This window comes from Centruroides sculpturatus, unplaced genomic scaffold (genome assembly GCF_000671375.1).
Source record: "Centruroides sculpturatus isolate CEXI.00-Female unplaced genomic scaffold, Cexi_2.0 scaffold1209, whole genome shotgun sequence".
In the NCBI taxonomy this organism is placed as follows: Eukaryota; Metazoa; Arthropoda; class Arachnida; order Scorpiones; family Buthidae; genus Centruroides; species Centruroides sculpturatus.
In genome coordinates, this window is record NW_019385568.1 from 53488 (window position 1) to 104997 (window position 51510).

Here is a 51510-nt window from a genome sequence, read left to right on the forward strand (position 1 = left end):
CATACAAATGGAGTTTGGCCTAGACAAATCACATAGAAAACACATAGAAAAAGGAATCCTGAAGAAAGAAGATTTTGCACTTGGTTATTGAGACATTATTGAATCCATGGAAGAGGGCGAGTTTAGGATTCCAACAGGCCAAACTAACAGAACATACACAAATAAAGCAAAGATTAATTAAAGAATACCAAAGTAGGTTAAATGCCATTCTCAAAACATAGCTAAATGCAAAACACACAGTTAAAGCAATAAACACATATGTCGTCCCAGTTCTCACATACTCTTTTGGAGTTATACATTGGACTCACACAGATCTCAAGCAACTCCAAAGGAAAACAAGAACAACACTTACAAAGCATAAACAACATCATCCTAAATCCGCCACAGAAAGATTAACCCTTCCACGTAAAGATGGCAGATGTGGCCTGATTGACATAGTTAACCTTCACTACAAACAAATACAGTCACTGTGAGAGTTTTTCTACAGGAAACAAGAAACATCACAATTACATAAAGCAGTAACTCTAGCAGACTCAAATAGCACACCATTAAACTTACACTCACATCATACAGACATGACATAACACGTAAAAAGCATAGACACCATCAAGCAATCGTGGGCTCGAAAGGCACTCCACGGCAGGCATCCTTATGACCTGGTGCAGGATTTTGTTGACAAAACTGCGTCAAACAGCTGGTTAGATCGGGGATGCCTCTTTGGGGAGATGGAAGGATTCATGATTGCCATACAGGATCAGGTCATAAATACTAAAAACTACAGAAAACACATACTCAAAGATACAACACTCACAAATGACACATGCAGAAAATGTCACATCATGCCAGAAACTATACAACACATCACTTCTGGGTGCAAGCTCTTAGCACAGACAGATTACTTACATAGACACAATCAAGTAGCAAATATAATACACCAAGAGCTTGCAAAGAAACACAAACTGGTAAACATTCATGAACCATACTACAAGTATATTCCACAGACAGTATTGGAAAACAACATGCACAAAATGTACTACGACAGAGTTATAGTCACAGATAAAACAATTTACCACAACAGACCAGTAATCACACTCATTGACAAACAGAATAAAATCACATACATTATAGACATAGCAATTCCAAACACTCACAATGTACAAAACAAATGCTCTGAAAAAATTAGGAAGTACACAGAACTTGCCCAGGAAATAAGGCATCTGTGGAGGATGGATAGGAATGAATTGGCTTTTTCATTGTGACAATTAGTACATGTGGGGCTGCTGTTCCGATTTGGGCATTCTTTGTAACTGTGGTCACCTGCACAGTGGCTGCAGGTGGAGGTATCTTGCGTGCAACTTTTAGTTGTGTGCCCGAATTTGCAACACCGGTAGCATTGAAGTATGGGAACAAAGTCTGCCACTCTGCACCGAGATCACTCTATTTTTAATTTTCCGATGGCCAGAAGCTGTCGTCTTAGTAGAGGAGTAATCTCTATGACTTAGTTGCAATACAGTAGAGCCCTCTATAACACTAGATAATTCCATGTTGTACGAGTCACTTAGATTTTACAAATACGTGTGCCGGGCTGTGAATGGCTCACGTATTTGTAAAATCTAAGTGACTCGTACAACATGGAATTCATGTAACACGGAATGTTCTACAGTGTTATAGGAGGGTGTACTATATTGGCCTTCGCGTTTCCCTACATTGAATTTAATTTTCAAATGTTCGTTGAGTTCCTCTTTACTGTAATTTTTATTTAATATGCTATTTTGCTCATATAACATTTTGGTCAGGTTTTCACAAGTTATTTGTTTAGACACTGAATAAACAATCATATGCGGATTCCTCTTTTTTGGACGCCTTGTTTGTAGTTCTGGGATATTATCCTGAATGGTTTTTTCTAACTTTTCAATGGTTTGCTTATTGTTTAGGTCAATAGCTACCCCACCAGAGCCAATGCGCCATATGAGCTCGACCCCTATTCCCAGCTTAGATGGTTGGATTTTTCCTTGAATATTTATTCATTTAAATTCATCTCTCCATATATGCTTACCAAAAAATTGTCTATTAAAAACTCTAGATCAGGGGTTGCCAAACTTTTTTGATCATTGACTTCCCCTTACAACTTTTCGAAACTTCACATTGACCCCACCAAAAAGTTTATGTTACAAGCAAAAAAAAAGCTCTTACTGTTTTAGTATTTAAATATATATTTTTTAATTTTACATTTTTTACATTTATTGTACATATGTTAATAATAATATTTGTAACTGACAATCAATGAGACAGATAAGCTTGATAATCCTTAGCAAGTTTAGCAATATTCGGTTCAAAATTTGTAAGTTTTAGTCTTTTCATCGACCCCCCAATAATGTTATATCGACCCCTGAGGGTCAGTATAGACCACTTTGGCAACCCCTGCTCTAAATAATACCAAGGAGATTATTGATAGTAAGACAGGTGAGTGATTAGAACCTATCTCTGATAAAACACACAAACCATTTATAATATGAAAAAATGTTTTTTCTGACACTATCATAAAATCAATTACATTTCCTTTTTTAGTTGCATGGTAGGTGAAATTACCTTCATCTCCTGGAAATAAAATATTTAAGCAAACAAGATTATTATTTTCAGAAAATTATTGAGAATTTTCTCTCTCTAATTAACAATAGTATCTTTTGAAACTCTAAGCAATTTGCCAGTCAGCAGTGAAACATGACAAATAATTAAAATGTCCTATTTGTCATTAAAATCTGTGCATAAGATCAGGTTAGTTTCATGTAACTAGTAGTTTTCTATAAGCAACAAAGTATTCTTGAATACATCATCATAATTATTGTTAGGTTGAATATATGACCCTATTAGCTAGATATTGGTTAACTCTTTAGTATTTAGTTGTAAAATCTGCACAAATCATGTTGAAGTATCAGCTCAATGTCTGAGAGATAGTCTAATCCAGTGTTTTTCAACCTGTGGGTCGCAACCCCCAGGTGGGTTGCAAAGCCATACATGGAGGGTTGCGGGTAAAAGAAAAAGACAAGTGTTTCTACAAACACTTGTCATTTTCTTTTATTCGCGACCCATTCTTTTAGTCCTACACTACAATAAAAAAACTACACTTTCGGTGAGAAGGCTTTGCCTGTTTATTTTACAGTACAATTAGTTTTTTGATCGATATTTAAATCTCAACAGAAAGAAAATTAAGTACAGTCGACCCCCTATAACAACAGTTTCTATAATTCATATTCCTATATCACGGCAAAAAAATTGCGACAGTATTTGTACAAACATGCTAAACAAATGCCTATAATTCAGTAAAACGTCATCGTCGACTCGTGTCACGACAGGATTGCACAAACCATTGAGTTTAAACGAGCAGCGGATCTACCAAAAACCATTTATTATTTAATGTCCATAAAAATTATATTTATATTAATGATCTCTCTAAAGTTCAGCAAATTTTTCGCAAAAAAAAAAATAATTTATTAGGAAGCATGCGAGCGCCATTCGATGACAATCTCTATGACGAAAACAAGCTTAAGCAACGGTGTAGTCGAATGATGCACACTCGGTAAGTAATCCTACAATTTTTTGTTTATAGCATGGTTTATATGGATTATTCCCAAAAAATTATAGGTATTTTGGAAATGTTGAGTCGAATTAGTCTAGAATAGATTAATTTTATGGAAGAAACCTTTGAAAAAGCCATAGTCCGTAAACTGCATATGTGCCGGGCTGTGATTGGCTGGATTCCTAGAAGCTGGATTCATAAAAACAGGAATGTATCTACCGTGTTACAGGGGGTCAACTGTATGTATGGTAGTTTTTAAAATCACTAACATAGTTTTAATATGGCTGTGGGGGTCACCAGAATTTTTTTATTTGTAAAGGGGTCGCATATTCAAGAAGGTTGAAAAACACTGGTCTAATCTAAGCTGAACAATTAATCATCCACTGGGTCTTCCAGGATTCTCACGGTTATACACTACATGATGATAAATTTTATAATGATCAGAAAACATTGATTCAATTACAGAAGGATATGCCATGTTTTTACCAAAGAGAACACATCCATTTTATATATCAGATTCCAGAAATTAGGGAAGCAATATTTATTATTTAAACCTGTGATGATATAAAATCAAAGTTTCATATTGTTATTATCTGTGTTATGGACTTTAAATTCGTCATCCTAGTACTTTGTCATCATGTTGTTTATCATTGTAAACTATATACTAAAAATGATTGTTCTCCATCTGTCTGAAAAACTTCATGTTTGTAATTACAAATACCATATCGTTTATTATTAATCTGTTATATCACAATTTAACATTCCTAGCTCCTTTTGATTGCGAATAATCTAAATGTGTACATCAGGTGTGTTGAATAAGCTGTGTGTTTCAAAAATATGAAAAACAAACAATTTTTATATCACAGCATGCTCTTATTTGTGAAAAACTGTAGTAATAAATAAATTTGAATAAAATATTTATTTAATTTTTTAATTTGTGTATTTAAATTGCATATTATTTGGGTTTATTTGAAGGTGTACATTCTGAAGTAAAAAATACACCAGAGGAAAAGATGCAAAAGAAGAAGAAGAAAAATGTACGTCAAGAAAATTCAGGTAAGATTTTAAGTTGCTTTTGTAATTGTTGTAAAGCAGAATTTATGAATGTCTTGTAAAATATGATATAGCAGCTTTCCAATATTATATAGTTACCTGGAACTTAATATATCTTATTTCATATTCATCTTGATAATGTCGGTGTCTGATCTTGCTCACACACACACATTTCTCAAGTTCTTTAGCTGATTGAAAGCATTTTTAATGATATATTGGGTTATTCTGAAAATTTATTGCAATTTTAGTGAATGACAATTGAACACACTGGAGGATGTTATAGCTATTAAGTGTATGACATCTGTGCATATAATGAAATATGACATTGAGATGCATATGTTACAAAAATGTTTATTAGGATTTTTCAAATTACATTTAATATGCATCTTTGTTTAAATGAAAACAAACAAGGTGCATTATTGACAATTGATGTTTTCCTGTTTCCAGAAAGGCAAAAACCTGTACAAGCAACAAATTAAATATGTGCTGTTGGAAGTGGCTTGTTAAATTCAAAGATGGTGATTTTAACCTAGAAGATGCTTCACGTTTGAAGACTTGGCATCAATGAAGATAACCAGATTTAAACTTTTATTGGAAATAACCTTTTTACACAATATGGAAAATAGCAGAAATAGTGAACTCATCAAATAATATAGTAGTGTATTTGACCATTTAAGAGTTTGATTATGTGAATCACTATGATTTCACACAATTTGCCTGAAAAGAAGTTATTGGATTTGATTTCTGACTGGGAGGGAATTGTGTACTGTGTGCTTTTTTTTCCCCATCAAACCAATAAATTCATTCTGATAAGTACTGTTTACAACTGAACTGATTAAAGACAGCAATAATTGAGAAATATCCAGAATTTGTCAAGAGGAAGAACATTGTTATTCACCATTAAACCATACCATAAGTTTGTTCTGAAAATATAAAAAGATGATTGGAATGTGCTGGGGATGTTTTACTTTGACCACCATATTTATCTAACCTTGCAGCATTAGAGCATCACCTGTTACGTTTGTAACAACTGTGGAAATCTGGAGGACTGCAAAAATCACATGGAGTAGTTTTGATGCAAAATATGGGAAGTTATTTAAAGGTACCATTTATTTGGCACTTTCATAATTTTAAGTGGTCAAAAACAGCATATACGAGGATATTTTTTAAGTAAGATTTGTTTGGCAATATCTTTAAAACATACACATTTGTAATTTTGCACATGTGCAATGACTTTTGGCATCCTTTGCACACGGATGTCGTTTTGAATGATGTCAGCAGTCTGTGCTCTTTGTGTTATGTGATGGAAATGTTTAAGAAGGTCAAGCAGCCCACCTCCTGTAAAATAAGGTCCATTATTTGCTTCCTGGCCACAAGAAATGTGAAAGAGATACAGTACCAAATCTGTGAAGTTTATGGTATGAATGTATGACTGATAGCAAAGTTTATAAGTGGGTAAGACTTTAAGGAAGATCAACAGAATGTGTATGATGAACCATGCTTGAGTCAGCCATCTGTAATCATCAACAATCTTGTTCATGTGGTATACACTATAATTTGTGGAAACCAACAATTCATTATTTCCATCCTATCAGTTGATTTCCCATCAATTTACAGTCAGTTATTTATAAAATTGTCAGAAAACTTGGACTACAGGAAATTGTGCTTTTGACCCAGGAATGGTTATTCTATTAGACAGCACACTTTTATGTCACTGGTGTACAGAAACTGGTCTCATGCTATGATAAATGTTTTAACAACAACAGAACCTGTGTAGAAAAGTAGCTAAAAGTATCTAGAATCTGAGAAAAAATAAGTTATTCCTAATGCTTAATACTTTATTTTTTTATTGAAAAAAGAAACTTACTTTAAATATATCCCTTGTACTGTACATCACTGACAGAGATATAAGGTAATTAGCAGATGACCTCAGTGTTGCTTGGGCAAAACAACAAAGATTAAGATTATTAGGTTATTTTGTACTTCTAACCTTTCTATTATATATTATATTATTATAGTGTTTGATTTATATTTAGAAAAGTTATATTATGCAAGTTTATCACCCAATCTAACATTTTTTTTTTTTCATTAGGAAAAATCATCATTTTCTTTTTTGGGGTTCAGAATATCCCTCTGTTCTGCACAGCAATGCAGAAGGCTTCTTAATTTTTATTACTACTAATCATAGAAATTTACAACAAATAGAGACTTGTAAAACAGAAGAAAGTACAGTACAGAGTGTTACATTGGTGTGTTCCCTCGTTGCACATAAACTAGTGGTGGCCATTTGCCACCCTAAAGACCGGGGAGACTTATTTCATGTGCCTCCTTAGGTCCGATTGAAAATGGATTTGGTGAGCCTTCATAATTCTTGGTATATTGACTTAGTCCGGGTTAAGTTAAATACAGTCGACCCCCGTATAAGATCATTGATTATTCCGTTTTATATGAATTTCATGTTGTACAAGTCACTTAAATTTTACAAATACGTGAGCTGTTCACAGCCCGGTACACGTATTTGTAAAATCTAAGTGACTCGTACAACATGGAATTCATATAAAACGGAATAATCAATGATCTTATACGGGGGTCGACTGTAAGTCAAATGTAGTGTTGGTTTGTCCTTAAAGTTCAAGCATTCTAGCTCATGCCGTAGGACGGCATACTTGTCACATTCAAACATTAGATGATCAATCGTTTGATGATCTCTGCCACATTCACACTCCTGGTGGGGGCTTTTGTTTGTCTTACGAAAATAAGCAATGCATTTTGTGTGCCCAGAGACACTTGAGAGACATAATGAAGTCTATGTGCATCCATTGTAATTCTGCCAATCTCTCTTTGATGTTTGACAGTATGATGTAGGTGTGTGTACCTTTGGGTGATTCATTCCACGTAATTTGCCACCTCTTAATCATTCCTTCCATAATTTCCTGTTTGATGTACACAGCAGGCAGTTCATTAAAGTCTATTGTCTCTTTACTGTTCACTTTTTGGCAAGCATATCTGCCCTCTCATTACTTTCTACTCCAACATGGGCCTTGACCCATTTAAATTATATAGTCCCTCTGCCACTACACTCTTTAATGATGTTTTTAATGTCCACTGTAAGCCTATTGTAATTTTTAAATTTTTTGAGTGCATCTAAGGCACTTCTACTGTCTGTGTATACCAAATGTTTTCTTCCTTCAATTTGTGACTATAATACCTGACAGCTTCTCTTAATGCCAATAGTTCGGCCTGGAAGATAGAACATCTATTATACTGTCTGTAGTCCACTTCCTCTCCATCTTTGTTTACAACGAAGGCCACCCCTACGCTTTCCTCACTCTTCGACCTGTCTGTATATATATCAAAGGTCTTTTGGTCATTGTCTGTCCCTTCTGTAATAAATATCTGTTTAGGTGGACTTAGAAGATCTGTAATGGCCAGCTTGGTGTTATAAGTACCAACCTTAAAATCTATGTTGCCTACTCTTATTGTCTGTCCTTTCCTGACCAGATATTTTTGGGCCTTCTCATGAATCACAAAGTCGATGGGCATGATGCCGCGTATGACCAGAAGGGCTTTGGTGGAAACAGTGCAGAAAGCTTTGGCCATTCGCAGAGCTGCATGTCTCTGAGCTGTTAGTAATGTCCGTTTGTTCTGAATCTTGTCGGCAGAAATGTGCCATGTGGCAGCCGCATAGGTGAGTTTCGGTATAAACACTGCTTTATAAATCTCTTTAACAACCTCTGAGCCCAACCCCCAGTCAGCCTTTGCCACTCTTGCCAAATTATTAAAGATAATATCCCCTCTGTTTTTAATAATATTTATATGTTCACCCCAATTCAAGATTTTATCAAGTATGACTCTCAGGTAATTCATAGTCTGTACAATTTTAACATGTTAACTGCCTGCTGTAATATGATATTTTGCATAATGGGGGGCCAAAATGAGAAAATTTGATATCTAATCTTTTATTTTAATGTAAATAAAAGGGTTGATATATAACAGTCAGGAGAGGGGAGATAAGAAAGATATATGCACGTCAGCGGGTAGCTATTATACAAGACATTCCAAAAGAAGGGGCCCGAGTTGGACCCCTGGGGGCATCTTCGTTGATTTCCCGAGTAATACATAGGCTCCCATAAGTATAGCTGATGTTCCTGTTAGTGAAGTATGCCTTCATGAGGTAATACAGATTTCTTGGGCAATGCCATTGCTGTAAATTTAAGAGGATCTGGGCTCACCAAGTGTGTTCGAACGCCCCTCTTATGTCCAGACTTATGATGCAACAATACTTGAAGTTGTTAACAGTATTCTTTACATCATTTATTACTGAGCAGATAGCGTTCTCAGTAGACTTTCCGGCAAAAATTCGAATTGTTTGGGCTCAACATCTTTTCCCAGACAACTTGGTATGTTTCCGAGTCTTTGCACAATTAGATAATCCAGGATTTTACCCATTATGGAAAGTAGGCTAATGGGCCTATAGCTCCTCTCATCTTCTTTGTCTTTTCTGGGACCTTTAGATATGATTACAAGCTTTGCCTGTTTCCAGCAATCTGGGAAAACCCCGTGATCCAGGCATGTATTATAAAGCCTGACAATGACATCAGGTATTATCATCCATATCTGTTGGATAATTTCACTTGTCAGATCATCAATACCAGGGACCTTGCCCTGTTCCAAATGTCGTATTCCATTCTCTACTTCCGCATGTGTGAACCTAGGTGCATCTACTGTCTGATACTCATGCTCTATTAGTTTTTTTTTTTATCTCTCTGTGTCTAATTGTCAAGTTCTGGATTGTCTGATGGGAAGATGCGGTCCATCAGTACACTTATTGTGCTCTCTGCATCCATCATAGAGCCATCTGTTGTCCTAAGACTTCTTAAGGGATGAGGTTTTTAATTTCTCCATGCAGCTTTTGTATAGATAGCTCCAGGGCTTTTCTGAGCTATCAATGCAGAAATCCTTCCACAAAGATAACTTAATATCTTTAATAGCTTTTTCATCTTCATGATCTTGGTATTGTTCATATTTCCTTTACTGTTCAATTTGATTCTTCTCCCTTTGGTATCGCTGTCTTAGACGATTATTCTCGCTCCTTACTGCCGAAAGCCCAGGGGTCCACCAAGGCATGACCCTGTCTCTTTTATGTTACCTTGGGATGGTGTCATTGCATGCCTCTTCTAAGGCATTTATAAAGGAGGTGACATGTTGATTAGCAACACTGCTTTTTCGATATCGTTTATCTGAAAGGCTTACTACCTTTCAGATAAACGATATCGTTCCTTTATATCCTTAAAACCTTTCAGGAAAGGAGCTACCTTACTCTTTAATTTGGTTTCCAGGGTAGCCCAGTCAGCCCTCTTTAAATCGTATTTAAGTGCACTGTCTTCTGCTGGTCCAGTAGTCCCCAGCCTGAAATAGATGTATGCATGATTGCTCAGGCTGGCGTGCACTGAGACTTTCCATTCTGTTACTGCCCTAAGTGACCTGCTGTTACAGCAAGTTACGTCTGTCCAACTTTCTCTTATTGGGGTATTGAATGTCGGGAGAGACCCCAGGTCATTGAGAACGTGAAGTCCTTTGGTATTCACAAATTGTAAGAACTCATCTGCCCAGCTGTCGTCTTTGGGATTACCCCAGCATTGAGAGTGGGCATTTGTCTCCACCAATTACTATCTTTTCACCTCCAAACCAGTCAATAATTTGGTCCAGTGGGGCCAGTATCTCTTCTAGGTCCTCAGTTATCTGACAATATACACTGACTAGTATGTACATATTCAACCCAGTGCTCACTGTCGCGCATGCCACATTTCTGGTGCTGAGGTTTCCGTGGTAGAAAATTGGGATCCTATTATTCCTAGCCACTATTGCTGCTAGTGGTGAGGATTCATGCAGTTGGACATGCTGCTTTCTAAGGCAACCGATAGAACCCCTAATGCAATAAGGCTCTTGAGTAATTGCAACATCTACGCTTTCAATAGCTTTACATAATGCTGCCATGGCTGCTTTGGATTTTTGTAGATTAACCTGTAATATTCTAATTTTACTTTCAATATCTTTTGTTTGGCAATTGGCCATAATCAATTTTGGTCATTATCATTTTTTTTATTCTCTGAATAACTGGGCAGCTTTTGTCACGAGTTGTGATTGTAGTTTGTGGCTTTCTCACGTTTACAGTGACACATTCTTTGATAGTCTTTCTATTTGGGCATTCTTTGAAGGTGTGATCTTGGCCACATTGGCTACACATCCGTTTGGCCTCAGGGCACTCTTTAGCAAAATGTCTGAGGCAGCAGCACTTAAAACACTATATTACAGACACAAAGTCGTCGACTGACTCCACATCTTATCCATTGGATGTTTACTTTCTTTAATCTATTTTAAATGTTTCTATATATTGGGCTCATTTCCAGTACCCAGTTTGTCCTTGGCTTGTTTCTTCCTCCTAACGGGAATTTTGCGATAACTTTTGCTCTATATTTCTCAATATCCTTGTTAACTTCTGTTATAGCTTCACTTTGATGGAATAAACTATCCACTACTTTCTTCGTATACTCTTTCAGGACCCCATATATAATAATTCTTGGCTTTTGTTTGACGGGTTCAAATGTTTTTAAACCTGCATTTTCTATTTCTTTTTTTAGTTTCACTTTCTCCTCCATGGTGGCTACCTCTATGGCAACTCCGCCCTACTTCAGCTTCCGAACGGCCTGTATTCCTACACCCAGACACTTTGGGTTTATCTTTTCCTTTAGTTTCTTCTTAGTTATTTTGGGGTTGTCCCCCTGGGCTTCTGGCTCCATAAAAATTACCTGTTTGGCAGGTGGTGGCTTCTTGTTTGCCATGGCCTATGAGTACAGTGGTCTACTTGTTGGGTGCACAATAGCTTCAATCTTAGCATTCATTTCGCGTATTTGTTCATGAAGATCATCCTTTTCTCCTTGCCTGAAGAGATCGATGATATTTTCTACAACTCCCATGATATAGTTGTAGTGTTCTCATTTGCCTAAATGAGACCCTCCATTTTTTGTTAGGTAGTTTCTCAACTCATGCCTGTACATTTCAGCAACTTTAAACTGGTTCCTTTTGGGACCCATCTCCATCTGTTTGCCCTCGTCCTCCAAGGAGCTCTCTCTCTCACTATCCTTTGGTTTCGGCCTTTTGGCCATGGTTAAATTAGCCTTGAAAAAGGCTGTTAGCCTGCTTACTTTTAGCTTCACTCTATTAGAGCTACTGACAGGATGCACCTCATGAAGGTAGTAAGCTCCCAAGAGTCAACATGTATCTGACTAACAGGTAAAGCAAAGAATGGCTCACAAATAAATGCTGCAAAAAATTGCAAAAAATCACCTAAGATACACAAACACAAAACTCAGGATGTGGGATCGCGTCCCCACCAGTCTAACATATTTTGAAAATTCTTTTTTGTAATGCTGTATTTTAGCCCACTTGTAACAAACTAAGGTTTATTCAATGAACAATTGAATATATTGCCACTATAAAGCAATCAAACGTCTTGAGGATAAGTTTTACCTAGATCTCCACAAATATAAAGCCATTTGTAAAAAATTATTTTATTATAATTAATGTTTTTAATGTTTGCTTATGCATTTTTTTCTTTTAATTCTTTGATTTTAACTGAGTAAGTTATCTACTTATTGTATTGAGAGAGGTGCTTATTGTCCATAAGACATTGCTTTTTTTTTCTTTGAAAAATAAATAAATAAATGTCTGTAATTTCAATAAGCATGCAACTTTCCAACATTAAAAATGTAATTACTGATTGCTGTTTTATTAGGAAGACACAGATAAATTTGTATTTAACCAATTGTTATGCAATGACATGACACAACAAATTGAGACTGCATAATTTGACTAAACACGCATAGCTACTAAATAGTGTGGTCACATATTTTTATTCCTGTACACTTGTAAAGTACTGTTATTTTATCGGATCGCTCTACAACAATTCTTATATCAGAAAGAGTCATTACCTAACGGGTACTTTACGCAGGTTCGTGTTTATTGTTGCCTGGCCTGGTCTTTTTGCGTGCACTGAAGTCAATTAAGGACAAAGTCAAAAATCAATAAAATGTTTAATAAAGATTTAGAAATAACTATTTACAATATGTACAACAAATCAACAAATTTATTCAATAAAATCAAATCCACGGGCAACCCGACAAAAACAATCTAATTCTAACTTGGAACTATTCCCCTTGGAATTCCGACAAAAATTCAATCCTTAACTTAGGTACAAAATTTCTTATAACTACAAATCCTAACCATCACCTCAATTATACTAGGAACCTTTTTCTCAACTCAAGACTGTCTAACCCCGATCCACAAATCGAATACTGCAATTGCCTTGGACTATTTCCTATTGGACACCTCATTCACGGCTACTAGCACACCAACGCTTATTCTTTGCAGGAGCTCACCTCTGCCATCTTCACTTGAGGTACGCTTTTTATAGTCTGAGGTGACGTCACAGTTTCTAAGTGAGACACTCCCCTCATTTACATACTTACACATAACATTATCTTTCTTTCTTTGCTTATCTGGTAGCTTAATTCCCGACAATATTTTGTTAACCTTTTACAATATTTTGTTGAACAATTATCGGGATGTTTCCTTTAAGGTTTAACAAGTTCCTAAAAGTCTGTGGGGTCTTCCCCCCTTTCAGTGCGGGCTTACTATCTGACGCTTGGGCGTGCACGTGAGTGCGAGTGTTAGCTATGGCGCTTTCTTTTTTTCGTCGGTGAGTTGGTTTTATCTTCTCTTTTTAACTTTCTAAGGTGACGGGTGAGGAAACCTTCATCCTAACAAAACATAAGCACCAAACAAAAATATAATAAAAGCAAAATAAAAATAAATAAAAGTAACGCTCGGACTTGGTTCCTTACACACTGCAGCAAGAAACCTCATATATCAACTCACACACATACACAAGGTAGCTTCAAAAAGTTCCTGGAATTGGTTTATTACTCAAAAGTATGTGTACAATTGACAAATTAAGTACATATACCTCAAAGTATTGTCCTTTGGCAACTACATACTTTTGCCAATAATGATATAGCTGCTGAAAATATTTTTGGAAGCCGTTTCATGACAGCACCTGCAACACAGATGTCACACTCTGTGTAACCTCATCTGCATTTTTTGAAGTGGCATCCCTTGATGGTATCTTTCAACCAGGGGAAGAGGTAGAAATCACATGAGGTCCACTGTGAGCATTCATGGCACCATGTGTTGGCAAACATCCTGCATGTTCAATTGATCATGCAGGATGAAATGACAACTGTCAACCAAAATTCCCACAGTCTTGGCAATCTGCTTAATGACTGCTGTCTGACTTCACAATCTTGCATACAACCAATACAAACTTTTTTCAGACATTGATGTTGATGGACTATTATTTTGCAAATCATCAGTGATCTGTTCCTCATGAAAGTGCTCTTGCCAGTCATAAAGTTGAGAATGCTTCATGGCAGATTCAAGACAGGTGTTTTGAAGCATTTTCAAGGTCTCAGAGGGTTTTTTTCCTAATAACACACAAAATTTGATACTTGCATGTTGTTGTTTTACAGACATTTTTGCCAGACTCTGTTTCACAATGACTCACTAACACGACCTTCAGTGAATGGTAACTGATGTCTTTATTGCAGGAGTACAGATTTGTCTGAACACATTTCTATGTTCTTGACGTGTTTAGCTAAGACATGTAATGCATGTCTTAGATATATATGATTTAGAATTATTTTATATTTATTGTAATTAATTTTAATTCTAGTATCTATAAAATTAAATTTTAATAGTTATTTATTTTATTTAAATTAGATGGAAATTCTTTACAAGAAATATTGCCAAGTTCAAGTTTTGTCAGATCATTTGGTATGTTTTATTTCTTAAGTTTAAATATTAATTTAAAGAATTAATTTAGTTTTTATTTAGTAAGAAACATAGGTGGTGATCGATGAGATTTGTTTGTAATGAAATCTCATTATAACAAAACTTTTAGATTTTCTCTAACCCAAAAACCTATGACAGAATCTTTTAGTTGTATGAAATATAATTATAACAAATTTTCAGTATAATTATCTCCTTTAATACCTTAATACTCCAGTACAAAACAAAACTGACTAACATTTTCAATCTAATACTAAGATCTTTATTAAGTCAATTGAGCCGTTTATTTTGAAAGTGGGGCAAGTCCATTTTTGAAAAAAATTGAGATAATGGTAGTTATAGATAAAACTTGTTATAATCTTTTTATGTGTAAACAATTTATAGTAAAAAAAAATTCAGATTCTAATATTTGGGAGATGGAAGTTTTAGCTCTTAACAGTATTGAAAATATGTTTATTTTGAAAGTGGTGCAAGTCCATCTTAGATTGAAGTTATTTTTGACCGCATATATTACGGCAAAATTTAGCTCCAGTTGCTGTATGGTAAAGCAATGTGGCCGTTTGACATCATGTCTGAAATCTAGGGTGTTTCTATCTATCTATCTTTGATATTGAAAGTCGGTGGTTGTACAATATTTCATAAATAACAAAAAGTTTATCTTAATTTTGTGTTTCGATAATAATATGTTTACTTCCAACACCGAGAAATATAAGCGGAATATGTATGTATTGAATCAGGGCTTCCACAATTTTCATAATGATGAAGTTAGTATGTATGTTTGGGATGAAACTATAAGAACGCAAGAAGTAGCATCTTGTTATCCCGAAGAGCACAAGAAGTAGCATCTTGCTGTTTGAAGCACTTACAGACTGTGACAACCCAAAAACATATTATAGCTTACGTGTGCACTGGCCAAAATGGAAACATAAAGTTGGCCTTAATGTGGATGAAAATTGTTCAGGCCAGTGACAATGAAATAAATATCATTGATCACAAATTTTTATTTTCAGGACATTCATTTTTACCGAACGATCGTGATTTTGGAGTGGTAGAAATGGCAATCCGGAAAGCCAGTTCCTTGTATATTCCCCAGGATTACTATAAACTAATACGAAATTGTCGAAAACATAATAAATTTTTAGTACATGAAATGAAACGCGAAAATTTTTTTTCAACCCAACCTCTGGGGAAAGCAGTTTTAAAAAGAAACAAAAATACCGATGGAGAAACCGTGAATTGGTTAAATATATGCTGGATCAGATTTACAAGGGATGCACCATACAAAATGTTCTACAAAACTTCGATAGAACGAGATGCTGAATTTAAAATTATCGATTTGTCACCACAACGAGGAAGACCAAGTAATTTCGGAAATATAAAGTTATCTTTTCTGTATGAAAAAAGGAGATCTATTACATCTGAAAAATACAAGGACATGATGGATTTATTACCATATATACCTCCCGTTCATCATGAATATTTTAAAATGTTAAATCCTGAATAAAATTCATTTAGTTATACCTACGTATAAACTGAAAATGTATAATTTGATTGAAATTCTTAATAAAACTGAATTTTTTTTGTTATGTTATATTTTCTACTAGAATATTCTTTGTTTTGTTTCACTTTTTATCAAATGAATAAATATTTATAAAAATTTGAATAGTATTTTGTTTTTATTATTAAAAAAAGGCTGATGCAACTGAAAAAATTCCCAATTAAATGAACGATTACAATAATTCATTAATTTTGAAAGTGAGGCAAGTCCATTTAGTTATAATGAAACTCTTATTTTTTTTAGTCAGCACTGTAAACACTATTGAATTATAAACTTACATTATCTGGTACCACAAAATATTAAAAATATATCTATTAATACTTACCAATATTTTTAAATATATTGAAATGCAAACCTTTAAATATCTCGCAATAACAAAAATTGGACTTGCCCCATTTTCAAAATAAACGGCTCAATTAATGTTCAATATTCGGACTGCAAATCGAACAATGATATATTATAAAACTAAGAAAAAAATATTTAAAATAAATAATTACTAATAAATACTAATAAATAATAGTACATATCAGAACACTGGAAGCTAGTCACTTTTTTACAACTATTGTGGCGGTATATCACTATTTCTCACTTTTTCTGTTATTATGGGCAACAACATTTTTGTGACAGTAAACTTTCACATGTTACTTCATTAATTAATGTTTAAGTACTTAAATTGCGACATTCATAATGTCTTTCTCTTGTTGTGCGTTGAAAACTTCACATTACTTTTGAAGTCTTAAAAATATTAGTTACGCAATATCATAAATTTGAGAGCGCACAATCTGATGTTGACAGAACTTTTTTGAAGTACAGTATTTTAATTCCTTTCAAATCCCTCACAATTAACTTTTGCATTTTCAATTTGAGGGCAGGTGTTAATAAACCAGTTTAATGATGAAAACCAAGGCAAAAAATGATAAACATAATTTAAAACCACACTATTTATCATTTTTCAATTTTTTTTAAGTTAATAATTTATAAAATTTGGAAAGCTTATTTAATAAACGTATAACTTTGTAACAGATTACAGGATTCACTGATGAATAATAAATAAAAACAGTGTTTTACTTTCCCACTTTGTTATGTGTATAACACGGGAACACATTGTCATTGTCATATTTGACCATCCTGAGTTTTTTGCAAATCTTTACATTTTGAGACCTTCTGAATCCAAAAATGACAAAAAAAAATTGTTTGTTGGCATTTATTTTTTTTTAATATCTTGGGATGGGGGTAATGATTAAGAAACGAAATTTAGTCCAGTAGTTTGTGTATAAAGGGCATAGATGCTATTAAATTTTGGTGGTTATAGATAGAGGAGTGAGCAGATAGAAAGGGGCCACATGTCATAACTTGAGTGGAGTCTGACTTTATGAAGATTTTACTCATTATTAGCATTTATAATTTTATATAAAAGTTGTCTCTACCCTCAAAATTAAACTATTTACAGTTTTGTTATTATTAATAATATAAAAGTTGTTTCTTAACAAAATATTGTAACAGATAGTGCTGCAAATATAGAAAACAGAAAGCACCAAAAAGTGTCAGCTTATTGATGAAAAAAGAAGAAAAACTATTTAATGAGTTGGTAATTGCAAGTTATAACTGGAAGATTATTCAGTGTTTCATAATTTTCATCTACTTTCAAATTGACTACTTAAACACAGATGTAAATCAAATTAATGTTTGTAATTCCAGCAACATATTTATTAAAATAAAAATGTTTTTGATCAGTTTGACTGATCATTTTCATTTATCTATACTAATATTATAAAGAGGTAAAGTTTGTAAGTTTGGATGTAGGAGGTAATCTCTGAAACTATTCATCCTATTTCAAAACTTTTTCACTAATATTTAGAATGGACCTTTAGGGTGAACATAGGCTGTATATTATTCTGTTAAACATTCATATAAATTAAATGATATCATCTAGGTAAGCATTATATTTTTGATGTCAGCAGGTGGCAAGGGGCAAGATGCATACGTATACAAGATTTAGTCCAGTATGTGTTCCTAAAATATTCATATAAATTAAAAAATATCATTTAGGTAAGCATTTATATTTTTGGTGTCAGCGAGGGGCAAGACGCATATGTATATGAGATAGGTAACTGCGTGGCACAGTTATGTGGTCGGCGAAATATGCGGTGCATGTGTCCGAACTTGTATATTATATAAATGTCGAAATTCCCCTCAAGCGGGGGAAAGGAACAAAATTAAGGCTTAATGTGAAGAACTCTGCTTCTATTATACTATTTTAGATGCGGTTTTTTTGCATTTTTCATTGCATTTTAATAGGGTATGTCAACAGAATGTACACCAAGAAGGGATTTTTCGAAAAATTCCTTTCCATGGGGAGTGTTATTCATTTATAATAGATACATTTTGAGCTACAGCAACATGTGGCTGGGTACAGTTAGTTTTTAATAAAAAGACATAGAATAATAGAACTGAAGGTATAAAGGTAAAAAAATAAAACAATGTTTGAAGATCATTTAAACACAACCACTCACAACTGGGAAAACTTCATAAAAAAAAACAGCCACAAAAACCAAAATAAACGGCAGAAAAAGGTGATAGAGCACTAATTTTTTTACCTGTGTTGAATGAGCATCACAGGCTAAATGACCCTACAGCTGGTAAAACAATGGGGAATTGTGGTACACATGTGAACAGGGGAGGTGATATAAGAAAGAGAGGAGGAGGGGTTCTAGCAGCAGCAGTCATTTAGCTTGATGATGCCTGATCACACGGTTGAAAATGTTAGCATGCTATCACTTTTTTCTGCTGATTATTTTGGTTTTTGTGGCTGGTTTTTTAATCAAGATTAGTCAAACTGATCAAAGATATTTTTACTTTGTAATTCCATGAACATTTATTAAAGGTTGATTTTATTTGCAGTCAACCTTTTTCTCTAGATCAGTGGTTCCCAAACTTATTATGCCCACAGACTCCTTCTCATAGCAAAAACCTGACCATTAACCCCAAGTGAAATAACTCTATACAACTACATTATAGCAAAATTTTAAATTTAACTTTGATGTCTGGGATGGTGAATAGTAACGTAAAAATAAAATATAAACAAAACATTTTTATATTTAAAATAGTATTTATTCAAATTATAAATTTTGTTTTAAAATACAAAAGCACATTATTTTTTAATGATATGAGTGAATCTGATGGGATGATATGAGATTATTTATGTTCAGCTCAATGTTTGTGAGTAAGATTCGTAAGTCTACGCAAGTACTAATTTGCAGTCGATTTCTTTTTATCATGATGAGATTCATAACTGTCCTAATCCACGTTCTACTAAATAGGAAGATGGGAAAGCAGTCAACAGCTTCTGTACCCATAATGCATGATATAAAATTGGTATCTGTTTTTGTAATTAGAATTTGTGGTATCCTTGTTCAAACATTGGTTTTAGCTCCTCATTTGTGGATAATTCAATAAGTTCCTTCTGTATTAGTATGGCTTCATCTGAGTTTGTAGGTCTACTTGCAAAAGGGTCCAACACCCAATTGGGGATGCCCAAGTGTAGAATATTCTCAAATCTTTGGCTGAGGTCAGAATGAAGAGCCGTTAAATGTTGACAATAAACAAGCAAATCATTATCTCGTTTTTGCAATTTTGAAAGATTTGGAAACTGAGAGCATTCTCCTCTCCCCAAGTTTTGTTTGTATAAAAAAAGTTTTGCAGATATTATACTTTTATTTTATACTTACATATTATACTTTTGATTAAATTTAATTGATCACCTTGTAACTTCAAATTGGTTTTGTTAAATTTGGCAAATAAGTCAGTCATATATGCTATGTCATTTTTTGAATTAATTAAATTGAGCCACAAATCATTGTCTTTGTTGTCCAGGAATTCCAACACTGAATCAAAGAGTGCATAAAATCGATCCAAACATGCACCTTTAGATAACCAACAAACTTCCATGTTAAGTAATAAACAATTATAATCTTCATCATTTTCTAAACAAAGTTGAGCAAATAATCTCTCATTTAAGGCATTCCTTTTGATTCTATTAACTGCCCAAATGACATAGTCTAGTGAGCCATGCAAACGTTCACTAAGGTTTTTGGCGACTTAATAGTGTTGGTAAATGACATAATGTACAGAAAATATATTCGGTTTAGCTTGTTTCAAGTATGCCAGGAAGCTTCAGTGTCATCCTACCATTGCCGGGGCACAGTCAGTAGCAACGGAGAGGATATTACTCAAGGGTATATCTTTTGCATCGAAAAATGTTTTTAATTCATTAAATATTGTTTTACCTTTTGTATCAGTTTCCAAACATTTGGAAAATAACAATTCTTGGAAAATATTCTCATCTTATTACAAATCTTCGTTTCCTGGCAAAGTTGCCTCGTCAAGCTGTATAGAGAAATTTGTTGTATGCGCTTCACATCACGCACAAAACAGAATTAAATTGTCAATTAGATGCACGATTCGTCTAGTGTCATATTTTAGACAAGTTATTGTATGTAGCAGCAAGATTCTGTTCCTGTTCAAATCTGCATAGATAGGCGGCAGCGGTTGGCTCGACTTTCACCATGAGATGCTTGTCATTACTTGTATTTTGTATTTTATGTATCTATATACTTATATTTTACTCAGAATGTAAAAATGGCTACCAATTTATTTATTGCTATTTATTTTTAACTATTCTAATAATGAAAATGGGTCACAATTATTTTACTTTATATTAAACTTTTCACGGACCCCCTGATGTTCACGCACCCCCAAATTAAATTTTATTTGCCACAGACCCCCATAGTGGTATCAAGGACCCCTGGGTGTCCGTAGGAACAACTTTGGGAACCATTGCTCTAGATAAAGTGAAAATACTGTCAGATAACACTAAAATTTTGTTGATAACACATTGACTTTTGGTGATAAAGAATTATCATCAGGCTAATGAACATATGGAATTTGGAACAGAATTTCTTTAAGTGCAGTATAAAATTTTAATATTTAAACATTTTAATGGAATTCAAGGCTTACAAGTACAAGAAAAGGAACTTGAAATGATAGCAATTTGAAATGATAAGCACAATAAAACTGGCAAAATATTTTCAGTTGTATGAGCCCATGGTAAATGAATATGTAGATGGTTAGGATCACATGAATTTGTGGCTGAGAAGTTTAAAAAGTGAGACCCACAAGCTAGGAAGCTTAAGTGTAGGTTTATTTCATAGGCACAAGGGAGAAATGATAAGGAATTCTCAAATAACTAATACGTTTTTGTTTAGAAAGTAAAAGTTAAGCTTACAAACTGCTGGATCGTAGGGTATTAAATACACTAAAAAACCAGTGATTGGCACAATGCTTCAGGAAGGTGATTTGGGTTCACAAAAGGTTAAAATTAGATTATTACATTTTTGGCTAGCTATGTGGAACATCTACGTTTTGCTATAGTTTCTTGGTGCTTTGCTAAGTTGCTCACTAGCACTCTGGCAGTAGTGCTGATGTACCATCCATTTTGTCTAGTTGTTGGGTCTGATAGTGATACAGCATAGACTCTAGATTTTTCAAGAAGGGTGAACTTGTCCCTATCATTACAAATAAGCCTGCATAAAGCCTGCATGGGAAAAAGCAGGAGGAGACAATGAAAATGTGACAAATACATATTGAGAGGCAGTGGTGCACTCGGGATTTAATTTTGGGTGGAACCAAGTTAAATGGATAAAAAAATTTTTTAATGCAAATTCAATACAATTTCCATCTTATGTGACCAACAATTCATAAGTAGTATAAAAATAGAAGACACAACACAATATAAATAACAAGAATGAATTTAATTAGGAAAAGATTTTTGGAAAATTTTCTAGTGTTTATTTTCCTTTTTCTTTGGAGGTGCCAGGGCCCTTTGGCCCTTTCCTGAGAGGGACCAAAGTATGGAATTGGTGGTTGTCTCAAGGTCAACTTTTTTTTAGAATATAAGATAGTGTACAGAAGCAGCAAATTTTTAATTATGGTAAGCACAGGAAAACTTAGCAGGTGAATATTCTGCTTTGCATAAGGCCATGTGGATGTTACATAACTTGAGTTGATGGAAGTAAAAAAGTCATAATGAGAAAGGAAATTCTCCAATTGATATAGCACAAAGTGATTGTTGCTGGGATAATGTGAGAAATAGCTTCATTCATGGTATACTGAATAAAGGAGTTTTTCTTTATCTATGTATATACAGATTTGAGAATGCTATTTTTGTGTCCATCTCCTCTTCTGTGGAAAAGAAAGTAGAGGAGTAAATGGCAAACAAATGATGTACAAAGTGCAACAGCTTCTGGTCTGTCCCTTCCCATAATAAGAATATCATCTGCATAACACAAGTATGGTAGAAAGTAGCAGATAGTGAGTGGGAAGTAAATATTTTAAATTCCACTTCTCTCATGATCAACTCTGCCAAGGTAGAAAATAGAGGGAGCCTATAAGGACCCTCTGTTTTTGTAAATAGATGGCATCATTAAATCAAATTGGGTTCAGTTATGAATAAGAATGCCTCCTATATATCTAGAATCTGTTATATAGTAAAACTGTTTTTGAGGAGCAGGGTATTAGTGAGAATGAGCATGCAATAAAAAATATTTTGCCAGTTTTTGTTGTGTTTATCATTTCAAATTGTGATTTTGTTCGTTTGCTTGCACTAGTGAGCCTTGAATTTCATTAAAATGTCTTAAATGTTAAAATTTTATATTGCATGTAGAGGAATTATGTTCAAAATCCAGATGTTTGTTTGATGACAATGATTTTGTATCATTGATAGTACTTTTGTTATTAAAAGGATTTTAACGTGTGTGTTCATTATCTGATCTTATATGGAAACATTAGGTATGGAGTTTAACTTAGTATTTTTCTCCAATTGGGTACTGCACTTCTGGGTTAAACACAAATTGCTTACATCTTTGCATGCAGGTTATCTGCAGAAAATTATATTAATAACTAGCTGCAAGATTTCGCTTTGCTGGGTTTTTATTTGTATGTAATAGCATATTTTTTTTATATATATAAAAGACTGTTTTTCTAAGTAATCTAGAATCTAGCTGCAAGGACTCGCTTCACTGGGCAAAAAGTAATGATAGTGAAGATTAAGATAATTACATTATAGCTAATCTTACCTGTTTTCACAAAATGCAAGAATTAGGTCCCCCGTTTCCAGACTAATTAGAGAATTTTTACGTTTAGTCAAACGAACAATTCGTTTCTGGAACGTTTTCAATCGTTCTATAATCGAACCAATTCGAATTTTATGTTCAAATTTAATTTGAACAAATTCGAAAAAATCAAACAAAACATTTGAAATAGAAAGCCACTTTCAACCACTTTTAGCCTCATATCTCCTGCACCTTTATAGCTATCGAGACGCAACCACCCCTATGCACGAATGGAGACTTCGGGCTACCACCACATACAAACACCATTCACGTGCGATGTGTAGTTTTGGCAAAAAAGTGAGATATAGGGACATACATGTCCGTTTTTATATATAGATATAGATATAAATTATCTGTAGAGGTTAAAAAAAAACTAATTATTGTTTGAAATATATTAATTAAAAACTCAAGAAATTTTATTTTGACTGAAATTTATTCATTTTTAGTATAGAGTAAGTTTATTTTGGAAGTAACTATTTATATTTTTTAAATATTTTGTTAAGTCTTAAAATAATTAATAATAATGTGTGCTTTTTATCTCTAATAATCTTATATTATGTTAAAATAATTTTTAAGCTTGCTGAATTATAATTTTTTTTTATTAGATGATACTAGGCAGTTTTGTTCAATGGATATAAATGGAAATCCTAAGTATCATACTGGTTCAAAAGTTCCATATGGTATAACAGCAGTGCTTCCAGGTTCTACATTTGACTGTTATTCATCTGGAGGAAACTTCCATTCTGAAAATCATTCATCTAAATCTGATTTAGCTCTTCGCAAGGGAAAGCGAAATAGAAATAATATTGACAATCAAAAATTTATTATGGCAGAAAATATAGCTGGTCACAGAGGAGAGGAAGACATAGATTCTCTTCTTGAATTTATAAATTCCTCAGATCATAAAGCTAAAACTACAAAAACAAATGGAACAACTTCCAATCAGGTTTGTAGCTCAGGAGGTAAACACTTTATGACTAATGAAATAGAAAAGAAGAAAGAAAAGCTTCCTGTGAAAGATAGAATGAAACATTATCAGAGTTGCAATAAAAAGAAATCAAATCACATTAACTCAGAGGAAGAAGAATACCAAGATAAAAATGAAATTCAAGATAGTGAGTCTGATGATAAATACATTCCAATATGCAGTGATAGACCTATTAAAGAAAATTCTTCTGAAATATCAGAATGGAATCATAATAGTGATACTTTCTTAAATGCAGAAGAAAAATCTGTAGAAGTTTCATTACCTGTAGAAACTGAATCTAATCAACATTTAATAGTTTCAGAGAGTTCTGTGTCAATTTCCAATCAAACTATAGAAAATAAGTCATCAAAAATCTCAGCTGAAAATTGTGAAATTTCTGGACATCAAAAATTAGAAGAATCTGAATTTAGAGTGGTACTTAAAAAACATCGTAAACGTTATCCCTTAAAGAAAGCAGATTCGAGCAGATTTTATAATGGTTCTTCAGCTGCTAATTATAACAGTGGACATCAGTATTTTGTGACAAAACAAACGAGTCATAAAGATGATATTATGTTATTAAGAGGTTTACCATTATCTCATCATAGTCAACGCAGTAAACAAGACTGTGCAAGACGTAAATCGACCAGTAGTGTTCCGCCATCGGAACATTCGTCTGCGGATAATTCAGATTTAGATAGTGTGCATTCTTTGCCTGTTAGTGGATCTGTGCCTCCTCCGACACGCCCACATCCTCATACAACACCACCTTCTACTTCTTCTACACCACAAGCATCCTATGCAGATATTGCTCGTATGTCTATTGCTCCAACTTCAAAAGTATATTGCAGTAATTTATATGGAGCAACTTTTTCTTCGTGTATTGATAAAAATATAAGTCCAGTTAATTTCTTACATGAAACTTTTGATTCAACAAATTTTCAGGAGAAAGATGGAAATAATAATAATCAGTTTTCACTGCCAAACTGTCCAAATACTAATACATCGGCAAATTGTGAGAATATTCAATTTGTGAATGATTCTAATGGAAGTCACAACAATGAGGAATCACTGGAATTAATTGTTTCATCAAATTCTAAAAGTGATTTGGATGATTTTTGTAAATTATCAAAACTAGATAAACTTGATAATGAAAGAGAATGTATAACTAGTCAGAAAATATCTGATAAACTTAATTCTGATTTTGAAATTACTGAAACAGATGACTGCATGCAGCATAATCTTCATTTGTTTAATTCAGATATACACAATGTTAAAGAAGTTAAATTAATGAATGATGCTACTAATTACAACAAACATTGCTTGTCTAATGAAATTAATCAAAAAAAAAAGTTTTTTCAGAAAGAAACAGAGTCAAAACAACATTCTAAGAAAATTTCTTTATCAGAAGTTTGCATTGAAAGTTTTTCTATTAATATGCATCAAGAAATTGTTTCAACAAATACTGAACAATGTCTAAATTCAGTCACTAAATTTGATGCAGCATTAGACAATTCAAAATTAAAAAGTAATGAAAAATCTGCTGCTTTTAGCTTAGCTGAAAGTGAAAAACTACTTTCAAAATCCAAATTAATTGACAGTGAAAACTTCAATAATCCCAGAAATAATGAAAGACATGCAGGAAATGAACAGGTATGTTTCGGTGGCAGACAAAACCGTCCACCAGTCATTATAATGGATAATTATCTGCCAGCAGAAAATGCTTGTGGTGTTAGTTTTGGTATAGACTTAGAGGAGTTACTACATCTCAGTAATGGTAGTCATACGATTACTCATTCAAATCATTTTATCAAAGAAAAAGCTATCAATCTCTCTACCTCTTCTAAGAAATCACATGAAAATGAGGGTGCTAAATCACTAGAATACTCTTGTAGTTCAGTTACAGATACTGTTGAAGAAATTGAGAGAGACAATCAGCAGCCATTTGATAGTTCCTCCAGTCCATCATCAATTGTATTTTTATCAAATGATGATAGTCTTATACAGGGTCGAAATATTACATCTAGTCCTGGTAGTAAATTAGTATTATTGAAATCTGGACAGCCTCTACACTGGAAAGAAGTTGATACAGACAAACAAAGTTTCAATTTTTATCAGATTGTTGGATTTCTGGGAAATAGTAAGTAAAATTTATTTTGATTTAGTACATAAGTTTTTCTTATAAAGAGGGTTGTTTAAAGAATGTCTGTAAAATTTTGGACCATCTTAATTTAGATAATATATCTATTTAAATTTTTTATCACTATCATTGTCATTATCACATTCTTGACATACATAATCTGAACAAAATATTTGAAATTTTAATATCAAACTAAAGTTTGTTTTAGAGAAATATTTAATAGATTTAATTTGTATTTTGTTCAAGTTACATGTGTCTAGAGTGGATTTTGAATACTTGAAATTAGTATTTGTTTGAACATAGTAATAATAATAGTGATGATGATTTTGAAAAATTTTTAAATATAAATAACGGGGCTATTTTTTTAAAATGACAAAGTTGTTGGAAATTAGTCACAAAGTAGCAAATTTCCAAAAGACCGCCAAATATATTTTCTTGACTATTTGTGTATGCATTGGTGCATTTTTGTTTTGCATGCATTTGTGGCTAAAAATAGGAAAGTATCAAACATTTACATGTGTATTTTACTGTTCTCAGTGATATTTACTTGCCAATAACAACAGTATTTCATCAACATTAAAATTATATGTGTACAAAATACATGGCAATGTCACAAAGATTTGCATGAAGCATATGGTTATGCTATGCTGCCATATTGCACTGTTCCTCAACAAGTCCAGTCTTTTGCTGAGGACAAAACAATACCAAAATTATGCCACCATGCATAATTTTGCCATACAATCACTGCAACACACAAACAGCATGTTGACGTCATTTTGAGGTTATTGGAGAATGATTATGAATGGACTTACCAAGAAATTAGTGTCAAAGTAAACATTTGAAGCTTCTGGTGTTTACCATATTTTGATGAAAAAGCCTAAAAATGAACAAAATTGATACAAGGTGAGTGTCATATGCCTTGAATGATGTGACAGAAGCTGTTTAAATTCATTTATTGTTACAAACATGGAGGAGAATCCTTCCTTTATTCAATTATTGCAATTGATGAATCATGGACCAAGTGGTATACAGTATGTACTGGAGCTGAAATACCAATTGAACAAGTGGCTAATCCAACCACTAGAGGTCATCCAGAGCTGCAAGAACTGAGTAAAGTAGAAGCATTAATGATTACTGTATACAATTTCCAAGCAGTCTTCTTGTCTTATTTTCTATCACGGCAGACTGTTAATGCTAGACGCTACTGCCACTTCCTTGATTGCTTGAGGACAACGATGAATCGTTGGTTATATTTGGTTATAAAAGGTTATATTTGCTGCAATTACATCTACTTGTCTTGCACAACAATACATACAACCATTCTTTCTCCCAAGTCAGGACATTTGTGAAGCAGATGACAGAAACTAGAACATCTACCATAATCACATGAAGAAACTGACCTTTGACTTTTTCACAAAAATGAAAAGGCTTTTTAGAGACGAGCACTTCCAAAACATTGGCAGTTTCTTTTCTGCCTTACAATAATCTCTCCAGATAGTGGCTAAAAATGGCAATCTTCTAACAATGTTTGCTAGAAGTATATGCTGAAGTTTATCATTTTATAGAGAGGTTGAGGCGCACGTTTTAAACGTGTAAACGTGTATGTGTGACGTTCGGCGCCGCTTTCCCGTAAGCCTAAAAGTTTGACAATGGTGTTTGGATAGTCGGTGGAATCACACTCGACATTCCAAACACCATCGTCAAACTTTTAGGCTTACTGGAAAGCGGCGCCGAACGTCACACGTACACGTTTACACGTTTAAAACGTGCGCCTCAACCTCTCTAATACTAATGTGGATACCCCTACTTTTAGTCATGAAGGTAAAATGGTTTGTAGCTATAAAATCAGTTTTAAACTGGAAGTGGTAGATTTTATGAAAAAGAATAGGAAAGAGGAGAAAATAGGGGACTGAATAGATGACTTGCAAAGCAAACATCTTTCTGACTTGAGGAAAATGGTTATGATGGAAGAAGCCAGATAATTCAACTGTTGAACTATTCAATTTGACTATGTAAATCTTGAAGCCAATTGTGGTTGGTTGCAAAATATTTTGGGAAGAAAAGTCATCTCCCCATTTTACTGGATGACTGTAGGCCAAAAATTATTCCATAAGTTCAAGACAAGTAAGAAAAGTTTGTTTAGTCTCTTATTATAAAAAATGAAATAAAAACTGAGCATAGTTAGAGTGATAGATAAGACTGCTTGTTGTATGAACATCACTGATGATGATACTTGAGTGTGTTGGCTTTTGTTTTGTTCTGATTCAAATAACGTGTAAAAAATCTTGATTCATATTCATGTTATATGGAAACCAACAGAAGGAAGTTTTTACCTTCCATTGTCTTCACCAGTGTTTATGAAGATAAAGAACTTATAAAGTTCAAAGCACTCAAAATTATGCTCAAAAGCAGTTTGACAAACAAGGAACTGTGGCTGCATATAATCTGGGGTTGATTAGCATTTCAGTGATGATTGCTGATTTGGATGTTTATAAGTGCAAGGTTGTGCCTTCTACAACAGCTGAACTAATGAACATGAACAATCATGGTATCATTCCAGGGGATCTAGTGTCACCCAACACCTAGATGTTTACTGGAATTGACTTTTCAAGAATTGCTCTTTTGAATAGTATGAGAAGTGGATGCTGCATAGCAAGAAATCTTACACACACACTGGAAACCAATGTCATGTTGAATGCAAACAAGTTGTTTACTGGATGAAGAAGGCATGGAATTTGATTTTTGAAGACCTCAAGCATTTCTTTAAAACCTGCATGAACTCCAATAGTTCTGATAACTCAAACAAGATTGTTGAAGCCAATTTGATAGCATGCTTCACAAAAGCAAATCAAATATTAATTTTGTTTCCAAGAATTTATAAAATTTATTTTAATCAAGTAGTTGTTCAGAAGAATTTTTCACTGAATATACAGTAAGGGATGTGGTTTATAGATTCGAGAGGAACTGGGTAGTTTTTACTATAGCTTACAGCGACCTTAAATGAAAATGTTCAGTTCCCTTTTGCACATGAGCAATGAATGGATTGAATGGATCATAATCTCGAATATATAATGTATGACAGAAACACAAAAGTCCTAACATAAGCACTTCACTACTATAGTGGAGCATGCTAAAAATAAATTTTTCTACATTTTGAAAGGTGTCAACAATCTTATGAGTTATTGAAGAATGAAATAGCCTGCCTGTGTGTGTAGAACTTTAGAGTCATGGAGATCAGACATAGTAAATCAACAATACCAGATGAGAAGGAACAGTAGAACAATGAACTGTGCATAAGTGATTCAGATAGTGATTAAACTATTGAGAAAATCAAATAGTAAGTTGAAGAAAACAATAATTATTGTTAACTTAATGGTAATAATAAAAATACTAGGATCTTTTATAATTTAACAATAGGGACCTGAAGTATTTTCTTGTTTTCCTTGACTGAAAGCTAACCCCCAAATGTATTATTGGACTAAAACAAAATACAGTAGTCAAAGTAATCAACAGTCAATGTTAAATTCCAAGCTTCAAATAGTTGCTGGCTTTGAATAAGCACCTGGAATTTTGACCCAAAAGAATGAATGAATAACCACACTGTTTACACTGTATCAAGTAATGCAGTATTCGAAAGCCCAGAAATTATTAATGTAACATTATTGCATTAATAATGAAATACTTAGGGTCAGTCATTTGCCAGCCGGGACTTTTGAATAGGTAAAATAACACAAATGGATTGTTTTGAAACACAATTAGTGTAACAAAAACCTCAAATTAATTAACTATGCATCAACGAAAAGGAAAAAAAAAAAAAAGCTGGCACACTTAAACTGAAACTATATACTAAACCAACAACTTGACACCTAAATGTGAATTCCAGCATTAATGAACAAATAAAATTTAATGTTCTCTGGAAGATGGCTGAAAACATTTGAAGATTAAATTTTATTTGTTCATTAATGCTGGAATTCACATTTAGGTGTCAAGTTGTTGGTTTAATGGAAAGCAAAACTTATTACAAGAAAATGAACTATTTACAGGAGATTAATAATTAAAAAAAAAACATGAGAATGCATTAATGCGAAAATGATGGAACAATTAATCAGAATGTGAATCTGGCCACAATTTCTGATTCTTAAAATTATTCTTTCACATTAAATAAGAAAATGAATTATTTGTTTCAGTTGAAGATTAAAAATTTTTTAAATCACAATATTAACAATTAAGTATTAGTTTAGTGGAAACTTTCATGTTTGACAAAGCAGAGAGAACACAACACCCCATACACAAGATGATGCTTATCACAGTGGACTTCTCTTTGTGTAGTCAGACTCTGATGAGAGATTACACTTGGTACTAAATGTCCCTGTTTAGGGGAGATGAGGTGATATTATGGTTGCCATTCATCCAGTATCAGGTTGGTTTGGCCAGCAATTTCAAAATGAGACTGGTGGTTAACATAAATATTTAAGTGTGGGCAAAACAGTTTAAAATATAAACAAACTTATATTTTAATTGAAAAATATTGCATAAAATTATTTTTAATATTTAGCATGTTTACTTATAATGATAAAACTCTTGAACAACACCTTAAATACTTTTTTCAGCAACACTTTAATTTATTTAAATAAACATTTTTGACCCTTTTTCATATATCTGTGTCAGATTTAACAAGAAGATTTGAACTGTTTAAGAACACAGTTTATTTTCATGTAAATAAATTAAAATATTGCTAAAAAAGTATTTACTGTGTTCAAGCTAAATTAGTTTGTCTATATAGAAGTATTTTTTAATGATAAAACAACTTTCCCATTTTCACTATAAAAATTTTTATGATTGACAGATGATGCTGTAATATGTTAAATTTTCAAATGCAATTTGTGTTCTAAGTAAAAATAATTGTTCACACTATGTTTATTGCCATTTTGAATTTTAAAACTTAATTTTTCAAGAGGAATCAGTTTAGGCATTTGTTTGATTCTTCTTTTCCTCAAAAAAGTTCACACAATTGTACATTCAGGAAAACTTGGTTCAAGTAAATGAATTCAAAACTTGGTTAACTCATGATGATGATGATTGTTGAGCTTGTTGCATCATTTGCCGAACCTCATTTATTGTTAAATATGATGCAATCAGCATGCATTGTAAATGCTTTAATTCTGAGAAGCATTAAAAAGAAGTGCATCTTCTCATTTACCTTCCCCCTCTCCAGTCATTTTATTGGCTAACAAAGCAGTTCCCAAAGATGGTGACCTAGATGGCATGACAGGATAAATCAATTCAAAGGGAGTTAGTTATAATTTCTTTGGGGGTTAATGTTGCAATATTAACTTGAATGAAATAAGATTTATTGTATACTACAAAATAAATTTATAAAGTGTGCATATCCACATATAAAGGGAGGATTTTTGGGTTTCTTTCAGAAGATGATTCTGAATTTTTTAATCATCTTCCATTCTTAAGCTTGATGTTTATTAATTAATGAATGTACCCTACTCATAATGTAAATTATTAATTTTTCTAAACTAAAATAATTTTTAAAAAGTATTTAAAACAATCAGAAACAGGAGTTTTCAACAGAATTGGAATCAGGAGAAATTTTGGTATCATCCCATCACTAATGATAATGAGCTATACAAAAATTATAAAATTCAGAACTATAATTAATCCAAATCAAAAACAAAACCAAAACAATTGTTCACAAACTTTCCCAAGAATTGGGGAACTTAACTCTAATTTAAATTTATCTCTCCACAAAAACTGACAATTTAAAGAAAAATTCTAATAATAACAAAAAGAAAATTCTTACGATGATCTAAGCTGCCTAACCATTGCACCAAAAATGCCAGGAAACCTTATTGTCACACACTGCAACTCTTCTTCACTTGGACTCAGAAGCTTTACCTCGTCACCTTCATTGTCATTTGGAAGTTTTTATACGTCATGGTGTGATGTCACAATTAGCTTACCACTCTAACTCATTTTCATACTTATTAACTAACAATTATTTTTTTTTTTCTACATAATTTGTTTTTGGTTATAATTGTCTTTCCAAACAAAAAAAAATGGTTTAGTTTTTAAGATCAATACGAAAGAATTAAGAGATTAAGAGACAGTTCTTTAACTTTACTCAGAGATTGCTTGAGATGCCTTGTTAGATCGACAATGTTGACGTTACGGATGTCAATCATGTTCACAGTAAGGATATAAACATCATTTTTGAATTTTTGTCTGGGGAGGTGTGGAGTTTTGTTATTGAAACAAATTAAGCATCCCAAAATAGATAATAATAATAATCAAATAAAAACCCTGAAAATAAAAGTAATGTTCAGATTTGACTCTTTACAGTGCCTGGGTACTAATTCAATATAGTAGAAATATAGTATATCATTGTAAAAGTTCCAAAATTTCCTTGTGTCATTTTTTGCTCATTATAAGTTACATCAGTTCTTCAAGCTTTGTAACTTAAAATTCTCATAATACAGTCAACTTCAACTTGCATTAATACAAATCACTATGGGAACCAGTGGTGTGTTATCCTTGGAAGCAGTGGAAGCACCACTTCCCTAGTATTTTCTAAAATATAAATACATATTGTGTGATTATTTTCATGCTTTCAATTAATTAAAATAAAAATTTTATTTTAAGTAAACAAGGAAATTTCCTAATTATTTAGGGAAGTAATGTATTATTATTAACAAAAGGGTGATATTCGGTGACGACAGTTTCCGAGTAACAAATCGACTCTTCCGTTGCTATGGCAACATATTACGAAAGCGACAGGTGGCGTTTAAGTAGCTTTGACAAAAAAGTGCATTCCTTGGAGTGGAGAGGTTTAATTTTGATTGTAGGTAAGTTTATTCTATTTTTTTAAGATTATAAAACACATCAGTTGCAATTTAAACTATATATACAATAAATTAAAACTATAATCTATCATATAAAACAGTTTTAAGTTTTTAAAACTGTTGCTTAAACCTTAATTAGTGAACATAACCTTTAGAAATCAGCCACATTCTCAGTGACAATGAACCAAAATGCACAAAAACAAAACTTTAATTACACAAATAAACCATGATTTAACATCAAAATTAATTAATGCACTTAAAAATTATTCAAATAATTATCAAATACATTGCTTTCTTCCTCTTTAAGAATTGAATAATGGTGATTACATTNATAAATATTGAAAATTATAACAAGATAGTTACGGCTAATAGATATATAACATCTATTAATTTAGATATAATATGTTTTTTTCTCAAAGCGAGAATTGGCATTTAGAGGGCATAAGGAATCTGTCGAGTCTAACTGAAGTAATTACATTGAACTTGTATATTTATTAAGTATGTCGGATAATCTATTAAAAATACATTTAGAGAAGGCTATGGTTTTTACTGGCTTATCGAACAAACGAATACGAATGGGCTCTAGAGTCTAGACCATCACTGACGCGCAATTAACCGAATGCCCCTGGAAGTCGGCTTCTTACAGAAACACAGCTTTCCTGTCATCAAATGTCACGTCACGCCACTGCAGTATAGCTACGAAGCGTGTCTTGTTTGGCTTAAACATGATGTATGTGTGTGCAATATCAGATTGTTTTTAGTATAAATAAGAATACATCACTTTTGCTTTGATTAAAAGAATGCCAGGAATATTTAGCTCTGTTATCTAATTACATGCAGGGGTTTTTGTATAGACGATCAGCATCTCTACTTATGAGTGAACAACATGATATCGAGCGTGTGTACACAACTTTTTTGTACCGAAGTATTTTTGTCATGTTTTACACTTGTGAAGCCTCGCTTTAATTGTTAAGATTGCACTTGGCTTTTGTTATTGACAAAAGAGTAATACGTATTGTCTTTTCAGGCGGAGGTGATATTGGAGGCAACGGGACCGAAATCGGCTTTTACAGTGATCAGTGACCCAGGTTAGAGACGTTTGACCAGGGTCGGGGGAACCTTGGCCACGTCCGCGCGGGACGCAGACGGACTTGGTGGCCCGAAGACGTCCCACTGATCCGGCGGAAGAACGGATCGCTCGACTTTCATCACGTGACTGCAGAAGGGTGCCTGGGACGAAGGCCGACGGACGAAGGAACTGGGGGAAGGTGCCCTTCTGTAAACCAGGCCAGCCGGACTCATAATATATTCCCGTTATTCGTGTAAATCGTTATCGGACTTTTGTTTAAGATTATTAAAACTTCGTTCCGCTTCCCGTTACCCAACTAACTTACCGAAGAATTCTCCCGTCTCGGCGGGAGAGCCAAAAATCGCGTCCGTGCACCGTTCCGACACTCGTGCCTCCACTGCTTACGTCGTGCGTGGCACGGTGCATCATTTACGTCTCTCTGTACATAAACGTGCGAGGCACTGCCGGGCAGCTCGGTTGTGCACTGGTGTAGGCTCATATTTTCTGGGAAAACCCAGATGAGGAGATTACCTCTGCTCTGAGGTAAGGGAGGCAGTAGGAATCCTCATTCGGAACCACCAGAACGGAAAACGGCTCTTTTTCTTATAGGGGCCCGGGACAGTTTGCTCGGCAGAGAGGGCTTTCTAGCCACACGCCAGGAGCCCTTATGAGTTTCTGGCAGAACTGCCGTCGAGAGCTTTCGGAGGCCACACGAATCGAGCGGCCGAACGGTGCACTATTGCCTAAAATTCACGAGTGAGACTCAATAAAAAAAATATATCTATAAGTATTTGTCTTATCTGTGTTGCTTGCAAGGGATTTCTCTCGATGGCCATACAAATGCAAGAGGGTGTAAGAGAACGATTCTGAGTTCGAATTCCAGTCGGGCTTAACGATCATTCCACGCATTGGCTACTCGCAGTCTTAAGGAGAGGAACGTCGGAGGTATCCACATAATCTATACGGTATCCAAATAGGACTTAGGGTAGGGTCCGGTCTACATCCAGAAGTTACGGTGACAGCCGAAACTTCTATACGCGTCAGGCGTCATATATTTCAATGGAGTGTCACAGGCAACAACATCGACTAAATCAAAAGAAAAGCCAAAAACTAGAACTTCACAGAGAACAAATTGTAAGTGGGATATCAGAACTTGCAAAATATTTGTCGGTACAGGAGCGAAAAGAAGGGATGCATGATGAGGTGTTTAAAACAAGTAAAAAAGTCTGCAGGAGAGAAATGTTTCGTTGGTTGCAAAATGCCAGCAGTCAAGACAGGAAGCTAAGGATTGTTGTAAACTCTCAAAATACAGGAGGGTGCTACGAGTAGCTTTAAAAGGGACACTGTCAGCCGGGCGACAAAATAAGAGGCGAATAGTAGAGAAAAGTTCTTATTCGTTTCTTTGTTAAAATCATCATTCTTTTCTATTGATCTACTCGCTAAATTAAATTATCTTTTAATAAACCAGTTAAAAGAACGATCTTTTTAATTAACAAATTTAAGCATGTTACGTACTTTATTTATTTACTTATTTTTACAAGTAAATAAAAAAGTACCGAAGAACGGTCAATGTCTACCCTCAAAATTAGCAAATACCAGCCTACCAGTGGCCAAGCGGTCTTCGTACTCTGAACACGGAGTTTGGTCGCAGGTTCGCGCCTCGCTCGGACGTGGAGTTTTCCGTGTTTTCTCCACGTCTGTAACGCCTAAATAGGGGCCAGTTTCCCTTAAAAACCTCACGGAAAGCATCCCCTAGGCAGATCGCTCAAGTGTTGCATTGCCATAACCTAACAAACAACAATAACAGCAAATACGCGTAAAAATAAAGATGACAATTAGATAAAATTAAAAATACATTGCCTACATTATACATTAAAACGGAAGTATAAAAGTTCTTGGAAGGAATTTGTTTTGGAAGAACCGCTTTTGTTTGACATTCTAAGTCGGAAATAATTTAAGTCTTAACTATATTTATATATATTTTACCAATACAGTAGACCCCTATAACGTAGATTCCTATAACGCGGCGAAAAATTGCGACAATATTCGTATAAAGACGCTAGAAGGGACGCGGTAAAACATCATCGCCAACTTGTCATCGCGGACGAGCAGCCGAACTACTTTCCGCTATCCAGCGCCACGCTACGGAAAGTTTAGGTGGGTAAATTGAGTTTACTATCGTCCGTACAGTATTATATATAAATTAGATACTGTACATATAATCTATATCTATATATATATAAATGGACATGTATGTTCCTATATTTCACTTTTCCACCAAAACTACAGATCGCACGTGAATGGTGTTTGTATGTGGTGGTAGGCCCAAGTCTCCATTCGTGCATAGGGATGGTTGCGTCTCGATAGCTATAAGGGTGCGGGAGATATGAGGCTGAAAGTGGTTGTCTANATATTTTATATTTTTATTTCGCTCTCTCATCTTGTATTACGGATTTCAATGTTAAACGGTGATATTACGATTTCACATGTTCCATCTATGAGGGGATGTAGAAAAAAGCGTGTACATTCTTGTACGATGTTAAAAAATGGAACTGTTTCTTTGGCAGCGTCATTTACAACCAAATTTAATGAATGATACGCACAAGGTACAAAAAGAGCTCTAGAATTTTTTTCCTTAAATTTACGATTTACATATCCGTTGTCATAAAAATTTCTTTCCCAAGACTACAAATATTCGAGTACAAAGTAACCGGTTTCGACTTATTTCTACTTAAGTAGTAGTTAAATAATCAAAAGATGAGAGAATTAGGACCTAAATAAAACCCCGACAAAAGAGCCGAAATTTTACTTAAACAAAAGCTTAACCGAACCAATCACTAGCCGAGTACAGTGGGGCCTGATTTCTTCGTAATATTAATGTAATAAAGACAGAAATTTTTCCAGTTCGACGAGAGTGACCGAAAAGTTGGAAATTTCTGTGGACATCCGGTCCTAAAACGAATTAGTTAGAAAACAAATGACTATTAAGTTTAACATATGTAAATGTTTATAGCTATGGCGAGAAACGTTTAAAATTTACAACAACTTGTCGCATCCTTTGAGATATACTAGGGATGCGACAAAAGAGACGTTTGACATTAACCGATTTCGGCACCCTCGGGATTTGGCAGCCCGCGTGAATGCATGCACCACACACCTACCAGGAAGTCTCCGATTCCATTCATTAGCCACTGGTAGGGAGCTATTTTAACTAAGTGGATCGTTTTAATATTTAAAAAGTAAAGAATATTTTATGTTATTTTTATGTACGTTTCTTTACAAAACTATATTTAATTATAATTTTCTTTAAAAGTATATTCATACAATTGAATATTTTGTACCAAGTATGTATATCCATAGCACATTTTATACCAAGTAAGTTTTTTATGATTTTATTTTTAATTTTAGCCCTTATATCCAGTGCCGTAACTAGGGTGGTGCCAAGGCACAGGGCGCAGACCCTAGGGGGTGCAGAAATGACCTGGACCAAGTTTTGGGTCTAGTTACAGAAGCTCGCACCGGGTGCATAAAAGGCTAGTTACAGCGATATTGAAAATTTATTTTAAAAAAAGTTTTGGCTCGAGATCGTATAATGAAAAAGAAAGCATTATTAAAAGAGAAAGGCCAATGCCTAAGTTAAATATAAACACTTCAATAAAAAAATTTGTTTGACATTTTCACGATAAAATTCATGAAGACATAAAATGACATTGTGGATGCATAAAAATGCAAGAATTGTTTTGTTGGCCTTGCCTACTATCTAAGTATATAAAATTACTTGTCCTGACTGACTGATTTATCATCGCCCAGAGCAAACCGCTGAACCTAGAGGTGAAATTTGGTACGTAGTTAGGATACATAATGAAACCTCACACTCGAAATTCCTCCCTGGGGGAGAGGGAGAGGATTAAGGCTTAACCCGAAGAACGGCTTCTACCGTACTATTTTAGATGCGATTTATTGTTTTCAACTACATTTAGTTATCGTCGAGTACTTAGGTGTATTAAATTGACAACATTTCAGACATTGTTATAAATATTTTTATATATTTTGATTTTTTAACCAAATGTTCGAACTGTTTTAAAATTGAATTTGTTATTGCATATTGGTTCGATTATAGAACGATTGTAAACGTTCCAGAAAATTGATCAAATTGAAAACAGTTTGATTCTCAGTGGTAGGTGTTACATAACAATTACTATGGTTGTTAAAATGCTGTATATAAATGGGGTTTGCTTGCAAAATTTGCACGGGCAAAGTTGCGGGTAACAGCTAGTTTTCAAATAAAATTAGTGTGTGTGGAATAAGAATGGCTTTGAAGATCTAAAAAATTTGAGTAAAGCTGGCAAAAGACACGAAAATCGTAAATATCACATCGATTCTTTCGAAAAATTGAAGCAATTTGGAAATTAAAGGAGAATAGAATTTAACATTAGTAAATAATATAAAATAAATATTGAAAATTATAACAAGATAGTTACGGCTAATAGATATATAACATCTATTAATTTAGATATAATATGTTTTTTTCTCAAAGCGAGAATTGGCATTTAGAGGGCATAAGGAATCTGTCGAATCTAATAACGGAGGTAATTAGATTGAACTTGTATATTTTTTTTCTTCAAAACTGTGCATATAGTGCAGAGTGTATTTATTGCATTTTCTGCAACTCAAAGTTAAGAAGGTATTGATTTTTTTACGTTTTTCAAAATTTCATGAGAAATTTGACTTTTGAAAAATTTATGTGGCATTCTATAGATGCCATGTTACTAATATAGGTTTTAAAAGTAACTGAAATTTACTTATGTATTATTTACATTAATATTATACAAGTGCTATTTGTTGATGTTATTTCATTGTTTTATTTACAGATTAATTTTGTATGTTTTTTTTAAACCTTGCATGAACATACATACAGTGGTGATATTCAGCGGGTTCGCACAGGTTTGGCCGAACCCGTTGTTAACATTTTCAAAGTTTTCCAAACCTTGTTAAACATATATAACATTTCTCAGTGGTTTTGTTTCTTTTAAAAAATATATTAAAATATACGTATTATACTCTGTATCACTACTAAACTAGAGCCTTCCGATGCACCATTTGAGCGAAAAAAAATTGTTAAGGAATAATTTTCTGTTAGCGAACCCTTTGTTAAATATTTCGAATATCACCACTGCATACATAGTGTATTAATGTTAGTGTGTATAATGAGACTGTTATTTTTTGTGTATTAAGTTATAAAATCATACTGTTTTAAGTTCATTTAAAAACAGATCATGTATAATTTTTTTTATTTTAACAGTTCAACAATTAGTACAAATGTCGATCATAGAACATTTTAAAAATTTTGCTACAAAAAACTATTCTAATTGTTTATATAAAGATTATTTATAAAATATGAGATGAAAGGAGGAACAGGACTTAAACAACCAAAAACGATAGTACAGGCGATAGTATAATATAATATTAAGATTTCCAGACATTGTTGGTGTAATGAAATAAATATTAAATTCAAAGATACTAACTTTTGTTTGATTAAAAAAAGAAAGTGAATAATTTTACATTGATGAACACACCAAAGTGCTTCCAAAATGAATTATTTAATATACATTTTCAAAAGTGAAATCACAACATCATGAAGGAATGCACATAACCATGTGCAAATTGCAAGGTCGATACAGGTGACAGAGATGCAAATGGTTAAGTTTGTGTATGCATCAGGTCGTGGTACCCTGTTTGGGGCTATGAAGACCAGCAACGTTCTCAGGCCATAAATGCTATGTATGAACAATGGTTCCCAGCAGCAGAACTCTTGAAGAAGTGTAGAAAATGCTTTAGAGATGGTAGTGAGCTGAATATTACCAATTACTGGCTGGGAATGAGACTGTATCTTGTAGCTGCATGACCTCAGTATGTCAGTGTGTGCAGTTACCATACATTGCTGGATGGTTCTCATGTCATGACCAATGTGTGACACGATGGACTTAGGAACATCTGCAAACATGCCAAAGAGCGGATTACAATGATATTGAACAGAGTGCACAGACCAGCAGATTTGCTGAACAGCCTGTCAGGATCTGTTTGCCACGACACATGACATCCAAAGCGATTTATCAATGGGTGTATCTGTGTCTACCCAAACCATTCACAATAGGTTGCACAAAGTCAGGCTTCATGCACAGTAACCAGGATGCCATTAATCATTCAACACAGGACTGCACACCTGGCATGGTGTCGTTGTCATTGCAACTGAACCATTGAATGGCATCAGGTATTCTTTATGGATGAATCTTGCTTTTGTCTGTGGATAGGCGAAGCAGGGGAATGCTACGAGCCAGCCCTTTTTGCTGAGCATGATACGGGCTCCAACTGGGCATCATGGTTTGGGGAGGCATCATGTTCAATCAGGGGACAGCCTTGGTGCACATTTTTGGTACTCTGATAGTGGACCAGTATGTTGTACGAATTGTCGGGCCTGTGATTTGGTCATTAGTGCAGGCTGTACTGAACAAGATGTTCCAGCAAGATAATCTCTGACTGCATGTTGCATAGCAAACTCAACAGCCTGAACAGAATTCATGTCTTTCCCTGGCTGACAGCCTTGCCAGATCTCTTGCACCGAACATCTGTGGGATATTATCTAGTGTTGGGTGCACCATGTACTATCATCACATACCGTAGACAACATGCTTGTCACAGTAGATGCAGCTGGGCAAGGGATACTTTGTGCAATCTTAATCGCCTCATTGATTAGTATGCCATACTATATAGCTGTCTATAGGGGTCATATTTATTACTGAATAAACTGGTGTCTGTTGCATGTCTTTGTTTGTTCTTTTAATCATTTGCATGTGTCTTACCTTTGCCAGTCCTGCAATATATATGTGGCTATGTGCATTCCTTTAAGGTGTTGCAATTTTACTTTTGAAGAGTGTACAAAATGATAGTGCTGCAAAGTCATTTTGAGAACTTTATAAATTTTCTATATATAATTTTAACATGCTAAAGTTTTTTGTCATCACTATGAATTTATTAATAAAATTACCATTTCTACTGGCATTAAAAGTAAATGTAAAGTTTTTAAGAATATAGTATTGTGAAAATACAGAGTAATTGAAGTCAACAGTGCTGTTTCTAGCAGAAAGCAATAGAAGTGAATGCTGTCATTATTTCATAAAAACATTTTTTTAAGAACAAATTAATAAAAATAAGGAAATCCTAATCAAAAGTTACACATTCCTAGAATGTGTGAATTTTGTATGAGTTGTAAAATTGTAAAGATCTCTGTTAGTTTATTAGATTCAAGGAACATTTCAGACATTGTTTTGGAGATGTCATGGCATTGGTTAGTGTTCCTAATTATACAGAGTACTGCATTTCTCTGCATCATCAAAACTTCACCTGTCAGCAATTTCCATTCCAGCAGGTTTGATTTGCTCTGCTTTTGGTGATTGGACTCTTGAAAAAGGTTTTGAGTTTTTTAAACTTTCTTAACCACCCAAAAATTAAAGAAAAGAAAAACAAAAAATACAGACACAGAGTACCTTTCTTCCTATATTTCCTAACAATATCAGATCAGAACTTGTCTTTGTCAGGTTAATAAATTTGTTCAAAGATTATATTTTTGTTGCTATGCATGATAAACACATACACTATAATTTGTTTGGCATCTGTTGACTGATGAGCACACACACACACACACACACACACACACACACACACACACAAAGGAGTGCTCAGCTACAGGTGGAAGGACAGCTTATTTTGTAATATGCCAAACGATTGCTGGATTAAATCAGGCTACTTTGTCGGACAGAGATCCATGTAGTGTAGCTGGCAACACATCAGCATGGTAAGTGGGAGTTGCACGTTTGAGTCCTGTTCTGGCCAAATTTTTTTCTTCCAAAATATTCTAAAATATTTAATAAATATTAATTTGATTATAATTAATAAATTTAATAAGAGATGGTGCCTAACACTTGCCTCTAGTTTCAAATTATGTAAAATTTAATTAAAAATAATAGCAGTGAAAAATCATAGCATTTAATCTGGCAATCACAAAGAAATCACGCCTTTAAAATCCANATTATTTATATTAATGATGTCTCCAAAGTTCAACGAAGTTTTCGCAGAAAAATAACATCAGAAATCGCGGCCACCGTTTGGTGCGCTGGTCCGCGACTAAAACAAGCTTAAGCAATGGCGACGTCGAACGGTGCACACTCGGTAAGTAATCCTACAATTTTTTGTTTATAGCATAGTTCATGCAGATTATTCCCAAAAAATTATACGTGTTTTGGAAATGTTAAGTCGAATTAGTCTAGGTTTAGAATTAGTTTAGAATTAGTTTGAAAGGTTTTCTTCCATAAGATTAATCTTATGGAAGAAAACCTTTCAAACAGCCGTAGTCCGTAAACTTCACACGTGTCGGGCTGTGATTGGCTCATGTATTTAAGGATTCCTACAACGCGAAATTCGTATAACGAGGAACGTATCTCCGCGTTATAGGGGGTCTACCATATTTACAATAATATATTCACCAGATCGTAGGTTTGCTAAGCGTGCAAAAAGTTTTAAGTTTGTCGCCCACTAGACCGTCGAAACGCCCACTACCGTTCTGTGGGACTCGGGATCGAATCCGGACTACTGGAAAATCCCCAGGAATCTTTCGGCAGGTGATTAGTCCGGATGTGTCGCGCCCGGTCGCCCCATAATGGGCTTGCATAAGGAGGCCTTTTAGTGCTTTCAGGGAGGAAAAAGAAAAAAAAAAGGAACTCCCGCAGACTTCCTCAGCAGCACTGCTACAACAGTTCAGATTGCGTAAAGTGCCCGCCGGTAGTGGGTGGTGGGGTCGACACTCGGCGAGGTGGAGTTTGACGTCGGTAACGCGTAAATAGGAGCCATTTTTTTACGAGACCTCGTGGAGACTCCTCCTGGGCAGGTGGAAAGGCATTAGGCAAAAAGTTTCATTAATTGGACAGGGTGGTGGAAAGGCAAATCCGCTAACGAGAAGAAACAAGGACAGATTCTCAAAAAATTGTGGTAGAGATTTGAAAGACGCGGTAAGACCGCTCGGTCCTTCGTCATACCGATTAACCGCTACGTACGAGTAGATATCGGGTGGGCAAGCAAGAGTTCATTGGAGACGAAATGTAGCTTTTGCAAAATGCATGGGAGCCGCAGTTCTGTACTTTTTTATTCTGTGCCACGATTTTATTATATAATATAAAACAAATATTGAGTTTTTCTAATAAACATATTTTTACAATTTTGTAAAAATAATAATAAAAAGCAGAAATTAACACTTTCAGCGAGAGCCGCATTTGCCCATGTCTGAATATATAATTGGTATTTGTCATAGGTTTCGTCAGACTACGGCTGATTACGCTCGTTACCTAACGTGATTTTTAATATCCAGGACCGAGAAAGTGGCCTTTAATCGGCTCGGGCGTTCTGCCGTCAAAAACTTAGAATTTCTCTTCAAACGCGAAAAAATAACCGCTTAAAACATAATTTGTAAGGATATATAATTAACGAGTGCGGACAAGAGACGACCTATTAAAGAAAATGGTGCCCACAAGAAGGAAGTCGAGCTCGAAACTTGCAAAAACTGCAGTACTGATAAAGCGGAATTCACCATCTGCAAAAAGAAATTGAAAATTTATGGGAATGCCACGAACTTTGCTATACATTTGAAAAACGCCGTCGTTACATCTCGGAAGAATTGCCACGAGCCAAATCGTAGTGAACTCCGGGAAGTTATTTGCCCCTTTTTTAATACTCCGCCCTGTGGACATAAGCGTACCTCTTATAGACCGGGTAGTGAGGGACGGGGCCCGACATATCCGAACGGGCCACCCCTCGAGGATTCCTGGGTATTCCTTGAGCCGTCCGGATTTGATCCCAGATCCCCCAGAGCGGGAGGCTGCCACCTTGACCGCTCGGTCATCCGGCCATGCAGTTATTTGCCCAGACGGTTCGCTCTCTAGAAACTTTACTGCAACTTCTACTTCGACCTTATTCCAAAGGAGCATTGAAGAACCGTTTTCGCACATTTGGTCGTGTTCTGGTAAGTGGAATTTGTTTTCAAAAGTTGAATTCTAAATCAGCGTTTCTCAACCTGGGAGTCGCGAAACAATAATGAAATCATTTTGAGAAAAAATCATTTATTATAAACATTTTACTTACAATAAGTACACGTGTAAAGAAAAGAAATTAATGTGATGGTTGCATTTGCTTTTTATCTAAAATTTCTTCCATACATGGATCTACGTTAGAAACACACAAGCAAATTGTTTTCGAGTGATAAAAGACGATTTACATTTATAATTACAGTCAAAATTCAATTAGTAATAGTAAGGCTTACTGTTGTTATTCCTTTGGATGGGGGTCGCGGAGCTAAGAAGGTTGAGAATCGCTGTTCTAAATAAATATCTTCTTCCGAGGATGAGGTGGTCTGATTCTAATTTAATTAAAACTGATCGTTTTATAACCCTAAATACCTTGTATTTTGGAGGGGAGAAAAATGCGCCAACTTGATAAATGGACTCGTGTCATTAACATTTGGGCCTAACTACAAACATTACTAATCATAGATTTGAAAAGAATACTAAGATATATAATCTATACTAATATTATTAAGAGGTAATGTTTGTATGTATGTAAGTTTGTTTGCAGCAGGTAATCTCCGAAACTACTCATCCGATTTCAAAAATGCTTTCACCAATATTTAGAATGGAACCTCAGGGCGGACATAGGCTGTATATTATTCCGTTAAACATTCGTATAAATTAAAATATATAATCTAGGTTAAGGCTTTTACGTCCAACAGATGGCGCTACGAGTACGATGCCCTAAGTTTGCTTTTCTATGAAAATGAACTAAAGCGGATCATCATCTATCTATCTATATAAATAAAAATGTAATGTTCGTTTGTTCCTACCGATTCCTTTGAAATTTTCACACAACGCTGCATTCGAATACGCGCGTGTTTTTACATAATATACGTGTCGAAATTCCTCCCACTGAAGGGAGATGGTTAGGATTAAGGCTTACGGTAAAGAACTCTGCTTCTATTTATACTATTTTAGATGCTGTTTTTTGCGTTTTTGATTGCGTTTTAATAGGGTACATCAAAAGAATGTACACTAACTTGTAAGAAGAAATTTTTCGAAAATTTCCCCCCCCCCACAGGGAAGTGTTATAAATTTATAATAGATACATTTTGAGCCACAACAACGCGTGGCGGGGTCTGCTAGTCTTATATAAGACGGAAAAGAATGGGTTTTCTAAAACAAAACTTGTAGCGAAAAACACAACAGGAGATACTGCACACATGGTCAAGTGACTAAAACGCGCCCTGGCCTGGTGCACAGCCCGTATGAACGGTTGTATCAACTGTATGGTAAGCGGTAAAACTGTTCATTTGTCTAGTCTTGTATCAGCTAGTTGGGCGTTAGCTTCTAAGTTATGTAGCTCCGTGGTAAAGTGTGACGTAATTGTCATGCGCGTTTATGACGGTCGTTACGCCGGAAATAATACCTTTCCGGTGGTCTATTAAATATAACTGGCTCCTATTCGGGCGTTACAGATGTGGAAAAAAAAACCCGGAAAACTCCGTGGCCAGGCGCGAACCCACGACCGAACGCAGTGTTCGGGTAACAACCGCTTGGCGACTTGGGACTCTGGGGACCTATTCTGAGCTCTTCCGGTAACTCAACGAGAGCGATACACGGGACATTCGATAAGTCCCTTTGGCGAAAGGCAGTTAACGAATCTCAGGCAAAACGCTATTCTGCCTCCAGGTTAAGCGGGTTTCGCTACCTGTAGTCGGTAGACGCGTCTGGGTTCCACGCTATCGATAGCTGTTACGTTTTAACTCATCACAGTTTAGTTATTGTATTTTTGTCACGCGATTGAAACCCGCCATTTTTTAAGCGAAGCGCCTGGTTTTAGCATTGTCACGTATCAGCACTAGTGAAATAGTTTTGCTTTAAAATGTGAAAGAAAGAACAAGGAAGCCAGCGAACTACGAGTCGCCAGTTCGAGATGCCGGTTAATTTTATGGAAGACAACCCTAAATTAATGTCCAGGGAAGTTAAGGCGGCCAAACACGTTAAGGAAATCCTTTGAGGATTAACTGCGCATTCCTGGTAGTGTGTGGAGGAAAACTGTACAGGCCACCGGAATAGAATCGAAAAACCATTTGATTTTCCTGCACAGGCCGACCTTAACATGTGCGCCGTCGTGACGTGCGACTAAATATCCAGATGGCACAAAGCGCCGATTGGTCGGCCGAATGACGTCAACCTACCGGAAATGTTGATCAATTAGCCTAAACTTTGTAAGAGTTTCGAGAGCAGGCAGACGTTATAATTATAGACATTTCATTTAAAACTCGATAAGAGGCACTTATAATTTCACTAGCTCTTGCGTGTATTGACATTAATGTTTAAATTAAACTAAATTACGTGATATCAAAAATTTTAATGTCGAGAGAGTTTTAAACATCAAGAAGTAACTTCTATCTGTTTTTCATTTCAATAAAGCATTTTTGTGCATTTACTATAATAATAAAATACAGTGGTGCCTCGTATAACGTACGCCTCGAATAACGGACGCTGCGAACAACGGACTTTCTGTTTGGCAGTTATGTGAGGTGAACAACGGTCTTTCTGCGAACAAGTGCGAATGATGTTTCCACTCTTTTGCCGTTGCCAATGACAATCTGCTATTTTTATAATATATTATTATTATATCTGAAGTACAGAGCTCCCGTTGGGTCCGGCTTGCTCCCTTGTTTATTACGTACATCACCTCACTGCAGGGTATTTACATTTATTCAAGTGTTGTGCAAATCATGGTTCCTAAAAAACAGAAAGGTGATTTCAATTGAAACAAAGTAAGACATCATCAGGAGTGAAAGTTGACAAAAACTTCCTTGTCAAATGGGGACAGGTTAAGGAGTTACACTCATTATCCAAACAGAGCCGAGGCCAACAGGACCAATGATCTCTATAATGACACCCTTGTCCGTCATTTCCGACAGGTGTTGAAGAAGAGAGAGAAACAGACCACCTTGGACATTTTTTCAAGAAGCCTGCTGCCAAAAAACAAAGGATGGAACAAGAGGAGATGACGCTGCAATCTCCGGTAGCCTCTCCTGAATCTGACTCCGATTAAAAAACAATAAAAAAGAGACCCGCTGAAATGTGTACAAAGTCTGTATCTGTATGAATGTGTAAAGAAAGTGTTCCTCCACCTCCTCTTCACAACATCTGACTACCAGGCATACTTGGTGACTGCTCCATTTTTATTTTTTTATGGTACAGTAGGGTTATCTTATGCTGTGGAACGAATTATATGTTTTAACATGTATTTCTATGGGAAAATGCGTTTCGTATAACGGACTTTTCACTTAACGGACGTGCACCTGGAACGGATTAAGTACGTTATACGAGGCACCACTGTAATCAAAAACAACAAATGTAAATTGCAAATTAAGATTTTTTTACATTCTTTATTAGACGATACAGTATTTTTAACATTACAGAAACTTGTATTTAATGTTTTATATATATAACAACAGAATATCTATATATCTAAATATATATATATAAAAATGGACATGTATGTCCCTATATCTCACTTTTTCGCCAAAACTACACATCGCACGTGAATGGTGTTTGTATGTGGTGGTAGCCCCAAGTCTCCATTCGTGCATAGGGGTGGTTGCGTCTCGATAGCTATAAGGGTGCGGGAGATATGGGGCTGAAAGTGGTTGAAAGTGGCTTTCTATTTCGAATGTTTTGTTCGATTTTTTCGAATTTGTTCGAATTAAATTCGAACATAAAATTTGAATTGGTTCGATTATAAAACGATTGAAAACGTTCCAGAAGCGTTGAAATTTGTTCGTTTGACTAAACGTAAAAATTCTCTAATTAGTCTGGAAACGGGGGACCTGATTCTTGCATTCTGTGAAAACGGATAAGATTGGCTATAATGTAATTATCTTAATCTTCACTATCGTTACTTTTTGCCCAGCCAAGCGGGTCCTTGCAGCTAGATTCTAGATTACTTAGAAAAACAGTCTTTTATATATATATAAAAAAGAACTATACTATTACATACAAATAAAAACCCAGCGAAGCGGGATCTTGCAGCTAGTTTAATATAATTTTCACCTAACATAATTCATACTTTTTAATGCATAATTGTTAAAACATTTAAATAATAAGTTATTTTTTCTACAAATTCTCTAATCCATTGGTTCGCTTTTCGAATCAAATCCTGTGGAAACTTAAATATAGACACCGGATATCGCTTCGCTTTGTATTTTCCTACGCAACACAAAAAATAAGCTTACTACGGAAACATTACAGTACAAACGCGGCATTACTTTTTCCTGGCACTTATATCGATAAACAATTTCCACGATGAAATGTGTGGAAATTCTTATTTAAAACATATTCGAAGGAATTTAAATACTTACAGTATTATTGATTGTTAAATAATTTATACAAGAATTCTATACTTTTAATTTGAAAAATGGTCATACAGATTTACAGATATATCCATGATGGAACTGGATATACGACATTTCTGTAAATTTGAAAAGTGTCGTTTCTTAACAGACAGATTTTGAACCGACATGCAAAAGCGCAAAATATCTATCGACAGAAAGAACTGTCAATCCTAACCAAAGCATTAAAAATTTTTTTTTCGATGAGAGTAATCTATGGAGAATAGGCCTATTCTTTATTCAAAATTGTTCGATAACTTTCACATTTAAACTTTATAATTTGTTAAGCAAGATTTGTGTAAAAATTTCTCTTTCGGAGGTATACAAAACTTAGTTAATTTTATTGTTTCGTCTAACTATATTAAATGCGCGTGACAAATTCAAAGAATATTCTGACTCGTCTTAATTATAAACTTCGTCTTTTCTCCAACTTTTTATAAATAATATCTAACAAATTATAAATTTTCTGTTATTCATTATCTGCGCGCGTATATTTAAATTTAAAACACTAATCGCGCAATTAAAATTCTCTATTGCGTATGATTTGGTTCGGAGGCACATAAAGATCGAGTATGAAGTTAAAATTCGTTCAAAAAAATACAGTAGAGCATCGATTATCCGACCCCCGATTAACCGTCACATCGGTTAACCGACCGTCCTAGTCGGTAAATTTCAAATGTCCGCTAGTGATGCGGCGCTACAATATTTGGCTATGTCTTGGATACTTTAATATTACTTTTGTTAAATTTTTGCGTGTTTTAGCTGGCAACACTGGCTCGACCATTGAAGGGAGGCCAGTATTTAAACGAGGCTTAATTTTCTAATTACGAGTGGTTGTTTGTTTTGTAAGCGATAAAATAATTTAAAAATAATTTTTAACGATACAATAGCCACGATTATTATTTTTAAAAAATTTTGTTAGGCTTAACATCGATGAAAATTCAACGCGAAATAGGTTAACGATATACTAATATACTATATTATTAATGCATTTTTTCAATCTTTTCGGATATCCGATTTTTTCAGTATATCCGACCAACCCCAGTCCCCAATTGAGTCGGATAATCGATGCTCTACTGTAAATAATCTTAGTAATTTATTAAGTAAAAGTAAACCGTTTTAAAATTATTCCTATAAATTTAAGAAAACGTGCGAGCTAAACTTTATACTGTACTGTGTTTTCACTTTATATTATAACTAAATAATCTATTTCCGCGTGACTTCGTTCCGACGACCACAAAATATAATCGACCGGCATTTCCTATTTCGGTGGGTTGACGTCATTCGGCCGACCAATGGGCGCGTTGTGTCATCTGGGTATTTAGTCGCGCGTCCCTCGTGTCGTTCAGTTGTGAGAACAATGTCTGGTGAATGTTCGGAAGAATTACTTTCTATAACCTTATTAACTTTTATTATTTATAATGTAAAAAATTAATTTTTCAGGTAAAAATTTCTCGAGTAAATTAAAATTATAAATAATTTTAATATTTACAAAACTACTCGGATGTGTTTGAGAATTTATTTTTGAAATAACGTTTTAACAACGAGACAAAGTAAAATATAATAATTATTTATTAAATACCTACCTACAATGTACTGATTTTGAAAATACTGTATCTGTTTTTTGTTTAATTAAGAATTGTTCGTAAGATAGAATATCGCTTTTTAAAATATTTGTGGCAATAACAATTCTTTTTAATAATATCCGATCTTGGACACCCAAGAAGCTCCAGTTTTTCCTTCTATCTATCCACCTTTAAAGTTTTGTAAATGACTATGTTCGATCCAGCCAGTTATATCCCATGGTTTTTCGTCTATAAAATTTAATCCGTGAATTTTTTTGGTAGTAAAATCGACTTGCCGTTGATCTTTCGCTTTTTAACAGAATCTATAGCCTAAGATTTTGTGATCGGTGCCACTACTACTATTTACACCGTTTTAATACATCCGAGAACAGCCAGTACGTCGTCATCGGATGAATTTTTTCCAGGCCAGGCCTGCGCAGTTACTCCTCGAAGGATTTCCTTAACGTGTTAGCTTAACGATACTACTAAGAATAAGTGCGGCTAAATATCCAGATGGCTAAAGCGCTGATTGGTCACCCGAATGACGTCAACCCACCGAAGTATAGATTATATTTTATGGTCGTCAGAACGAATCGTGACGAAATAATTATTTTTTTTTTAGTTGTCGTAATATGGAGTGACGAGTATAAAGTGAAAATACAACTGATTATTTTTTGAACATTTAACTTAATACTTGATCTTTACGCACCTCTGAACCAAATCGTACACAATAGATTATTTTAATAGCGCGATTAGTGTTTTAAATTTACGTGCACAGATAATAAATAACAGAAAATTTATACTTTGTTACAGATATTATTCATAAAAAGGTCGAGAAAGGACGAAATTTATAATTAAGATAAGTCAGAATATTCTTTGAATTTGTCACGCGCATTTAATATAGTTAGACGAAACAATAAAATTAACTAAGTTTTGTATACCTCTGAAAGAGAAATTTTAACAAATTATAAAGTTTAAATGTAAAAGTTGTCGAACAATTTTGAATAAAGAATATTCTCCATAGATTACTCTTATCAGAATTTTTTTTTAATGTTTTAGTTAGAATCGACAGTTCTTTCTGTCGATAGACATTTTGCGCTTTTGAATGTCGGTTCGAAATCCGTGTGTTAAGAA

General features: G+C 34.4%; 1 protein-coding gene across 1 annotated transcript; it reads left to right on the top strand.

Moving 5' to 3' along the window:
* The first annotated feature begins 4531 nt into the window (after nucleotides 1-4531).
* LOC111640194 (putative uncharacterized protein DDB_G0293878) lies at nucleotides 4532-36289 on the top strand. Its single transcript, XM_023386196.1, has 4 exons — nucleotides 4532-4633; nucleotides 14468-14521; nucleotides 23869-26370; nucleotides 34249-36289. Exons 1-4 carry the CDS (start codon nucleotides 4591-4593, stop codon nucleotides 34302-34304), a joined length of 2655 nt encoding a protein of 884 aa, XP_023241964.1. The 5' UTR covers nucleotides 4532-4590; the 3' UTR covers nucleotides 34305-36289.
* The last annotated feature ends 15221 nt before the right edge of the window (nucleotides 36290-51510 follow it).

Coding starts and splice junctions, on each gene's coding strand:
- LOC111640194 (XM_023386196.1), top strand. CDS start 4,591: ATGCAAAAGAAGAAGAAGAAAAATGTACGTCAAGAAAATTCAG. Junction 4,634..14,467: donor TGTACGTCAAGAAAATTCAG/GTAAGATTTTAA, acceptor TATTTAAATTAG/ATGGAAATTCTTTACAAGAA. Junction 14,522..23,868: donor AAGTTTTGTCAGATCATTTG/GTATGTTTTATT, acceptor TTTTTTTATTAG/ATGATACTAGGCAGTTTTGT.